The sequence below is a fragment of the Lampris incognitus genome, chromosome 7, assembly GCF_029633865.1.
Source record: "Lampris incognitus isolate fLamInc1 chromosome 7, fLamInc1.hap2, whole genome shotgun sequence".
NCBI classification, from domain to species: Eukaryota; Metazoa; Chordata; class Actinopteri; order Lampriformes; family Lampridae; genus Lampris; species Lampris incognitus.
This window is the reverse complement of record NC_079217.1, coordinates 4,998,722-5,064,044: the sequence shown is the minus strand read 5'-3', so window position 1 is coordinate 5,064,044 and position 65,323 is coordinate 4,998,722. Positions and strand designations below refer to the sequence as shown.

The following is a 65,323-nucleotide window of genomic DNA, read 5'->3' as shown; positions in this document are numbered from 1 at the left end:
TTCCTTTTAACCAGAAGTTCAGTTGGTGTTTAACATAACTCACAACGCCGCTGCTCCGCCGCTGAAGAGCTGTTCCCCGCTTCGCTCCGAGCCACATTTAAACGTTTAAACGCAGGTTTAAACGTTTAAACCCGCGTTTAAACGTCCCTCTGCAGCACACCCACCGCCTGTGGAGGACAGTCTGCTTTTTCATTTACGGCCATTAAACACTGGAATATGCTTCCAGCTGAGCTTAAAACTTGCACAGACTTTCGCTCTTTTCCCCATGGTTAAGGAAAAAAAATGGATGTTAAGCAACCTGTTATGTCGAGATTAATTTGATCATAATTCTGGTTTTTAATTGTGATGAATTGTAATCGTATAGTTGTGCCGGGTAATGTGCTGGTATCCATGTGTTGATGTGTCTGCCTGTGTCAGTGTGGCAGAGACGATGTAATGACCCATCCATCCATTATCCAAACCTCTAATCCTTACTCAGGGAATGCTGGAGCCCCTCCCAGCAGTCATTGGGCGGCAGGTTGGGAGACGCCCTGGACAGGCCGCCAGGCCACCACAGGGCCCACACACATTCACACCAAGGGACAGTTTAATACGGCTGAGTCACCTGACCTACATGTCTTTGGACTGTGGGAGGAAACCGGAGCCCCCGGAGGAAACCCACGCAGACACGGGGAGAACATGCAAACTCCACACAGAGGACGACCCGGGACGACCCCCAAGGTTGGACGACCCCGGGGCTCGAACCCAGGACCTTCTCGCTGTGAGGTGAGCACGCTAACCGCTGCGCCGCCGTGCCGCCCCGCTACGTAATGGTGTCGCATGTAAATGAAGGTTTTAGTGTCTGGTGATCGATGTGCGTGTACCTGCCCGGGGACCGCGATGGAAAAGAGCTAATAGCTAAATCGCCTGTTCTCATTTTGAGATGAATGTTTTTGTGCGTGGGCCTTGAAACAGAGAAATGCAAAGTCGGGTCAGGTCAGTTTTACTTGTGTAGCCCAGTATCACGAATGACAAATTTGCCTCAAGGGCCTTTACAGCAACACCACGTCCCGTCCTTAGACCTTCACATCGGATAAAGAACAACTCCCTAAAAAAAAACCAAACCTGTAACAGGGAGAGAAGACAGGAAGAAAACAAAGGAGCCTAGAAATACTGCTGGACGCTGTGAGAGGCAGTCTCTTTACAACGCGCTGCTTTTTTCCTCTCCATCTAAACGCAGATGAAGCTGCGCCAGAAACCACTGTAGACGTCTGCTGCCACCAGCGCTCCTATAAGATACTAACTATACTATACTATACTGTACTATACTATACTATACTATACTGTACTATATATACTAATACTAAGTATGTTTACTTACTATAGTACTGTACTTCACCTTTTACCCCAGATGCCTTGTTAAGTCCTGTTTGCATTTGATGGTCCTGTTTATACTGCCGGTTATGCTCCTTGGAGGTCTTGTTAAGAGGCTGATGATAAACGGTAAAAAGTTAAAAACTAAATAACGCTGATAAATAATGCTCCATGGTGACGCCTATGATAAATAACAAGCATGGAAATAAATAAATAAACGATAGTTTTTAAGATGGGGTAGTAGCAGTAAATGGAGTAAATGACATGAAATGAAGTACTAGCAGAGTAGTATCAGAAAATAATTGAATAATAGATAGATAGATAGATAGATAGATAGATAGATAGATAGATAGATAGATAGATAGATAGATAGATAGATAGATAGGCAGGCAGACAGACAGACAGACAGACAGACAGACAGACAGACAGGCAGGCAGGCAGGCAGGCAGGCAGGCAGGCAGGCAGGCAGGCAGGCAGGCAGGCAGGCAGGCAGACAGACAGACAGACAGACAGACAGACAGACAGACAGACAGACAGACAGACAGACAGACAGACAGACCGACCGGCCGGCCGATAGATAGATAGATAGATAGATAGATAGATAGATAGATAGATAGATAGATAAGAGTGTCATTCTGTCTGTCCATCTCTATCTTTCTGCCACTTGGCTGTCTGGGTTTTGGTGTCTCTTTCTGTCCATCTGTCTTCCTGTGTTTCTGCCGATCTGTCTGGCTATCTTTCTGTCGCCCTGTTTGTCTGTCCATCCATCTGTCTATTTCCCCAACTGTCTATCTATCTGTCTTATTTCCTCAACTGTCTGTCTGTGTGTCTGTCCAGCTGTTTGTCTCCTTTTCTGTCTGTCTGTACCTCTGTGCATCTGTCTGTCTTTCTGTCTGTCTGTCTGTCCAGCCGTCCCTCTGTCTGTCTGTCTGTCCAGCTGTCTGTCTCCTTTTCTGTCTGTCTGTACCTCTGTCCATCTGTCTGTCTTTCTGTTTGTCTGTCTGTCTGTCCAGCTGTCCCTCTGTCTGTCTGTCTGTCCAGCTGTTTGTCTCCTTTTCTGTCTGTCTGTACCTCTGTCCATCTGTCTGTCTTTCTGTCTGTCTGTCTGTCTGTCCAGCCGTCCCTCTGTCCAGCTGTCTGTCTCCTTTTCTGTCTGTCTGTACCTCTGTCCATCTGTCTGTCTTTCTGTTTGTCTGTCTGTCTGTCCAGCTGTCCCTCTGTCTGTCTGTCTGTCCAGCTGTTTGTCTCCTTTTCTGTCTGTCTGTACCTCTGTCCATCTGTCTGTCTTTCTGTCTGTCTGTCTGTCTGTCCAGCCGTCCCTCTGTCCAGCTGTCTGTCTCCTTTTCTGTCTGTCTGTACCTCTATCCATCTGTCTGTCTGTCTGTCTGTCTGTCCAGCTGTCTGTCTCCTTTTCTGTCTGTCTGTACCTCTGTCCATCTGTCTGTCTTTCTGTCTGTCTGTCTGTCCAGCCATCCCTCTGTCTGTCTGTCTGTCTGTCCAGCTGTCTGTCCCCTTTTCTGTCTGTCTGTACCTCTGTCTGTCTGTCTTTCTGTCTGTCTGTCTGTCCAGCTTTCTGTCTCCTTTTCAGTCTGTCTGTACCTCTGTCTGTCTGTCTGTCCAGCTGTCTGTCTCCTTTTCTGTCTGTCTGTACCTCTGTCCGTCTGTCTGTCTATCCAGTCCCATGTGTTAGAAGACAGACCTGACCTCTGATTAGCTCAGATGGCACACGTAACCCCGTGAGGACGGCCGTCTTCATGAGACGGACGTGGCTGGTGGCTCCACGGTTGTTTTCAGTGAAACCGAACCCACGAGGGCGTCTCTCCTGAGAGCGGACAGCCCTCAGAGTGGAAGATTTTGTCACCCTAGACAGAGACGAAACCAGTTAACGTAACACCTTTCTTACCAGACTCACTACAGCTCTCCCCCGTGTCTCCCCCGTGTCTCCCCCGTGTCTCCCATGAGGGGAATACGGGAAAGCTGTGGCCTTGGGCAGCACAACACGCTGTACCCCTGTGGAAACCTCACTCCTCCACCCTCTGTGCTTCTGTGTTGTGTAGCCTGCAGGCCTTGCTGTAATAATTACACTAACCGGAATGTAATGAACTAATAACGTCCCCAAATTAAGTTGGTTTGAATCCCCCGTGGCCCTTAACATACAGAAGGCAACATGATTGACTGGGCAGCGCAGGTGCCAGGTGCAGCAGAATGCAGGGCGAATAAAAAACCTTTTATTTCTGAGTTTGATTAATGAGAATATGTTGTGTCCTATGAGATTTAGATGTACAGTTACCACTCGTTAGCAGAGGGGGAGAATATTTTGCTTCAGTCTGGGAAATTACTTCTGTTTATAATGCTACTAGTACTACTACTGCTACTACTACTGCTACTACTACTGATACTGCTACTGATACTACTGCTACTACTACAGCTACTACTGCTACTACTGCTACTACTACTCCTGCTGCTACTACTGCTACTACTACTGGTACTACTGTTACTGCTACTACTACTACGCCTGCTGCTACTACTGCTACTACTACTGCTACTACTACTCCTGCTGCTACTACTACTACTGCTACTACTACTACTACTGCTACTACTAGTACTACTACTGCTACTACTGCTACTACTACTGGTGCTACTACTGCTACTACTACTACTGCTACTATTACTACTACTACTACTACTGCTACTACTACTACTCCTGCTGCTACTGCTACTACTAGTACTACTACTGCTACTACTGCTACTACTACTACTACTACTACTGGTGCTACTACTGCTACTGCTACTACTGCTACTACTTCTACTACTGTTACTATTACTACTGCTACTACTGCTACTACTACTACTGCTACTACTACTACTACTACTACTGCTGCTACTACTGCTACTACTACTACTACTGCTACTACTGCTACTATTACTACTGCTACTACTGCTACTGCTACTAGTACTACTACTGCTACTACTGCTACTACTACTACTACTATTACTACTACTACTACTACTGCTACTGCTACTACTACTACTGCTACTACTATTACTGCTACTACTACTACTGCTACTACTACTACTGCTACTACTACTTCCGGCTGCTCCCGTTAGGGGGCGCCACAGCGGATCATCCGTTTCCGTCTCTTCCTGTCCCCTGCATCTTCCTCTGTCACACCGGCCACCTGCATGTCCTCCCTCACCACATCCATAAACCTCCTCTTTGGCCTTCCTCTTCTCCTCTTCCCTGGCAGCTCCATATTCAGCATCCTTCTCCCAGTATACCCAGCATCTCTCCTCCACACATGTCCAGACCGTCTGAAGGCCACAGGGGAAAAATGATCAGAGTCACGATTTTGGCTTTTAAGAGTTGTTGCCCTTAACCTGCTCCCCAAGCGCCGTAGTTTCTTCCCACAAATCATTAACACCAAAAACGATCAAAGTCCCGAGTCAGACACCCTTTCTAAAAACATGTGTAATGAAAGAACGATCGGTGTCCAATGTGTGCAAAGGAAAAACGATTAAAGTGCCGCTGGCGAGGTCCTGCTCAGATCACATAAGCACAAAAAAAAGATATAAAATCAAACCATAATTTTATGTGAAGTCTGTGAGAGCGTTTTGAATCGTTAGAATTGATTTTCTCAAAAAAAAGTGACTGTGATCGTTTTCCCCCTGTGGCCTTCATCTCAATCTTGCCTCTCTTGCATGGTCTCCAAACCGTCCAACCTGAGCTGCCCCTCTAATATACTCCTTCCTAATCCTGTCCTTCTTCATCACTCCCAATGAAAATCTCATCATCTTCATCTCTGCCACCTCCAGCTCCACCTCCTGTCTTTTCATCAGTGCCACTGTCTCCAAACCATACAACATAGCTGGTCTCACTACCATCCTGTAAACCTTCCCTTTAACTCTTGCTGGTACCCTTCTGTCACACATCACTCCTCACACTCTTCTCCACCCACTCCACCCTGCCTGCACTCTCTTCTTCACCTCTCTTCTGCAGTCCCCGTTACTTTGGACAGTTGACCCCAATTATTTAAACTCATACGCCTTCGTCACCTCTACTCCTTGCATCCTCACCATTCCACTGTCCTCTCTCTCATTCCCACATATGTATTGTCTTGCTCCTACTGACTTTCATCCCTCTTCTCTCCAGCGCATACCTCCACCTCTCCAGGCTCTCCTCCACCTGCACCCTACTCTCACTACAGGTCACAATGGCATCATAGACTTCTGTTTATAATGCACCATCCTTTAATCTCGGACCCGTCTCTGATCCTTGGTACTCTTGCTTGCTTAAAGGTGTGTTAGAAAATGCACATATACTGTGTGTGTGTGTGTGTGTGTGTGTGTGTGTGTCTGTGTGTGTGTAGCGGTGATCCACTCAGATTAGCAGGTACCGGTGAAGTGGTTCTGAGCAGCGAGTGCGCTGCCTCTTCGCATCACTGAAGGATGAGTGAGGCCCAGTCGGCCATAGCGCTGGGTTTCTGCATGACAGACCGCTCCTGTCCTCCCCCGTCACGATCAGATGTTGGTCCCCGTGTCTTGTTTTCCAGCGCCGCTGAGCCGGGGAGCGCTTTCTCTCCATTGATCGGAGGCCCGAGGGAAATCAGACCTATTTCTGACGACGGGGCTGCGGCGCAGGCAGCATGTATAAGAGCCTCCTTCATCTGACTAGGAGGTCAGATGAAGGAGGCTTTTCCTCCTCTTCTGCGGTGCCGTGGCGGGGGGCTGCTAATTTGGCCAGAAGACGAGGAAATTAGACCCAGCTTTTGGCTTTGCGTCTCCGCAGCCAGACGTGAGGGGGTGTCTGGATTCGGCCGTGTGGTTTGAGAAGCGTAGATAAGGAACCCATTATAACAGTTAATTTCCTATATCTGCTGTAATGGCTGCATTTAGTTTTGTCTTGCAAAATAGTGTATCACTGGGTAGTGTGATATTAGGTTATGCTAATTTTTCTCGGTTAATGCACTGACGGGGTGCACCCCTCGGCTCGTCAGCCGCACCTCGTTCGAACACAGCAACCTCCGCCTGAGCTGTAAGCGCACCGTCAGTGCCACGTGTTTGACCCGGTGCTGCCTCGGGGTTTAGCTCACGGCGGGAATGCACCGCCTCGGGGTGCGATCAGCACAGGACAAGCCTGCGGGGAAAAGGGGCTCGGCATCCCTGCTCCCGGCTTTGCTGTGCTGCTGCTGCGTCTTCCCCCTCGAGTCCCCGCAAGCGCGGACTCGGTCGCGGCCATGTGAGGCCGTCCCAGGTGCCGTGTCCCTGCCCTCGCTGCAGAGGGCCGGGGACATCACCTTAGGGGGTCTCTTCTCGCTTCACGACATGGTGGAGCAGCCCAACCCGTCTTACACCTCCGTGCCCCCGCCGACACGCTGCACCAGGTGAGCTGTTTATTCGCCCCGCCCCCCGGGGCGGTTGTAGCTGCATATGTGCCTTTGGTGTAATGTAGTCGGCAGAGAGACGACGCCGAGGTCTCCGATCCGTCTGGCACGAAGGCTGGTGGAGATGAAGCAGCCTTTTTTTTTTTTTTTTTTTTTTTAGGATTTCCCCTCCTTTTTCTCCTCCATTGTGCTTGGCCAATTACCCCACTCTTCCGAGCCGTCCCGGTCGCTGCTCCACCCCCTCTGCCGATCCGGGGAGGGCTGCAGACTACCGCATGCCTCCTCCGATACGTGTGGAGTCGCCAGCTGCTTCTTTTCACCTGACAGTGAGGAGTTTCACCAGGGGGACGTATGGGAGGATCACGCTATTCCCCCCAGTTCCCCCCTCCCCCCTGAACAGGTGCCCTGACTAACCAGAGGAGGCGCTAGTGCAGCGACCAGGACACATACCCACATCCGGCTTCCCACCCGCAGACACGGCCAGTTGCGTCTGTAGGGACGCCCGACCGGGGATTCAAACCGGCGATCCCCGTGTTGGTAAGCAACAGAATAGACCGCCACGCCACGCCCCCCGGACGCCTGCAAATATTGTTTTTGCCGGGGCTGCACAGCGTATCTTCTCAGAAGCAATAGTCACCCTGCAGAGGACGCAGTGTGATCCAGATTAAGTCGCTGTCAGTTGGCCCGTCTCAGGGCTGCATCTCCTATTGCTTGATAGAAAACTAAATCTAGCAAGTTCTGCTCGTTTATGACAACCTTTGAAGAAAAAAAATACTTCGTTGCGTCTAACAAATAGATTTTAGTCTGATTTAGTGACTTCGGCGACAACTGCCTGATGAAATCCCCCTCATCATTGCCGGAGGGACACATTTTTAAAAACAAAAACAAAAATATCGCACGGTTGAGTTCTGTCAATAATGTTCAATTAATTTGCATAAGATAATTTAACAGGTTCCTCTTATTCTTACGGGGGCAGGCGCTCATCACTTTTACTGGTCATTTGAAGAGCTTCAGATGTTTGATCGTGTGAAGCAAATTCAAGCTGAACTCCAGACCCTCGGCTTTATCCCCGCGTCCCTGTCCCTGCAGGTTTAACTTCAGGACGTTTCGCTGGATGCAGACCATGCTTTTTGCCATTGAGGAGATTAACAGAGAGGGGACGCTCCTCCCCAACATCACGCTGGGCTACAAGATTTACGACTCGTGCAGCGCACCTTTTCAGGCCCTGAAGGCTGCCATGGAGCTTATGGGGGCTGAGGAGGGTTTGGAGAAGGAGGGGGAGAGGAAAGTGGAGGACGTCTGCAGGGGGAGTGTGCCGGTGGTGATAGGGGACGGAGGCTCCACTCAGTCTTTGGCGGTGGCTCGTTTCCTTGGAGTGTTTGATGTGCCGCAGGTTGGAAAACAGACGCATACGAACAGTTAGTAAGTTTCATATTTTAATTGAGGCTGACAACAATTTTCCAAGACGAGAGACTCGTCCCCCCCCCCTCGTTTTCCCCTTCTCTCTCAGGTTAGTTATTTCTCCAGCTGTGCCTGTCTCAGTAACAAGAAAGAGTTTCCTGCTTTCCTGAGGACCATGCCCAGTGACTTCTTTCAGGTTAGAGCACATACAGCACATACCCCGTGACATGATGTGCAGGAGAATAGATTAGCCTGCTGTGTAGAATATCAAGTTGCATAGACACCACACATTACAATCCTGTGAACTTCATTGCAATATGCTCTCTGACTGGTCTTCAGCTCAGTCCATCCATCCATCCATCCATCCATCCATCCATCCATCCATCCATCCATCCACCCTCCCCTCTTCTCGTTTCCTGTCCAGGTGCATGCTCTGGTACAGCTAGTGAAGCATTATGAATGGACCTGGGTGGGTCTGATTGCAGGAGATGATGCGTACGGTCGTGGTGGGGCAACTATCTTTGCTAATGAGGTTGGTGCAACATGGAATGGGGGTGGAAAAAAAAGACTGCATGTTTTGGCAGAACGTCTTTTGAATTTTCAAAATTTGAAGTGCTAGAAACTGAACATTGAAGTAACATGAACATGCAGTTCAGAAAAAAAAACAAGGACTCTCATGAAGGTCTTTCCTCTTAGATCCCCAGGTTTGGTGCCTGTGTTGCGCTTCATGAGATCATCCCGAAGAACCACGCCGGGGCAGACATGGCTGCAGTTGTTTCCAGGATACACTCGTCTGGGGCTCGGGTGGTGCTGGTGTTTGCTGTGGAGCAAGATTCTGTAGCTCTGTTTGATGAAGCACTGAGGCACGAACCTTTGACCAATTCCCCTACACACTTAAGTGTCATCTAAGACCACATCGTTTTTTCTGAAACAACCAAAATATTCTAGGTTTTCTATTCTACTTGATACTTGCACAATAGATAATTTGAGTAATTTCAGTGGGGAGACGTTGCATTCTTGTACATAGATATGGTTTTTGTCTTGTTACTGTAAATCCACTATACTATAATCTATTACATGCATAGACTCTGATGTCATCAAATACTTGTGCTGATTGCATATATGTAGAAATTTATTTTTATATAAAAATTTTTTAAAAGTTTTTAAATCTGTCTGTCTGTCTGTCTGTCTGTCTGTCTGTCTGTCTGTGTCTGTCTAATCTAAAAACTGAAATTGCAAGAAATTCCCGTGAATTAACAGTTATTCTTGTTTGCAGGCAGGGGTTGACGGGGATACAGTGGCTGGCCAGCGAGGCTTGGAGCACAGCCTCCGTCCTGTCTACTCCTACCAGGTACCACCACATCCTCCAGGGTACGGTGGGTTTCGCCATCCGCCGGGCGCAGATCCCCGGGCTGCAAGACTTCCTGCTTCGCCTGCACCCTTTAAACCAAGATTCCCTTAAAGACCCCTTCCTCGTCCCCTTCTGGGAGGAGGTGTTTGGTTGCAGCCTAATTCGGGGTGCTGGGGGTCAGGAAGGTAGTGCAGAGAGGAAACCGTCGTGTTCTGGATCGGAGGAGCTGGCGAGTATGAGGAACATCTACTTAGATGTGTCACAACTGAGAATTTCCTACAACGTCTACAAGGCTGTGTATGCCGTTGCCCATGCACTGAAGGCTATGAGGAGCTGTGAGACAGGGAACGAGCCTTTCCCACTGCAGGCCTGCCCAGATGTTGACAACATACAGCCACGGCAGGTGCCATGTATCACTTATCTATTTTATGTATATATATAAAGATAGATGTAGGAAAAAAACTTTAATACATAGCAGTACAAGCTTGTTTCGTGCATCACTGGCAGCTGATGATACATATAATATTATAATAATTATATATATATATATAATCCAGTGAGTCAAGTATTTCTTTTAACAAAGTTTTATATATATATATATATATATATATATATATATATATATATATATACATACATACATATATATATATATATATATAATATAAAATGTCATCCAAGGATACTTGAGCTGATGATATATATATATATATAAATGGATCCAGTGTTTCATTATAAATGTGTTGTAATTAGTGATTATTTCTTGCTGTTTGTAGTGCTGGAATATGTTCAGATGAACTTAAATTGTTTTTTTTTTTACCGGACAACAATACAATACCATGTGTTCTCCACAGCTGCTTGGTTACCTGAGACAGGTGGAATACACCAACTCCTTCGGTGATGAAACCAAATTTGATGAGAACGGCGACCCTGTGGCCGTGTACGACCTGGTGAACTGGAAACTAGGGACAAATGGAGAAATGGAGGTCGTCACTATCGGCAAGTTTGATGAGACCGAATCTGGGCTGGAGAAAAAACTGCAGATCTGGGAAAGCGGCATCGTATGGAATGGCAACCGCACAACAGTAGGGATCTTAACAGAACGCTGTTGTTTTGTTTTTCATGTGTTTGTTTGCATTTTGTGCATTGTGTGCATGTGTGAGTCCATTATGTATGTTTCTTTTATCTCTCAGGTCCCGTTGTCTGTATGCAGCAGTATCTGTCCCCCGGGCACCAGGAAGGCCATCAAACCCAACGTTCCTATGTGCTGCCATGACTGTGTGGCTTGCACAGACGGGGAGATCAGCAGTCAGACAGGTGAGCAGAGCTGGTCTGTCACAAACTGGGTTTTCATTTGTCGGCTTGCTTCCAAAACAAGGTTTGGGAAAAGCTATAATAGCGGCGCTCCAAAATGTACCACGCCGCCGTCCATAAAAAGTTTGGACTCTTACGCAGGGAAACGTGACCTCAGGCTAGTAATTTTGTTAGAAAAGCAACAGTAAATAAAACAAGTGATTTTTCTTCATGAATTAACAAAACTCATCTCAGGAAAACTAATGACAAAGTCAAATCATATTCGAACTAATGGAGCAATAATAATAATGATCATAATAATGATAATAATGATAATAATAATGATGATAATGGGTGGCATGGTGGCACAGTGGTTAGCGCGGTCACCTCACAGCAAGAAGGTCCTGGGTTCGAGCCCCAGGGTGGTCCAACCTTGGGAGTCGTCCCGGGTCGTCCTCTGTGTGGAGTTTGCATGTTCTCCCCGTGTCTGTGTGGGTTTCCTCCGGGGGCTCCGGTTTCCTTCCACAGTCCAAACACATGTAGGTCAGGTGACCCGGCTGTACTAAATTCTCCTTGTGTGTGTGTGTGTGTGTGTGTGTGTGTGTGTGTGGTGTGTTTGATGGCCTGGCAGCCTGTCCAGGGTGTCCCCCTGCTTGCTGCCCAATGACTGCTGGGATAGGCTCCAGCATCCCCGCAAACCTGAGAGCAGGATAAACGGTTCAGATAATGGATGGATGGATAACGATAATAGAGCAATCTAATCAGATGTATATTTAAAGGGCGACAACCACAATTGTCCATATTATCTCTCTTAATGTGTGTGTGTGTGTGTGTGTGTGTGTGTGTGTGTGTATATATATATATGTGTGTAATATAGTGTTGTTATCGTATTTCCTTTGACAGCTTTATGAAGCGCTGATATTCCCAGTGTCTTATTGCAGCCTCTCAGTAGCTTGTCCACCAGTGACGTCGTCATTTCTCACAGTGTCGGCAACTTTTCACAGATAAGCAGAGGACTGCTCAGTGTTGTGGCTGCTAATGGAGGGTTATTCCTACAACGTATACTGGAGGTTACGACCATACTGAAAATCGTGTAAACTGTGATTGGTTCCCATGAAGTTTTCAGTTATTTTCATGAATATCTGAACTTTCATAAAACAAATCCTCAAAACATGTTTTCTCTGTGATAGCCTCCTGTATCTACTCTAACATGCCGAGGCTTAGCTGTCCCCCTACCAGATGCCATAGAGTGTGCACGCTGCTTGCCAGAGTTCTGGTCCAATCCCGAGAGGACGGCCTGCATCCCCAAAAACGTGGAGTTCCTCTCCTTCAGCGACACCATGGGAATCACCCTGATGGCTGTTGCCCTCCTTGGCTCCTTCTGCACCTCCACGGTGGCCTTCATCTTCTCTTATCACAGATCCACCCCCATCGTCAGGACCAATAACTCTGAGCTGAGCTTCCTGCTGCTCTTCTCTTTGACTCTGTGCTTCCTTTGCTCCCTGACCTTCATCGGCCGGCCCTCCGAGTGGTCCTGCATGCTGAGGCACACGGCGTTCGGCATCACCTTCGTCCTCTGTATCTCCTGTGTGCTGGGGAAGACCATAGTGGTGTTGATGGCCTTCAGGGCCACACTCCCGGGTAGTGATGTCATGAAATGGTTCGGACCTGCACAGCAAAGGGCAATTATTACCCTTTGCACACTAGTCCAGGTAAGGACATAAAATGAGAAATTAATTCAGAAAACAAAAAGAAAAAAAATCTGCATCTTTTTTTCTCAAGATGGAAAAAAAAAAAACCTTGTCCTGTAAACATAATAAACGACCCCTCGCTTTAAATGCGCGATGAGCAGGAAATATATTTGGACCGTCATCCGTGAACCACACGTTTCCTTTTATGCAGGTCATAATCTGTGCAGTCTGGCTGGCCGTGGCACCACCCACCCCACGCAAGCTGATGCCGCGCGAGAGCCCCGTCGTCATTTTGCTGTGTGACGAAGGCTCGGCCCTGGCCTTCTCCCTGGTCCTGGGTTACGTCAGCCTGCTGGCCTGCATCTGCCTCCTTTTGGCCTTCTTAGCCCGCAAACTTCCCGACAACTTCAACGAGGCCAAGCTCATCACCTTCAGCATGTTCATCTTCTGTGCCGTGTGGGCGGCCTTCGTCCCCGCCTTCATCACCTCCCCGGGAAAGTACTCGACAGTCACGGAGGTGTTTGCCATCTTGGCCTCCAGTTATGGGCTGTTGGCGTGCATCTTTGCCCCCAAGTGTTATATCATCCTGCTGAGGCCTGAGAAAAACACAAGGAAGCATCTGATTTCCAAGCCCGTCGGGGGAATGTTCTAGTGGGTCGTCTTTGTTTCATTACGCTTTGTGGACTTCTCTCGAAAGTAATTACACTATCATGACCTATGATGTTATAGGGAAATAACCACACGAACCTTGCCACCGGTGTTTTGAGGAGGCACTGTGCACACTGAACTGTGCTGTAATATGCACTATACACAGAAAGGGGACAAATTACAGGAAAATAAGGTGTTGGGCCACATGAGCCTCCGGAAAAGCTTCGGTGTAGATTCTACAAGGCTCTGAACTCTACTGGAGGGATGGGCACCGTTCTCCCAAAAGATATTCCCTCATTTGGTGTTCTGATGATGGAGGTGGAGAGCGCTGTCTTAACACGTCGGTCCAAAATCTCCCATAGGTGTTCAACTGGGTTGAGATGTGGTGAGGGAGAAGGGCCATAATATGTGAGTTACATCATTTTCGTACCCATCAAATCATTCAGTGACCCCTCGTGCCCTGGGGATGGGGGCATTGTCATCCTGGAAGAGACCACCCCCGTCAGGATAGAAATGTCTCGTCATAGGATAAAGGTGAACACTCGGAATAACTTTGTGTGAATTTGCAGTGACCCTTCCCTCTGAGGGGACAAGTGGACCCAAACCATGTCAGGAAAATGGCCCCCACAGCATAACAGAGCCCCCGGACCCCCTCACTGTAGGAGTCAGATATTTAGATTTTTCCTTTAATTTGTCACCATCCGTATATACAAAAATATATATATAGTAATATACTGCTTAGTGCTAAAATTAAGAAATAATTAACATATCTAATGAAGAAATGTAAAGAGAATGAAGAAAAGTTTTTTTTTTTAGAGCAAAAAGCTTTATGGGCAACAATTCTTGGTTACCTGCACTTCTTATTATACACCACTAGATGGCAAAAAAGGAATATTAATATTGACGTGTGATTGATCGTTCATTCCCGTTTGATCACATCTGATGGAAAGGTTGAGGCAGTAAATATGAAAATCCTGAACAAGGGCTTTGTTTTTCTCTCCTAATCTCAGCAGAGGTTTTGAGGAATCTCTCGGCAGCCGTAATGTAGGGAATTCTATAAAAGACAACCTTGGCATCAGTAATGATCAACTTATCTAGGAAGAGATGTAAGAAAGCAGAGGAGTGAATACGTTTTGGAAAAACATAAATCTTATATGAAGAGTGCAAACAGCAAAACCCGATAACCTAAATAAGAAGAGACGCACAATCCATCAACTGTGATTCTCTGCTGAACAGTATTCACACACCGAGCAGCTCAACTACATGGGTCCAGTGGGACAATGATAACGGTACTTTTCTGAACTGATGGAGGAAATGGGAAGAAGAGATAGGTGTTTTATTTGGGTAAAATTTAGTTGTCACAACAGCCATGACATTTGACAATTACGGAGAGGGGACAAAGAGAAAATATGTATGAAATAAGTATTCTCCAAAAACAAAACAAAGTAAGCCAATATATATATATATATATATATATATATATATATATATATATATATATAGAGAGAGAGAGAGAGAGAGAGAGAGAGAGAGAGAGAGAGAGATGTATAGATAGATAGATATAGATAGATGTATAGATAGATAGATAGATAGATAGATATAGATGTATAGATAGATAGATAGATAGATAGATAGACAGACAGACAGACAGACAGACAGATAGATAGATAGATAGATAGATAGATAGATAGATAGATAGATAGATAGATAGATAGATAGATAGATGTATAGATAGATAGATAGATAGATAGATAGATAGATAGATAGATAGATAGATAGATAGATAGCGTTTTTTCCCCCGGAAACCATCAGTGGTGTTGATAAAAATGCTGAACGAATGAGGAGTGGAATATTACGATAGATGTAGGGAAAAAAAACTTTAATACATAGCAGAACTAGGCTGTTTTGTGCGCCGCGCACTCATCAGCTGCCGGTGTGATTCAACAAAGAAGAAATAAATATTGCGTTGCCCCGTGTAACGCCCCTAATTTCGGTGGACAGCAACCAATGAGAGGATAGAAAACATTTGAAATATTACAACCAATAGGGTAGGTGGTTATGATGTACAGCAAGCAATGGTGGGGTAGAAAACATTACAACCTACCCCATTGGTTGTAGTGTTTTCTACCTGAGTCTCCCACGGCTCCTGGGACCGTGACCCAGACCTGGTCACGACACAGGCCGTGAAAACGTCAGGGTGCTCCCTCTCTAAGGCTTCAGTTTGTGGCGCTTCACATGGCCGTTCCTGCACAATAGGGGCAACACTTTCCCTCTGAACTACCTCTGCCGGAGCGTCTCCGGGGTCACTTGGGTGCACCCGAGTGCCTGCCAGGTCATTGCCTAAAAGGAAGGTAATACCTTTCCCTGGGAGAGTGTCTGTAACTCCCATGGCCACTACCTTAGTCACCGGCTCAGTTCTCACAAAAAAAAGCTGTGCTTAGGAGCGGGAACGTAACGGTCACCGACCCCCTTGACCACAACCGACACCCCAGTGGCGGTGGACGGCGGTAAATCCAACATTGCTTGCAGAAGTAGTGAATGAGCTGCTCCAGAAACTCCTAAGCACCTTAACTGGGACCTCTGGACCATCCCCAGACACGGCAACTGTACCTTGAGATGCAAAACCCGTGTAATCTTTTAGTACTTCCTCCCCAGAGGGATCCACAAACTCACCAGCTTCTAGTGCTTGAGGCAAAACACCTACACAGGCTACGGGCTTGCTAGCCTCCTTGTGCTGCAACCTCTGGCAAACACACTTTGTGTGACCGGGTTTTTGTTTTTTACAATAAAAGCAATGAACCTCAGTTCGAGGAGGTCGCTCAACGCTTCTTGACGCAGGAGGAGGAGAGATACGTTCAGACTTAACCTGGACCCGTTGGTAGGGTTGCCAACCGTTCCTTAAAATAAGGAACGGTTCCTTATTATATATAAAATATATATCTAAATTATATATATATATATGTGTGTGTGTGTGTGTGTGTGTGTGTGTAGTGTAAGGCACATTATATTTGTTATGCCCGTGTCGCCCCGTCCATCCAATCCCCGTCCCTGCCCTCCGTTCCTTATTTCCATTTCAAGGGGTCGGCAACCCTACCCGTTGGGGTTGTTGCTGCTGTCAGCTCCTCAGTATGACATGCTGCAGTATGTAGCCTCATTTGAAGATGGACTACAGTCAGCTTGTGCAGTGGCCAGGCAGAATCTGCAGGCAGCGAAAGGCAAAATGAAGCAGCAGTATGGCAAGAAAGCGGTACAGCGCACCTTTGCAGAGGACGATACAGTGCTGGTATTGTTACCGATGAATCAGCCTAAGTTAGGGCTAAAATTTTGTGGCCCCTATACTGTGGTCAAGCGTGTGGGTGAGTGCAATTATGTTGTTAGCACCCCGGAGCATGGGCAGAAAACAAAGTTGCGCCACATTAACCTGCTCAAACCCTAATTTGAGTGGGATGCTGAAACCCCTGTGTGTGTGTTGCTAAGATTTTCACTGGGAGTAACGAAGAAGGACAGGATTAGGAACGAGTATATCAGAGGGACAGCTCAGGTTGGACGGTTTGGAGACAAAGCAAGAGAGGCAAGATTGAGATGGCTTGGACATGTGTGGAGGAGAGATGCTGGGTATATTGGGAGAAGGATGCTGAATATGGAGCTGCCAGGGAAGAGGAGAAGAGGAAGGCCAAAGAGGAGGTTTATGGAATAGGTGAGGGAAGACATGCAGGTAGCTGGTGTGACAGAGGAAGATGCAGAGGACAGGAAGAAATGGAAACGGATGATCCGCTGTGGCGACCCCTAACGGGAGCAGCCGAAAGTAGTAGTAGTAGCTGAAACCCCTGTGTGTCTGGTAGTAACCGTGGAGAATGGTGAGCCTGATGGGGGGGGGGGTCCCGAACCCCCGGAACCAGTATCTGCTCGCTTACTCAATTCGGGATAACTAGCCAATCTTAGCCAGCACTTAGAGTACCTACAGCCTGAACATGCACAAGGCATCATGAAACTTATAAAGAAGTACCCAGGTTTATTCAGGACACCCCTGGTCTCACCAACCTAGTCTCCCATGACGTAGAGACAGGGGATGTGGCTCCTATTAAGCAGAACCCTTATCGAATTCCACCTTACAGGCAAGATGCTGTTAAGGCTGAGCTGCAGTACATGTTAGAGATTGGGGCTACTGAGAAGGGGACAAGTGCATGGAGTTCTCCACTGGTACCAGTTCTTAAGCCAGATAATACTGTGCGCCCATATGTCGAGTTCAGGTCAATAGTGAGAGTAAGATAGATGCCTGTCCCATCCCTCGGTTAGAGGATTGCATTGATCGAATTGGTCAGGCCAGCTTCGTATCCAAGCTTGATCTTCTGAAAGGATACCAGCAGGTGCCGTTAACTCACCGAGCGAAGCAGGTGTCGACCTTTTGTACTGCCGATCAGTTGTACCTGTGTCGAGTGTTACCCTTCAGCATGAAAAACGCCCCAGCAACCTTCCAAAGGTTGATGAACACCATTACAGCAGAGTTAGCCAATGTGGTGACCTACATTGACGATGTTGCTGTGTATAGCTCATCATGGACGGATCATGTTGTGCATATTGAGCAGCTTTTTGAGAGATTTGAAGCCGCTGGCTTGGTTGTGAATCTCCCTAAGTGCGAGTTTGGAAAGGGCCAAGTCACCAACCTAGGCCACTTAGTAGGGAGAGGATCAGTGAGACCTAGACAGGCTAAGGTACAGGTTATTGCGGCTCTCCCCGCTCCCACAACAAAAAGGCAGTTAATGCACTTACTCGGGATGAGTGGATTTTATCTGCATTTTGTGCCCAACTTTGCAGACGTGGTGGCTCCCCTAACCAACCTCTTGAAGAAAGGCGTAAAGTTTGTGTGGACGCCTGGGTGTCAAAGTGCAGTAGAAAAGGTGAAGGCTGTCTTGTCATGCGAACCGGTGCTAAAGACCCCTGATTTCTCTGCTCCATTGAGGCTGGCAACTGATGCTTCAGACCTAGGAATTGGGGCTGTCCTGCAAGCAGATTCACAAGGAACAGAGAAGCCCATAGCCAGTTACTCTGAAAAATTAACCGTCATCAGCAACGCTACTCAACCATGGAAAAGGAGGCATTAGCCCTGGTGTTAGCCATACAGCACTTTGAGTTCTACGTGGCAGTTGTTGGTTTATACAGACCATAACCCGCTTGTCTTTATTGAGAAGTTTGAAGGGAAGAACCAGAGGCTATGAGGTGGAGTTTGGTGTTACAGCCCTACAACCTCGTGATCCAACACCTGCCGGGGAAGCTGAACGTCACAGCGGACACTTTGTCCAGAGGGTGAACCTCGCAGGCAGTACCCAGGATAGTTTGGTGAAGGCAAGCTGCTCTCATAAAGGCCGGGGACCAATTTATTAAGGCGATGACCGATAGGACTAGCGGTCTTTGAACACAGTTCATTGCCTATACTGTCGTTATATAGACGGGTTTCCTGTTTACAAACATTACTGGGTGCGTGCGCAGCCAGGGAGCAAAACCACTTTGGTAGCTCTCAAAAGATCATGAGACGCATAATCTTTTGAGCGCTACCAAAGCGGTTCAACAATGAAAATGTTCAGCATTCCAAAGGGGTCACAAAGGCACGTGACCCCTGTGGAATGTTGAACATTTTCCACCCATCCTTTTGGCAGTTTGTGCAGTTTATTACACAACAACTGCGCATCATCCCTGCTGTATCTGAGCTCTGTCTTGGTTAAAACCACTGCGCTGTAGCTGCTTTCTGCCCCCTAGTTGCGCTCGCATCTCTGAGATGACGTTGCATGGAAACCCTCCGATACGGGCCTTTGTGCCATATATAAGACAGCTAATCATGGTAAACGTCACCTCATCTCTTCATGTAAATATTTGTGTGTATATGTGGTGATACACAATTGAGGGTAGATTCACAAGGGGCTGCTGCTCCTTGAAGGCAGACGTTCAGAGTGCTGACGTAGGCACTGCTTAGAGTTTCTGGGGTGGAGCCATGTTTGCAGCAGCCTAGCAGTTAGCTGGTTGCCACGAGAGATTGTGCTGTATCGGTGTCGTTTTGTGTGGCGAGTAAACGGAATTGACTCAACTCGATCTCTCCGTCTCATCATTCCTGCACTCACTCACACACACACACACACACACACACACACACACACACACACACACACACACACACACACACACACACACACACACTATATATATATATAAAAGTATTGGGACACCTGGCCATTACACCTACAGGAGCTTTTATGACATCCCATTCTAAACCCATAGGTATTAATATGGGGTCAGTCCCCCCTTTGCAGTTATAACAGCTTCCACTCTTCTGGGAAGGCTTTCCACAAAACTTTGGAGTGTGTGGGAATTTCTGCCCATTCATCCAGAAGAGCGTTTGTGAGCTCAGGCACTGATGTTGGACGAGAAGACCTGGCTCTCAATCTCCGTTCTAGTTCATCCCATTGGTGTTCGATGGGGTTGAGGTCAGGGCTCTGTGCGGGCCAGTCAAGTTCTTCCAGACCAAACTCACCCAACCGTGTCTTAATGGACCTTGCTTTGTGCACTGGGGCACAGTCATTCTGGAACAGGAAAGGCCCTCCCCAAACTGTTCCCACAAAGTTGGAAGCATAGAATTGTCCAAAATGTCCTGGTATGCTGAAGCATTAAGATTTCCCTTCACTGGAACTAAGGGGCCTAGCCCAAGCCCTGAAAAACAACCCCATACCATTATCCCTCCTCCACAAACTTTACAGTTGGCACAATGCAGTCAGGCAGGTAACGTTCTCCTGGCATCCGCCAAACCCAGACTCGTCCATCAGACTGCCAGACAGAGAAGGGCGATTCGTCACTCCACAGAACACGTTTCTACTGCTCCAGAGTCCAGTGGCAGCGTACTTTACACCACTCCATCCAATGCTTGGCGTTGTGCTTGGTGATGTAAGGCTTGCATGCAGCTGCTCGGCCATGGAAACCCATTCCATGAAGCTCCCGGGGCACAGTTTTTGTGCTGATGTCAATGCCAGAGGAAGTTTGGGACTCTGCAGTTGAGTCAAGAGAGTGTTAGCGACTTTTACACACTATGCACCTCAGCACTCGGTGACCCCGCTGTGTGACTACATGGTCTGCCACTTTGTGGCTGAGTTGCTGTTGTTCCTAAACACTTCCACTTTTCAGTAATACCACTTACAGCTGACTGTGGAATATCTAGCAGGGGAAGAAATTTCACAAACTGACTTACTGCAAAGGTGGCATCCTATGACAGTACCACGCCTGAATTCACTGAGCTCTTCAGAACGACCCCTTCTCTCACAAATGTTTGTAAATGCAGACTGCATGGCTAGCTACTGGATTTTATACACTTGTGGCAATGGGTCTGAATTGAACACCTGAATTCAATGATTAAGGGGTGTGTCCCAATACTTTTGTACACATATATATATACACAGACACACACACACACACACACATATATATATGTATGTATGTAGTATATATGTATGTATAGTGTTAGATTTGTCTCTAGAAGACTCTTGTAGTTTAGGTCTCCAGTAGGCAATTTTGTAGTTCTAGGTTAAATAATGAAGGAAGACCAGGCATTTTAAGAAAATTAATAAAATGCTTTATTATAAAAAGGTAAAAAATGTGAGAAAAAAATCTTTGTATATCTATCTTTTGTTTTTGTTTCTCTCTCTCTCTCTCTTATAAGGGGGAGGGACTGTTACGGGTATGTTTTGGGGTCTTTCTTTCCCCTTCCGTTCAATTTTTGTGCACAGCTGATTGTAAACATGAGACGTCACAGCTATGCTGATATTATGTGCTGTACGCTGTGTGACGCATAGACCAACGGAACACTTCCGGGTACCTTGACAACAGGCCGCCAGGAGAGGGGGGGATAGAAACCCCAAGCCGCCAAGCCGCACTGTAGTAGATACGCAGCCTAGCCGTAGCTACGATGCCCAAAAGTTGCTGTGTGGTGGACTGTACTGTTAACAAGAAAAACAACCCAAATATTGTTTTTTTTGTGTTGCCTAAAAGGCAGAAGGAGGGAGAACAACGACTGAAATGGCTCCGGGCGATCAGAAGGGAAGACAAGGATGGACAACTTTGGGATCCTGATAGCAGACAGGTTTACGTCTGCGGTCTGCACTTCATCACTGCTAATGTTAGCTAGTTTAACTAGCTAATAATAGGTGACGTCTATTCTACATTTTATAATCACCAAAATGTCAAGAGCCGGTGGCTATATGGAATTCCAGTTAGCTAAACCTGTCTGAATGGGATCACATTCTTCAAACCCATATGTATTTTTATCCATTAAAAATCATAAAATAGTCCCTCCCCCCTGAATATTTGATAAGGTGCTCAATTTTGTTGATCTTTCCTAGAAACAAGGGGTAACTACCCCGGTCTCCCTTACCCAGTTAAAATGCAAACATTGTTATCACACTATTATTATTGTCATCCTTATTGAGTAGTATATCATGCATCATTGTATGCAGTCATGCGTAATCCAGTAAAAAGTAATAATTGAATAAAATGCAAACGTGTTGAACATGTAGCCTAGTTCCTATGTCTTTTCCCCATGGCTGCTCTAGGTCATGATGTGTGATTTAATGTTTGCCTTTTATCATTTCAGGGTGTAATGCAAAGGACCCCATGCACCCGGACTACGGTCCCTTGAAAGGACACTGGCCACCGAGATGCGAATTTTTCGAAAACATCGGCTCTTGTCCGCAGCAGCCAACGTAGCGACATAGTTGGCCATTTAAACCCTGTTCAAACTTGCCGGCTTCTATCCCCCTCTAGCGCCCCCCCCCCCGCTCTAACGTTCGAACACGGAAGTGCAGTGGTCTATAGGAGATCCAAAAAGAGAGGGGGGGGGGGAAAACTCCAGCATGGTTCTTGAGTGTGACGTCACGTCCTGCCCACTCGTTTGGCGGGAATGGCTGATTGATAATTGGTCACCGCGGCACAGGGCGGTAAGGAGCTGTATGGCATACACTCCGCGGGAGGCCCAGCGTTGTCTCTCTCTCCGCTAACAACAACACTTGAACACCGTCTACAACGAGCCGGACCGGCCGCCCACGGGAGCGGGGAGGGCCTTCTTCGGACCACCGAGAGGAGACGTCCTCGCGGGGGTCCCGAACCGGCTTACGGCTGCGGTGACGGTAAGCGTAGCTGCCAGTTTACTCGCCCATGTTTCCATATCGGCTCCGTGTTTGGTTTCCTCTCTTCAGCTCCCTTGCTGCTGCTGCAGCGGCGAGTTCCGGTTGTGTGCTTGTCGCGCGAGTTCCGGTTGTGTGCTACTGCAGCGGCGAGTTCCGGTTGTGTGCTACTGCAGCGGCGAGTTCCGGTTGTGTGCTTGTCGCGTGAGTTCCGGTTGTGTGCTACTGCAGCGGCGAGTTCCGGTTGTGTGCTACTGCAGCGGCGAGTTCCGGTTGTGTGCTTGTCGCGCGAGTTCCGGTTGTGTGCTGCTGCAGCGGTGAGTTCTTGTTGTGCGCGGTCGCGGCTGTACCACCATGACACTCGGGTGGACTCCTCCGTGCACTGTGAGGAGTCCCCGTCTCCAGATCCCATCTGTGGCCCTAATCTCCTCCCTTGGCCCGCTTGTTATTCCAGCGGGGTATCTGATGACTGGTAGGGCATTATGTGTTGATGGCTTGGATCTTATAGAAGGGTTTTTGTATGGAGGTCCGGGTGGCGTAGTGGTCTGTTCCGTTGCCTACCAACACGGGGCTCGCTGGATCGAACCCCCGTGTTACTTCCGGCTTAGTTGGGCGTCCCTACACAATTGGCTGTGTCTGTGTGTGGGGAGCCGGATGTGGGTATGTGTCCTGGTCGCTGTACTAGCGCCCCCCCCCCCAGTTGGTTGGGGCACCCGTTCAGGGAGGAGGGGGGACTGGGGGGGAATAGCGTGATCCTTCCACGCGCTACGCCCCCCTGGTGAAACTCCTCACTGTCAGGTGAAAAGAAGCGGCTGGTGACTCCACGTGTATGGGAGGAGGCATGTGGGAGGCTGCAGCCCTCCCCGGATCGGCAGAGGGGGTGGAGCAGAGACCGGAAGGGCTCGGAAGAGTGGGGTAATTGGCCGGATACAATTGGGGACAACAACAACAAAAGGGGGGGGGGATTGTTAGATACATTGTTTTATTAGCCACGAGACCAAGGCCGGTGTGATGTGTTTTGGGCACAGCAAGTTAAACTCTGCAGCACAACACATCCATGGACAACAGCACACACTCCACATATCATCATGAACAATGCACTTACACAACAGCAGAGACACACGTGGTTTTCTTTTTTCTTGCCCTTTTGTATGTGCTGAAGTGGGAGAGTACTGCTGGTGTCGTGGGTGGCTGCCTGCCGCTTCTCCCCCTCGTAGCCCCCCCCCTCCCCATCCACCCCTGTATGCCTGTGTTATTGTAAAGCCACTTTGAGTGTTATGTAAGTTTGATTTATTATTATATCGCACACAACAATTAGGTGACTGGCAGTGTGCATGTCAGTGGTGTGTGAGGAGGGGACTATAGGGAGGAATCGGAGTCAGTTAGTCTTAGTGGACGGTGACCTGTAGCGCCTCCCTGAGGGAAGGAGCTGGAAGAGGTGAAGAGCTGGCTCCTCGGGTCTAGCCTCATTCTCTGGAGGTACTTGGCTGTAGCTGACCCCCTTGCTGCCTCCCCGTGGTTTCCATTTGCCTGTGGAATACCCAGGTGTGTGTAACTGCCCTGTATGTCTGTTATCCTGCCATCCGGTAACTCAACTCCTTCATCGCTCGCCACCTTTTGCCACCAATCGACCGCACTTGTCCAGTCCAAATGACATCCCAACGTCACCGCTGTAGGTCCTGGTGAGTACAAAGTACAAAATATTGTTTGTTTTGGTCAGTCTGTCCATGTCCCAACCTGATTTTCTCCAGTCTCGTTCTCTGCCAATTTAGTGAAGATTTTCAAACGGCTTGGCACATCAACTCGTACGCCCAATACCTTGCCACATAACCCCAAACCGTCACGATTCATTATTCAGCCATGTTCTTACAGTGAAATGCTTCAAATCAATGCTGCAGGATTAAGACTTTTTCATCAGCCACCATTATCTCATGTCGAACAAAGCAGATCCCTCTGATAACATATATCAACATATTATCTGATAATATATATCAACCTGATATGTTATCTGATCACATATATCAACCTGATATATGTTATCTGATCACATATATCAACCTGATATAGTATGTTATCTGATGACTGACTCCTTCATTTTCTGTGGACAAGTTTTATACTTGTCCCCTGTGAGAACATGCTAATAGAATTAGCACTTGACAACAATTGAATTCTAATTTTTACCAAACACCATGCCCTTTTTTTTCATGGAACCAATCTTTTGACGGTTGCCAAAACATGAATGCAAGCTGCCAAGATACTAGCAATGCAAGATAGCCAGCCAACGAGTTATAATTATTCATACTATGTAAGTTACTCGATATCTCTATCAGATTCTGATGGACTGTTGAACTGCGTTAGCCAGAACTACCACCCCTGAGTTATCAGCCATCATCATCTATCACCCCTGAGTTACCAGCCATCATCATCTGTCACCCCTGAGTTACCAGCCTTCATCCTCTATCACCCCCGAGTTATCGGCCTTCATCCTCTATCACCCCCGAGTTACCAGCCATCATCATCTATCACCCATAGTTACCAGCCTTCATCATCTATCACCCATAGTTATCGGCCATCATCATCTATCACCCCTGAGTTACCAGCCATCATCATCTATCACCCCTGAGTTATCAGCCATCATCATCTATCACCCCTGAGTTACCAGCCATCATCATCTGTCACCCCTGAGTTACCAGCCTTCATCCTCTATCATCCCCCGAGTTATCAGCCATCATCATCTATCACCCCTGAGTTATCGGCCATCATCATCTATCACCCCTGAGTTATCGGCCATCATCATCTATCACCCCCGAGTTATCGGCCATCATCATCTATCACCCCGAGTTATCAGCCATCATCATCTATCACCCATAGTTATCAGCCATCATCATCTATCACCCCTGAGTTAACCAGCCATCATCATCTATCACCCCTGAGTTACCAGCCATCATCATCTATCACCCCCGAGTTATCAGCCATCATCATCTATCACCCCCGAGTTATCAGCCATCATCATCTATCACCCCTGAGTTATCAGCCATCATCTATCACCCCTGAGTTATCAGCCATCCTCATCTATCACCCCCGAGTTGTCAGCCATCATCATCTATCACCCCTGAGTTATCGGCCTTCATCCTCTATCACCCTTGAGTTACCAGCCATCATCATCTATCACCCCTGAGTTATCAGCCATCATCATCTATCACCCCCGAGTTATCAGCCATCATCATCTATCACCCTTGAGTTACCAGCCATCCTCATCTATCACCCCTGAGTTACCAGCCTTCATCCTCTATCACCCCCGAGTTATCAGCCATCATCATCTCAGCATAAAAGCTTGGCTAAAATTAAGTAATTGATAGTGAACCATCTCGACAAATATAACATCGAGGGCGTGAACGCAGCAGCTGCTGTAAATAAATGGAGACGCGCACGGAAGTAAAATAAGCTCCGTTAACCTGGAAGTTGACAGTATGCTGCAGGAGCATCATCTTGCAATAAATGAATTTATCAAGACTGAGGAATGTGGAAAACGGATAGCCTACCAGACAGAGAAAGCAAGGCGAGGTGCTTATTTTCAGGAGCCTATCCTGGAATATTATCATAGCTCAGGGTGTGATGATTATATGAGTCATGACGACGTTGCTGTGTGGAATGGATCGTGGCATGTGGTGTATATTGTGTTTAGAAATTACTAGCTGTGGCTGGGAATAGTTACGGAAACACACACGTGGTAGTACAATAGTATCTTAATGAGGCCATGTGGCTAAATGTTGTCTGACAGTCTGACATTATTTGCCATAATTAGCGCTGCCATGCCCCCCTATTGTAAACCATACATATAATATTAAACCGTACTTATAATATGAGCTTTAAATTGTTACTCATACCATTGTGGAGTGCATATTGTACATTTGACTACCACCCAAAGTTGCTTGAGTAGTCCATCTTGGACATTTGGCCCGGCCTTAAACAATTACCACCACCCAAAATGACTTGGCAGCCAACAGCGGGGCAGTACACGAGGGCACTCGCAGTCACAAGGTCACCAGCTCTTTCCCAATTATTCTGTTCAGAAAACCCCCGGACCTGAGCTGGGTTTTAGGAAGCTTTATTTTACCACAGCTGCGTAAAAAAACATACGGCTCAGCCACTTACAACCAACGCTCGTAAAGGCATAGTAACCCGTACACCAGCAAATTCCCCCTGTTTAAGCAGACATAACACCATTCATTCATTCATTCATTCATTCATTCATTATCCAAGCTGCTTATCCGAATCCGGGTCGCAGGATGCTGGAGCCTATCCCAGCAGTCATTGGGCAGCAGGCGGGGAGACACCCTGGACAGGCCGCCAGTCCATCACAGGGACAAAACACTAATGGTAACAAATTTGTCATCCCCCCCCCCCCCCATCCCTCCCCTCACTCTCCACTGTCAATCACTGCCGGGCTCCAATAATACCCCAAGAAAACAGAAATATAAAGTGTCTTGTAAAAATCCACTGGAGGAATAACTATTAGGGTGGCTTGAGCACCTGTGTGTATACTGTATGTTAGAGGGGCTTGACTTATACATGTTTAAACAGCCTCATGCAATCGCAGCATAAACATAAGCATACCAGTATATACACGTTAGTCGAGCGGTGATATGATTTGATACGAGCAGTGAGATTAATAGAAAAACATGCAAAAGTATTTGTAAAGCAAGTCCGTAATATGAGTGAGAGCGCCTACTGTACGACTATGACTTGTCTGTCTGAGAGAAAGTTTGAAGCAGTCTGTGCCCAGTGATGAGCAGGCCTACATGTTGTCTGAAATACCTGACCGTACAGAGAGACTGATGCTTGCTTTGAAACTGCTCGTATGAATTTCCTGACTTTTGCAGCTTTAAACCAAATCGAACATTTCGCTTAAAACATAGTTGTTTGTTTTTTTGGGGGGGGGGGTTCCCCCCACTAATATATACGGTGTATGGACAATCTACTACTACTACTTTCGGCTGCTCCCGTTACGGGGCGCCACAGTGGATCATCCGTTTCTATCTCTTCCTGTCCTCTGCATCTTCCTCTGTCACACCAGTCACCTGTATGGACAATATGTGTGCAGAATGTACCGTATCTGAAACAATATTATGCCAATATGTAAGAAAAATATAACAATATAAAACAATCTTATGCCAATATATAACAGTAATATGCCAATATAAAACAATATTATGCCAATATACAACAGTAATATAACAATATAAAACAATATTATGCCAATATACAACAGTGATATGCCAATATAAAACAACAGTATGCCAATATGCAACAGTAATATGCCAATATATAACAATTTTATGCCAATATACAACAGAAATGTAACAATATAAAACAATATTATGCCAATATACAACAGTAATGTGCCAATATAAAACAATACCATGCCAATATACAACCGTAATATGCCAATATAAAACAAAATTATGCCAATATACAACAGTAATATGCCAATATAAAACAATACCATGCCAATATACAACAAAAATATAACAGTATAAAACATTATGCCAATATACAACAGTAATATAACAATATAAAACAATATTATGCCAATATACAACAGTAATATGCCAATATATAACAATATTATGCCAATCTACAACAGTAATATGGCAATACACAACAGAATATGCCAATATAAAACAATTTTATGCCAATATACAACCGTAATATGCCAATATAAAACAAAATTATGCCAACATACAACAGTAATATGCCAATTTAAAACAATATTATGCCAATATACAACAGTAATGTGCCAATATTTAACAATATTATGCCAATATACAACAGTAATATGGCAATATACAACAGAAATATGCCAATATAAAACAATATTATGCCAATATACAACAGTAATGTGCCAATATGAAACAATATTATGCCGACATACAACAGTAATATGTCAATATAAAACAATATTATGCCAATATACCACAGTAATGTGCAAATATGAAACAATATTATGCCAATATACAACAGTAATATGCCAATATAAAACAATATTATGCCAATGTACAACAAAAATATAGCAATATAAAACAATATTATGCAAATATACAACAGAAATATGCCAATATAAAACAATATTATGCCAATATACAACAGTAATATGCCAATATATAACAATATTATGCCAATATACAACAGTAATATGGCAATATACAACGGAAATATGCCAATATAAAACAATATTATGCCAATAAACAACAGTAATATGCCAATATTAAACAATGTTATGCCAATATACAACAAAATATAGCAATATAAAACAATATTATGCAAATATACAACAGAAATATGCCAATATAAAACAATATTATGCCAATATACAACAGTAATGTGCCAATATGAAACAATATTATGCCAATATACAACAGTAATATGTCAATATAAAACAATATTATGCCAATATACAACAGTAATGTGCAAATATGAAACAATATTATGCCAATATACAACAGAAATATGACAATATGAAACAATATTATGCCAATATACAACAGTAATGTGCCAATATAAAACAATGTTATGCCAATATACAACAGTAATATGCCAATATAAAACAATGTTATGCCAATATACAACAGTAATATGCCAATATAAAAAAATATTATGCCAATATACAACAAAAATATAGCAATATAAAACAATATTATGCAAACATACAACAGAAATATGCCAATATAAAACAATATTATGCCAATATACAACAAAAATATAGCAATATAAAACAATATTATGCAAACATACAACAGAAATATGCCAATATAAAACAATATTATGCCAATATACAACAGTAATGTGCCAATATGAAACAATATTATGCCAATATACAACAGTAATGTGCCAATATGAAACAATATTATGCCAATATACAACAGAAATATCCATCCATTCCATCATCCAAACCGCTTATCCAGCTCTCAGGGTCGCGGGGATGCTGGAGCCTATCCCAGCAGTCACTGGGCGGCAGGTGGGGAGACACCCTGGACAGGCTGCCAACATACACAACAGTAATATGCCAGTATAAAACAACATTATGCCAATATACAACAGTAATATTCCAATTTATAACAATGGTCATATTGCCAAGTTAGTTAAGGGCAGCGTACTGTAGTTGTGGCAACAGTGTTTTTTGTTTTTTATTCAATCTGCGAGAGACACTCGCATCACCTCTGCGGTGGAGAGGAGTGGAGAACAGCTCAGACTGGAACGTCTGACCTGAGAGGGGATGACGAGCGGGGCCCAGGGTCTCTTAGGTATGCTGTGTGGAAATCCCAGCTGCCATTTGTTAATTAAGTCCTCGTACTCCGGAGGCCTTTACACATAAACAGCACACATGGCTGTTCCCTACAATAACAAACTATACCGTCAGGCGTTTCTCTGGCTCGCCGCAGCTGCTCCTCGGCCCGACATGGAACTAATATCCTACACTGATTGATCTTTTGTTTTTCATACCGAGACAGCGGAATGAACTGGAGGACGGATAGATGTGACGCTCCCTTAGGGATTCACGGGCCCCCACAGAGACGAACAGAAAGACGGCGTAAGAAGAGGCGGGCAGTGGGGGGGTGTTATGGGGGAGAACTGTGTGAGGGAATTCGTTATATTATATTATTGTTATCAACATGATCCACTGTACTCACTGACCGACTGTTTTGACTTCCAAATGTTTTTTCCCTCCTCTTAATCTGTACGTCTGTATCAGTGTCCAATTACCATATGATTATAAGTGGCTTTGATGCATGAACTTGATTTCGCTTCTTGTATTTTCTTTTTGTTCCCCCTCTTATCCTGGTCTGATGATCAGGGCTGCCACTCAAACGTCACGGTTGTTGATTGTTTGGTTCAGTCAGACAAAGAGAATAAATTATCTCTGTTTGGATGCTAATTAATTTGTTTATCAGGGGAGCGGTCCTTTTTTTTTTTCTTGGCAATTTTTTTTCTTCTTCAAATGAAATGAATGGGACTTTGGCGACAGGCACGGGTGCAAGTCCGTGAATACTGGGACGGCATCCAGCGCTTTACCCCTGCCCCCGTCCATAGGGTTAGTGGTTGTGTCAGGAAGGGCGTCCGATGTAAAATTTTGTCAAATCATTATGCGGATTGACAAGACCATAACGGATCATTCGAGGCTCCATGCCGGATCGGTCGAGACCCGGGTTAACAACGGCCGCCATTGGTGCTGTGCCCTCACTGGGTACTGATGGAAACTGTAAAATCCACTGTGGTGACCCCTGAGAAACAGGGAACAAGCTGAAAGAAGAAGAAGAAATTAAATGAATGGGGCTGTCTATTGATGAGCACAATTACACGCTACCTGGCCTGAAACCAGGTTGCTTATTCTTGGTTCTCTTATCTAGCAGGGATGGGCAACATGATCCAGAAAGGGCCAGTGTGGGTGCAGGTCTTTGTTCCAACCAAGCAGTTACAAACCTGATTCCATTAGTCAACCAATGGTCTTCGATAAGGGCCTTTATTTGTAGACTCAGGTGTGGAACTGCACTGGGATTGTTTCTGACACTATGACTGCTTTAAGTGTTCATCAGAGTGACAGCCTGCAGGAAACAACTGTTCTTGTGTCTGGTTGTTTTGGCGTACAGTGCTCCTACCAGAGGGGAGGACATGGAACAGTTTGTGACCAGGGTGTGATGGGTCTGCAGTGATGCTGCTTGCCCATTTCCTGACTCTAGAGATGTAGAAGTGCTGAATGGAGGGCAGGTTGGCACCAGTGATTTTCCTCTGCAGTCCTGACTGTCCATTGTAGTCTGTTCCTGTACTGTTTGGTGGCGGGGCCAAACCAGACCGTAATGGATGTACAGAGAACAGACTGGATTACTGCAGAATAGAACTGAATCAGCAGCTCCCGGGGCAGGTTGAACTTGACTTGACTGTGTTGGATGTCCACTTTAAGTCCTGGAAGATTGTGGATCCCAGAAACCTGACGGTTTCCACAGCAGACAAAGTGCTGTTGTGTATGGGGGGGGGGTCATCCAGGGTAACCATGACAACGTATGCATCCCTGACTGGGGGGGGGGGCGACCATGTTGGGCAGAGTGATGAATGGCACCTGGGAGGCTCACATAAACGTCTTGGAGCTTCAGGCAGTGTTCTTTGCACTTAAGAAAAATGCTTTGCCTAGTGTAATCTATCCATTTAATCCAGCCCTGCAGACCATTGTCCCACCAAAGCCTGTCCCATTGGGTTGTGGAGGCTATATCACTGGCCTATAGCTGTAAGGTTTTGAGGGCTCATTCCATGAGGGGCGTGGCCACCGCATGGGCCCTGTTCAGGGGAGTTTCTATACAGGACATTTGCACTGCAGCAAGCTGGGCTATGCCTCACACAAGGTTTTGTAAGGTTTTACGGGCTGGATGTCTCCAGGCCTTCCTTGACACAAGCAGTGCTAGAGGCAAACGTGCCAGGGTCCGTGTGATAAACACTACCCGGCTCATCGTTGCTTATGGCTTTGGGTAACTTATGCAACCTGGGAGTGGTCTGTATCTCCCATAGTGAAACACCAAAGGATGTTAGAAAAAGAACTTTGGGTTACTTAATGCAATCCCCAGTTCTTTGATAACAGAGTGGGGTGTTTCCCCATCAAAAAGACATGCATGTTAGGGTTAATATTCCTGCCTGTGCCCCTGAGCAAGGCAATAGGAAAAGAACTGGAGTTGGTCCCCGGGTGCTGCAACTGCCTACTGCTCCTATACAATAGGATAGGATACAGATTTCATTTTAACCAAAAACAACTGTACAATGACAAAAATAAAGTGGCTTTTTTGTTTTGTTTTGTTGCATAGACCCAGCAAGAAACCCAGTCTAGAATGATTTGAGAGGGGTTGGTCGACCGTGGTAACAGGGTGAGTGCTCCAAGCACAGTATGACCTGTCTGTCACTGACGGGCGTGGTGTCATTGGCACTTCAATAGCTGGTCACGTCGAGGCGATTCCCACAGTGAAACCCCTCCCTCTGTAATCAAAGAACCGGGGATTACGTTAAGTAGCTCAAAGTTTTCCAGCTCGGAGGCAAGACAATTGTGACGAGATTGTGGCCTGAACAAAGACTATTTGCAAGCTCCGCCTGTGACTGGTTTACACAACGATGAACACCACCAACATTCTCCACCCTCTACAACGGTCATAAGGACAAGCTAAAGTCGCCGCCTGACAAATTAGCAAAAGGTCAAGCAACTCTTTAGAAGTCATTTGCTGCACCGCTTCTGGCGTCAAGTCGTTGGGTGAAAGAGATAACGCAACGCATTAGCATTTTTATTCCAAAGACACGAGACTGTTTTCAGTAGTTGGGGACAAAAGATTTCAAAAACTTGTCTCCACGCTGGAGCCCAGATATCCCATTCAGCTCCGGTTACATTTCAGCACATCCGTCATTCCTGCCATGTGCGAGGATGTGACGCTACAGGTTAAAGATGCCCTCCAGAAGGCTGACAGAGTCGAGATAACCATAACCAGTGATAACGGTTGGACCTCTGGTGCTACCCAATGCTACATAACCATCACAGCCCACATCATCAGCCGCCAGTCACCGAGTTTTGCTCTCCGAACACATGCCATGTTGTATGGAGCTGTGAGCCCTGAATCATCTATTGAACCAAATTGTGAGTTGACTGTATCATTACACCCCTAGTGTATTCAAAAAAATGCCTGACTTTTCTGTACCACAATGTCACTTCAACAGCAGGGCGAAGACTCGTTACATCCAAGAGTGAAAGGCCTTGGCAGAACCAACAGATTGAATGGAAAGGTTCAGTTACACCTGCTGGTGGATATTTTGATATACCGTCATCTCAGACACTTTAAGTGGGTGGATTGAAACGATCCCCTGCAGAAACCGACAGAGCTGACATGTCTGCTAATATCCTGGCAGTGGAAGGGTTGCCTCGCCAGGGCTTACATCTCAGCTTCAGGCTTGATCACGAGACACCTCAGTGGAAAGGTTATGGATAGAGAAAAATAAAGCTGCAAAGGGTGTGACAGACATCGAACGTGCTGCATCACCCGTCGAGTTCAGGAGTTGTCTAAAGGGCTAAAGGGATTCACTCACTGTGTGATTTTAGCCATCTTGCACGTTTCCCGTAAGTCGTATCGTGCGATGGTAAAAAAAAAAAAAAAAGTGAAATCTTAATTATGTCTGCCTTGTCAGACAGTGAGAGGAGAAGCGAGACTGCTGTCACACGGTGTGATCAGCTGAATGACAAGGCGACATGACTTGCATCAGCCGACAGCAAGCCAAGCATGCCCTGTGATGCTGAGAGGAGGCCGCTCGCGGGATAATTGAAAGTGGTCCTTGAAGATAAAACATGCAGCTGCATTAATGACGGCAATCTTTTACTTTGAGAAAAGCAATTCAAAGTTTCCCATTCTTTATATAGACTCGTGTCGTGTTGTGTGTATTAGACAGTTAAAGACGTCTGGGCAATACATAATGGAATGGTTGTTTCAGCAGTTTGGTCTGTAGCCTACATTTAGCTGGATAAACTCTGAGCCAGATGAGAGCCGTGTTGAAATTGGGTGCAGTTCTCAATGGGTTGTTTCAAAAATGTCAGCTTTTCCTATGTACAGATATACAGGAGGCAGAGGTGAACTTTGCTTTCTGAGAACCAGCTGCTGATCTGTTTTTGTGAACTGTTTGGATGTTTCAGAAGGTTGGAGGTACTCCCACCTTCTATTTCTTTTTATATTATTACATTTTTATCTCATTTTTTTATCCCCCCCACCCCCATTTTTTTTATCTCCAATTGTACCCGGCCAATTACCCCACACTTCTAAGCCGCTGCTGCAGCCTCTCTGCCGATCCGGAGAGGGCTGCAGACTACCACATGTCATCTCTGATACATGTGGAGTCGCCAGCCGCTTCTTTTCACCTGACAGTGAGGCGTTTCACCAGGGGGAGGTAGCGTGTGGGAGGAGCACCGTACCCCCCCCCCCCGAACAGGTGCCCCGACCGACCAGAGGAGGCGTTAAGTGCAGCGACCAGGACACATACCCACAGACACGGCCAGTGACGAGACGGCATAGAGGAGAGGGGTGAACAGTCTAACAAAGTGGTGCCAGGAGAATGACCTCTCTCTCTCTCAATGTCGACAAAACCAAGGAGCTGGTTGTGGACTACAGGAAGAGAGGCTGGACCCCATCACCATCAACGGGACGGCTGTAGAGAGGTTCAAGAGGTTCAAGTTCCTCGGTGTCCAGATTACTGAGGACCTCCCCGGGAGGAACACACCAGTCATGAGGTGAAAGAGGCACAGCAACGCCTCCTTCACCTCAGGCGACGGAAGAAGTTCGGCGTGGGGACCCAAGATTCTACGGGCCTTCTACAGAGGCACACCCGAGAGCATCCTGACTGGGTGCACCACCGCCTGGCGTGGGAACTGTACTGCCCACAACCGCAAAACACTGCAGAGGGATGTGCTGACGGCCCAGGACACCAGCGGATGAGAGCTTCCCTCCATCCAGGACATAAGCAATGGACGCTGTGTCAGCAAAGCCCTCAGCAGGATTATCGAAGACCCCAGCCACCCCAACTACGGACCGTTCCAGCTGCTACCGTCAGGCAAGCGGTACCGCAGCCTCAAAGCTGGACCGGTAGGCTCCAGAACAGCTTTTTCCACCAAGCAACCAGGCTTTTGAACAAAGAACATTAAAGAGCAGGGTACCCAAATTGACAGATTTGCTTCAAAATACTTTATAAATGTGGGAGATGTATTGCTGTTGACACGTTAAAATGTGTTGAACCATGTATAGAACTGATTTGCCGAGTTAGACCGGTTTTGGGTATTTTTCCCGTTTTCCTTTCTTGATTTTTTTTTTTTTGGCCGGCTTCTTTGGCGACGTCGCCGTCTTCCTCTCGGTGCCACGGTGCTACGCCCCCAGAGTCTGAAACCTGTGGACGCTGCAGATTTTTACACGTTTCTGAAGCTTTGTTTTATATACTTCGCAACATTTTTAATCATACAGAATTGGCTGGGTGGTTACTGATATGTTTTCCTGGGGTATGGGTATACCAAAACACAGATTTCAGCTCAGTTACCCACCACTTTAAAGACACTAAGCCTGGTGCCGGACTGATGGTACTGACCCGTGGTCTTCAGCAGATCATCAGTTTACACACACACACACACACAGACGTGGCTTGTTATACACAAGCACACACAAATATGCAATCAACTACACACGCATGCATCTTTATTAGGGCTGTGCCTACACACACACACTGCACCTTACATACACCACACACTATTTATTATTACTACTGCTTTTTTGTTCTGTTTTGTTGTTATTTACTAGTATTGTTGCTGCAGTGTTGAGGAGCCCAACCACAAGAATTTTACTCTCTTGTACTTGTATAATGAGACGTAACAAATAAAGAATCTTGAATTGTGTCTGTAGGGACGCCCGACCAAGCCGGAGGTAACACGGGGATTCGAGCGGCGATCCCCGTGTTGGTAGGCAACGGAATAGACCGCCACACTATACGTTTTTGTCTATTAATTTCCTCTTTAAAATGTATTTCTATGTTCTTCCGTAGTTCCTATTTAGAGTCTTTTATTTATGACTTATGGCACGGTGGCGCGGTGGATAGCGTGGTCGCCTCACAGCAAGAAGGTCCTGGGTTCGAGCCCCGGGGTAGTCCAACCTTGGGGGTCGTCCCGGGTCGTCCTCTGTGTGGAGTTTGTATGTTCTCCCCGTGTCTGTGTCGGTTTCCTCCGGGGGCTCCGGTTTCCTCCCACAGTCCAAAGATGTGTTGGTCAGGTGACTCGGCCATACTAATTGTTCCTAGGTGTGTGTGTGTGTGTGTGTGTGTGTGTGTGTGTGTGTGTGTGTGTGTGTGTGTCGGCCCTGTGTGATGAACTGGCAGCCTGTCCAGGGTGTCTCCCCGCCTGCCACCCAATGACTGCTGGGATAGGCTCCAGCATCCCCACAACCCTGAGAGCAGGATGAGCGGTTCGGATGATGGATGGATGGATGGATGGATGACTTATGAGATGCACTTAGAAGTGCCTTTGTATATGGAGTGTGCTTTACAAATAAACTTGCCTTGCCTCCCTCCTCTCTGGAGGCCTCTCGTTACAGTGGCATGGGGAAAAACAATCAGTCTCTCCCACAGACTTAAGTAAAGTACGTGGCCTTTGGGAGATATCAAAGTCATGTACTGTAGGTTTTGGCGCAGTTGGATGATTAGGTTGTCGGGTAGATTGGAAACATAATTGCATTAGTTGGCTCAATATCACCTTGGACCAGATGCCTGGTGGATGAAATGGGGATGGAAGGGGCTAATATTTTGTTTCATTTTGTTGTTATAAAAATTACTCTAGTATACTAAGAGTGTATTAATGATTATAGCAGGAGATGCAGAACTATAGGGCCATCTGTCTCGCGCTCTCTCACACACTGACAGACCAACAGATGAACAGTAATGGATGATAGCAAAGTGACCCCAGTCTGCAAAAGCCTGTTGGTCTCAAGACTCAAAATATTTCTGTAGGGTGAACAAAGGTGAACAAAATACTGCATGCGTGTATTTCTTTGACAGCGGCTGTTTCTGCTCATCGTTGCACGAGTTTAGCAATATTAGCAAACGCACCTTTCACCCGACATGGACGAGCTTGTCGGTGTTGGCAATTCCCGTTCCTGCTCTTCTGGATCAAGGGTGTCGCCCCAACAAAAAAGTCGTGGCACAATCTTCTAACGGAGTGTATTCCCAATGAGGACACCTCATGTATGCTTCACTCCTCACTGGACACCTTCTGTAAAGTCTGGGACCCTTACATAGAACATATTGGACCCACGCTGTCATCGTCCATATTACAAGGGTTTCCTAAACCAGCCTAGCCCCTCCCTATACCTTTTTTCATTACATTACAGTCATTTAGCCGACGCTTTTATCCAAAGCGACTTACAATAAGTGCATTTAACGTAGGAAATCAGGAGAACTACTAGTCATAAGTGCATCTAAACAAGCATCTAAGAGCAAAGCCAGCGCTAAAGTAAAAGCGCGAGAAAGAGATTTTTTTCTTTTTAAATGAGTGAATACAATAAATGCTAAGAACAAGTAACAGGGTACCAGTAGTTCTTGAAGAGGTGAGTTTTCAACCTGCGCTGAAAGATGGGCAGTGACTCTGCTGTCCTGACATCAGTGGGGAGTTCATTCCACCACTGTGGGGCCAGGACAGAAAAGAGCCGTGACCGGGTCGATCGGCAGCAAGGGCCTCTGAGCGATGGGGCAACCAGGCATCCCGAGGCAGCAGAGCGAAGTGGTCCGGCGGGGGTGTAGGGCTTGACCATGGCCTGGAGATAGGAAGGAGCTGTTCCTTTCACTACCCTGTAGGCTAGCACCAGAGTCTTAAACTGGATGCGAGCAGCTACTGGGAGCCAGTGTAGGGACATGAGAAGGGGAGTTGTGTGGGAGACCTTAGGGCGGTTGAACACCAGACGAGCTGCAGCTTTCTGAACAAGCTCCAGAGGTCTGATGGCCGACGCCGGGGCGCCAGCAAGGAGGAAGTTGCCATAGTCCAGCCGGGAGATGACCAGAGCCTGGATGAGCACCTGTGCCGTCTCATCGGGGAGGAATGAGCGAATCCTCTTGATGTTATAGAGGAGAAATCTGCAGGAGCGAGCAACCGATGCAACATTTGCAGCAAACGACAGTTGGTTGCCCAGGATCACACCCAGATTCCTCACAGTCCGAGTTAGCATCACCACGGTGTTGTCAATGGTGATGGCCAGGTCTCGGTGCGGGCAACCTTTCCACGGAAGGAACATCAGCTCTGTCTTGTCCAGATTGAGCTTCAGGTGGTGTGTCGCCATCGACTCCGAGATGCCAGTCAAGCACGCAGCAATGCGTGTCTCTACTTGTGTGTCAGAGGAGGAAAGGACAAGATCAGCTGGGTGTCATCAGCATAACAATGGTAAGAGAAGTCATGCGAGCAAATAACAGAACCCAGGGATGTCGTGTACAGGGAGAACAAGAGAGGACCCAGAACCGAACCTTGTGGAACGCCTGTAGTCAGTCTGCAAGGCTCCGACACAGATCCCCTCCATGTCACCTGATAGGAGCGACCCGTCAGGTAGGATGCGAACATTGAGAGTGCAGAACCTGTGACAACCAGCCCCTCGAGGGTAGAGAGGAGGATCTGGTGGTTCATTGTTTTTCTATTGCAAAACCAGTTTTCCTGTAGTCTTGCTATCCGTTCACTTATTTATTTATTTGATGTTGCCTTTCTCTGTTGTGGGGGGTGGTGAGGGTTGGGGATGGAGATGATGCCCACTATTTTTTATTTACTTATTCGTTTTGTGGTGCCACGGTGGCACAGTGGTTAGCGTGGTCACCTCACAGCAAGAAGGTCCTGGGTTCGAGCCCCGGGGTAGTCCAACCTCGGTGGGTCGTCCTCTGTGTGGAGTTTGCATGTTCTCCCCATGTCTGCGTGAGTTTCCTCTGGGGGCTCTGGTTTCCCCCCACAGTCCAAAGACATGTAGGTCAGGTGAATCGGCCGTACTAGATTGTCCTTAGGTGTGTGTGTGTGTGTGTGTGTGTGTGTGTGTGTGTGTGTGTGTGTGTGTGTGTGTGTGTGTGTGTGTCAGCCCTGTGTGATGGACTGGCAGCTTGTCCAGGGTGTTGTCCCCCCCCCCTGCCGCCCAGTGACTGCTGGGATAGGCTCCAGCATCCCCGTGACCCTGAGAGCAGGATAAGCAGTTCGGATAATGGATGGACATGGAAGGGATAGACTAATTTTTTTTGTGTCGTGTCTGAGCTGTTGTGTTTTGTGTTGTATACGAACATGTAGTAAAGATATTCTAAAAAAGAGAAAGCAATTTCCATTCCTTCTTTGAGAAGGAGGTTATTTGTGTCACTGAATTGTGGCCTCATACAGACTGGTTCTTCAAATGAACGGAGTTTTTCTGTCCCCAGGGTAGATTTTCAAGAAAAAATAACATGTTTTTTTAAAAAACTATTGTTTTGTTAGAGTTGGGTTGTGTTGGCTATGAAGAAAAGATTTGTGTCTCAGTGATGAAATTTTAATACTTTTTCAGTATGTTGACAATTCAAACATGGCAGAATTTCAGTGTGTTGGGCTTGTCCCTAACCCAGACTTTTAACCTTGCCCTCTATAATAAAGTCAAAAAGACATATTTCAAATTCATATTTATAGTTAAATATGGCAGTCCCTCATACATGTCGTTACCATCACACCCAACGTTTTAGCGCAACAACGTTTTTTCAAACAATGTGGTTGCCACGGAAACGAGAAGTGCCAGAGGCGCGTGAGCAGTCATGGCAGAAGCGTGACTTTTTCATGTCACAAATATAAGTCATTTGAAGGTTTATATGTCCTGATCTGACAGGATGGTTATTAGGCCTCATTACCAAACAAGTTACTAGTTGAGTATTTTAGTTCAGAAATAAGACGCTTCACTTTATTCACATATATCCATTGTACATTGTATGCTAGCTAACAAGTTAGCTTGGCAAGTCTAAGACTCAGACAACTTTTTCTCCAAACAGTGAAAATTGTCATGACCACCACATTTTGCTGTTACAGCTTTGAAAAAAGCATCATAATCCATCCATCCATTATCCTGCTCTCGGGGTCGGGGGGGATGCTGGAGCCTATCCCAGCAATCATTGGGCGGCTTAAAGAGACCCCGTTACTTCAGTACCTGTTAAACCCTGTCAGAGCCTGCTGCCGGCCTCCTGGAGACTCCATTTTGACTGCTTTCAGGACCCGAGACATTAGAGAATCACTTATAAACAGGGGCGGATCTACAGGGTGGCAAGGGGTGGCAGCTGCCACCTCTGGGACAGTCTTGCCACCCCTGTTGCCACCCCATTTATAAATCAGATAATATGTTTTTAAAGTATATTTTATGTACATGCATGGTGAAGGTCAATGAGACCCGCACCAAACTCATCTCAAACAGAAGTCGCTGATTTAGAATCCCCCTCCCCCTCACAGGCGCGGATCTACAGGGTGGCAAAGGGGTGGCAGCTGCCACCTCTGGGACACAGTCTTGCCACCCCTTTGCCACCCCAGGAACAAACCTCTAGATCCACCACTGCTTATAAAACTCTACAAACGTATGATATGAGGTATGAGCAGGCTCGGATTAGCTAATCGGGACCCTTTAGTCGACTGGTTAACGTTGTCGCTTGCGGAGTGGGAGTCACGGGTTCGCGTCCCGGCTGTGGCGGTGGTTCCCGGACTGCCCCCTGAATTCGCTACAGTATGTTGTGACGCCACCTACGTGTGAGACACTGTCTTGTAGCCCCTCAGCAGCAGCCACTAGTCCGGTTTGCTGCACCAGCCATGAGCCCATAACTCCAGAGTGGGCAGGTACGATTGCTTATTGAGGGAATATTATGAGAACGAGAATTAATATTATGAAGAGTATGGTGTAGACCTGCTCTATATGAAAAATGCCCAGAGATAACTTCATGATTCGGCACTACATTGATAAAACTGACTTGACTTGATGAGAAAGCTATGTAAAAAGGGGAGATTTGTGCTGAAAATTATGGCAATTTTTAAAATTTGATTTAGTATCAGAAGCAGAGCCAGGACCCAATAGTGCGCAAAGGATTGCTGCTGTCCCTGTGGAAGGCACAGGTCAGCTGTTGTACCACAGTGTGTGAACAATCAAACATGACCAGATTATTTACAATATGACCACTTTCTATGCCCAAATGTTACCCAATATGCCTTTTATCATTAAAAGTGGGATAGTAAATATACAAAGCCCACAATTGAAAGGGAATAGGATGACAGTAATAGAAATAAGCCTGCATGTTTTGCCATTGGGAAAATCTTAATTGTTTTGGTCAAAACGTGTTTTTCATGTCAAATTTGCTAAAGCCTTACAGATTGCTTTTTATTGTCATTAAATACAGGTGCAATTGAGTCTCATGGGGATACTGAAGGAAGTGTGAAAGGGAGAGCAGAGTCTACTCGGGGACTGATTACAGAGGCAACAGCTCAGGCACAGAACCCTGAGCCACAAGCTGGGAACAAGACAGATGAAGATGAGTCTGTTGATAGTTTTGATTGCTTTGCTCACCCTCAGTCACAGGATATAGATACATTTTTTTTCTTATCATCCTCAACAAACCCCAAATGTTCCTATACCATAAGTTTTCAACAGCGAAGATAGAACCAACCGCGAGTGGCTGACTTACTGTGGAAAACAAAACCCAAAACAATCTTTGTACTGTTCTGTTTATCTGGCATTTGCACCTTTGGTTTGTGATGGCCCTTTCATAAAGGGAGGAATGAAAGACTGGAAACACATTCACCAAAGGATAGTGGAACACGAAAAAAGTAAGACACAGTGCAGATGCTTACTTTCTGAATGTACAAAAGACCGATGTGAAAAGCCTGTTGGCTGGCAACCAAATGTCATTACGTGCTGAGCAAGTGAAAAAGAAACGTCAAGTGATGGAGCGCATAGTGGATGTTACTAAAGTTATAGGCAAATGTGGCCTTAGCTACAGAGGAGATAAAGAAGAGGCAGGTTATAGCTTAGAAAACATTGCTGTTAATCATGGCAATGTCCTAGAGTTGGTTCTACTCTTGAGTAGATATGACATTTGCCTCCAACAGCATGTAAACACTTGCATAGAAAATAGCAAGAAGCAGCATGAAACTGGTGCAAAGGGTAGAGGCTCTCTAGTTACCCTGCTGTCAAAAGAAACATTCAATAAAGTTGTGGATGTCATCAGCCAACTGATAAAGGTGACTATAGCAGAAGTTAGACAAGCTGGCATGTTTTCAGTCCAAATTGACACAACACGATATCAGCTCCAAAGACCAGTGTTCCATCATACTAAGATATGTAACAGCTGTCATTCATGAAAGATGGATTGCTATGGTGGACTGTGAGTCATCTACAGGGCAGCATTTTGCAGCGCTCCTGAAAAAAGTGCTACCGAAGCTTAATATCGACATTGGCACATGTGTGGGCAATTCAGCAGATGGTGCAGCTAATATGCAGGGACAGTATCGGGAGTTTTCTGCACTTCTCTCTGAGCAGTCTCCCAATCAGATTCATAAATGGTGTTCTGCACATCTTTTGAATCTTGTACTGGCAGACATAACAGGCAGTGTTGTAGAAAGTGCATCCCTCTTTTCACTGCTTAATGATATAGCAGTTTTCTTAAGAGAGTCGTACAAGCGCATGCAGAAATGGGAAGAGATGAGTCGGGATAAGCATCACAAACGACTGTGCCCAATAGGGCCAACTAGGTGGTGGGCTAAGGATCAGGCACTAAGTAAAGTGTTTGGGTGCTTCGGGAATCTTCAGGGAGCCTCAGGGAGAAAAAAGGAAAAAAGATGCCAGGAGAGCTTGCAGTAGATGAGCAGCTAGCATCAGCTGATGCCGACTTCAAGGTCAAAGAACACAATGTCATTGTAGACACCAGTGTTGTAGTCGAGTCACTAGGCCTCGAGTCCAAGTCGAGTCTGGAGTCCCCGGTGTTCGAGTCCAAGTCCCCAAAGAAGAGTCTGAGTCGAATCCGAGTCAAGTCCCCATTACCTGAGTCCGAGTCCGAGTCATCAAGGTTGAGTCTGAGTCGGGTTCCAAGATGGGCTCCAGTGCTCCACTCTGGCACTGTAAAAAAGCTGACATACAAATAAAAAAGGTGTACATTAAACAAAAATGACACACCTGTCACCATTTCAAAGGGAGTTTATTTACTTTGTGACACAATGGCCAAACAAATGCACTCGCAAGGATTTGCTCACACACTGATTGTGATTTGCTCACACACTGGGGACTCGAGTCTCGAGTCCCCAGTGTTTGAGTCTGAGTCGAAGTCCGAGTCATCAGTGCTCAAGTCCGAGTGGAGTCATGAGTCCTGAAAATCTGGACTCGAGTACTACAACGCTGGTAGACACAGTGACAAACAGTATCCATAGGAGGTTTTCTCCTAATGCAAAACTTTGCTCGGATTTTGCCTGTCTAGACCCTAGTAACTTTGCTCATGTGAGGGAAAATGGAGTCCCCAGCTCAGCTCTGGAAGAAATAAGCAAATGTCTGCTTAAGTTTTACAATAGAGCTACAGTTGGCACATTATGTGGTGAACTGTACAGCCTTGCATCTCAGTGGGACAGACTAAAGATGTCCCCGCTGGAGGGTTGCACTGTCAGGACAGCTAGTAAAATGCCACAAGGAAGTGAGGAAGATCCTTCCATGGAACAGCAGAATGTCAAACTAGACAGCAAAACTTGTTCCTCCTGTAAAAACTGTCATATTTGTGTTCATCTCAACCTCTCTCAGTACAATCTTCTAACTCAGGGGTCCCCGATTACTTTTCATAGCGGGCCACTTTTAGGGCCACTTTTAAAACCACGGGCCACTCAACCTCCAGCAGCACGTTGTTCGTTAGTTTGTTTTGGTGTCGATACGTTGCAGGTATTATAATTTAAACAGAGATTTTTCATCTATTTTTCGATATATTACTAGTCTTACTTTTACTAAGAAATTAAATTTTTTTTTTTTGGTAGGGAAATAAAAAAAATTCTTCTGGCATTTCTCCAAAAATTCTTGCGGACCATAAATCAACCCGTCACGGGCCGGACGTGGCCCGCGGGCCGCCTATTGGGGACCCCTGTTCTAACTGGTGCCTACCATGTGATTGGACTGGCCTACAAGTTGCTATTAACACTGTCCCTCACACAAGTAGCATGTGAGAGAAGCTTCTCAACAATGAAATTCATAAAAAACAGACTCAGGAGCACCCAGAAGAACCTGGAGGCATTCATGCTCATGTGCACTGAGAAAGAAATTCTCATGTCTTTGGACGATGATACCGTAATAAACAAAGTTGCAGAGACCAGTGCACTGCTCAGGCGTTTATTAATGTTTTAGGGTTGGCAATGTTTCCTTAACATAACATTAGAAAGTTATACTGTGAATAACAAACTTGCAGAGAACAGAGCAATAATTAGTTTATTCTTTATTCATGTTTAAGGGTTGGATATCTGTGAACACTTACTTGCACAGAATATAGATTCTGATGTTATAGAAAAGGACATTGTGATGTTGTAAAGAATAGTGTTGGAGATTTGCCCTTTAACTCATGTTCTCGTATTTGTGAAAACTAATCCAAGTTGTGAAGCAACCGTTTCCTTGACTTATGCAGAGGAAAAAGAGATGATAGTGTCATTACTGAAATACTTTTTACTTTATTCTTTATGTCTCTTTTATTTCTCTTTATATTATATATCTTTATTTCATTTTTAAGGTTTGGATATCTGTGAACACTTATTTGCACAGAATATAGATTCTGATATTGCTGAAAAGGAGTTATTTGCACAAAATATAGATTCTGATATTGTTGAAAAGAACATTGTGTTCTTGTAAAGAGTAGTGTTGGAGATATGCACTTTAACTCATATTCTAATAAATCTAAGTTGTGAAGCAACACCTATTTGCACTGAATTGGAAATGATGAGGCCCTGTGATGGCCTGGCGGCCTGTTCAGGGTGTCTCCCCGCCTGCCGCCCAATGACTGCTGGGATAGGCTCCAGCATCCCCGCGACTCTGAGAGCAGGATAATGGATGGATGGAAATGATGATATTTTAGAAAAATACACTGAATTACAGGGTTGTAGAGAACAGTGTGCTATTGCACACTTACATACTAAGGTTATCTACTACTACTACTTTCGGCTGCTCCCATTAGGGGTCGCCACAGCGGATCATCCGTTTCCATTTCTTCCTGTCCTCTGCATCTTCCTCTGTCTCACCAGCCACCTGCATGTCCTCCCTCACCACATGCATAAACCTCCTCTTTGGCCTTCCTCTTCTCCTCTTCCCTGGCAGCTCCATATTCAGCATCCTTCTCCCAGTATACCCAGCATCTCTCCTCCACACATGTCCAAACCATCTCCATCTTGCCTCTCTTACTTTGTCTCCAAACCGTCCAACCTGAGCTGTCCCTCTAATATACTCGTTCCTAATCCTGTCCTTCTTCATCACTCCCAGTGAAAATCTTATCATCTTCATCTCTGCCACCTCCAGCTCCACCTCCTGTCTTTTCATCAGTGCCACTGTCTCCAACCCATACAACATAGCTGGTCTCACCACCATCTTGTAAACCTTCCCTTTAACTCTTGCTGGTACCCTTCTGTCACAAACCACTCCTGACACTCTTCTCCACCCACTCCACCCTGCCTGCACTCTCTTCTCCACCTCTCTCCTGCACTCCCTGTTACTTTGGACAGTTGACCCCAAGTATTTAAACTCATACGCCTTCGTCACCTCTACTCCTTGCATCCTCACCATTCCACCGTCCTCCCTCTCATTCACGCATAGGTATTCTGTCTTGCTCCTACTGACTTTCATTCCTCTTCTCTCCAGTGCATACCTCCACCTCTCCAGGCTCTCCTCCACCTGCACCCTACTCCCGCTACAGATCACAATGTCATACTAAGGTTATAATTATATTATTTTTAATATGATAGGTTGTGAACTAAAGTTGGCTGGTCTGAGGCATGAAACTCCAGGGCTGAAAAATGAGTCCCGCTCCGGCCACGGGTATGAGTTATGTTACATATATGCTGTATTGTGTTATGTGTATGATGTATGATATGAGGTATGAGGTGATGTCACATATGTGTTGTGTTATGTGTATGATGTATGTTATGAGGTATGAGGTGATGTTACATATGATATGTGTATGTGTATGTGTATGATATGAGGTATGAGGTTGTTACATATGATATGATGTGTTGTGGATGTGTATGATGTATGATATGAGGTATGAGGTGATGTTGCATATGATATGTATTGTGTATGATGTATGATGAGGTATGAGGTGATGTTACATATGTGATGTATTGTGTTGTGTATGATATGAGGTTATGTTACATATATGATGTATTGTGTTATGTGTATGATATGAGGTATGAGGTTGTTACATATGATATGATGTGTTGTGAATGTGTATGATGTATGATGTATGAGGTGATGTTAAATAATGTGTTGTGTTATTTGTATGTGTATGATGTATATGAGGTTATGTACATGTGATGTGATGTGTTGTGGATGTGTATGATGTATGAGGTGATGTTACATATGATATGACGTATTTTTTTCTTTGTATGATATGAGGTATGAGGTGATGTTACAAGTTTTGGGGTTTTTCAAGGGGGGAAATATGTTCATCACAACTGCTGCACACAAAACATCCACCCATCCACAAGTGGTAATATCCCACAAGAAACACACAAGGGAACAAGGAGAGGTTTTCAAGCGCCGTGTGTGTGTGTGTGTGTGTGTGTGTGTGTGAGATTAATACAGGTGTTCAGCCAGGGTTTTCTTTCTGTAGTCTGGGAACCTCCATGACACCGTTTCTCTCCTCTCTCTCTCTCTCTCCTCTGTTTCCTGCTTGATTCCTCCTCCTCATCTGTCCTCCATGTCAGGGCCCCCAAACACGGATCCGATTCCTCGCCAGATTAGCACCGTGCCTCTACCCGTTTTAGGAGGGGGCGTCATCGCTATCAGCACGTCGTTGTGTCTAATGCCCGTGGCTCCTCGGAGCTGGTCATTATTCTCTGCCTGATGCCAGCAGCCGCTCCAACCCCCTGAAAGGTGCTATTGTGGCAGAGCACTTCCCTTTCTCCTCCTCCAGCCTCTGTGGCGCCCATTTCTCCTGTTACACCGGCTCTTACCACATAATAGATGAAAGAAGGATGGCAGAAAAAGTACCTTGAATGAGAGGGAGAGAAAAGGAGGAGAGCTGTAGCAAGGCTTCTGATGAAAGAAGGTACGTTGTCAGACAAAGAGGGCGCTCGGAGTATAGACCTGTAAATACCAGAACGGAGGGATTTCCTCTTTTATCATTTTAGACTTGGCGGCACGATGGCGCAGTGGTTAGCGCGGTCGCCTCACAGCAAGAAGGTCCCAGGTTCGAGCCCCAGGGTAGTCCAACCTTGGGGGTCGTCCTCTGTGTGGAGTTCACATGTTCTCCCCGTGTCTGTATGGGTTTCCTCCGGGTTCTCCGGTTTCATCCCACAGTCCAAAGACATGTAGGTCGTGTGTGTGTGGGGTGGGGGGCCCCGGCCTGGGCCCTGTAATGGCCCGGTGGCCTGTCCAAGGTGTCTACCCACCTGCCACCCAATGACTGCGGGAATAGGCTCCAGCGTCCTGCAACCCTGAGAGCAGGATAAGCAGTTCGGATAATGGATGGATAATTTAGACTTTAATTTATGAATTTAATATTAGTAATTCTACTTTGCAGCTGGATAAACATGAATCCAGCTTGGTCACAGCATGCATTGTGCTAAAATAACATGTAACCATAAAAATATACATACACACACATTTCACACACTTGTGGGCACCTCTCATTGACTACATTCATTCCCTCACCCTTAATTTTAACCTTAACCTTGCACCCAAGTCCCCCACAGTGTAGGTGGTTTCAGGTTTTGATCCCTATTAGGATAGCAAAACCTGGTATACACACACACACACACACACACACACACACACACACAGCTTGTTGTCTGAGGAGTCGTCATCGAGGAGTCAAAGTAACTCTTAAGCCGTTAATGTTTGCTTGTAGTCACATCCATCCATTGTCTAAACCACTTATCCTGCTCCCAGGGTCGCAGGGATGCTGGAACCCATCCCAGCAGTCACTGGGCAGCAGGCGGGGCGATACCTTGGGCAGGCCACCAGGCCATCACACAGGGCCGACACACAAAACCACACACTCGCACCTAGGGACAATTTAGTATGGCCGATTCACCTGACCTACATGCCTTTGGACTGTGGAAGGAAACCGTAGCACCTGGAGGAAACCCACACAAACACGGGGAGAACATGCAAACTCCACACACACAACGACCTGGGACGACCCCCAAGGTTGGGCTACCCCGGGGCTCGAACCCAGGACCTTCCTGCCGTGGGGTGACCGTGCTAACCACTGCGCGCCTGCTATTAGTCAGATCAATGCAAATGTTTTTCACTTGGCTGCATTCAACGGTTCAATTTTTTAGACCAAGTAGTGAACAGACCTAAATGGTGCTTTTTAAAAATCACAAGTGAAGATGTTTCTTTTTTGATTTGAAAATAAGACAGGGGGTCCTATGTGTGGTACACAGTATTGAAGCTTCCAGAGGTGCTTATCACAACGAACAAAAGTTGTTTTATGCCTTCAAAAAAAAAAACAACTTATTCAGTTAGTTATTGAATATTAGCTGTTTTTTTAAACCCTCTCGATTGTCTAGTCATGAGGTGCTCCTTGGTTTCTCTCAGGTCTCAGGATGATGCTGAAACACTCCAGGGTAAAGATGCAGAGCAGCAGGCTGTAGCTGGAGGCCAGGGTGGCAAAAATCTCCACAGCAACTGTGTAATTTCCTGCAGAGCTGATGTAGGCGGGGATGAAGGCCAAACAGACAGCATGGAAGATGCACTTGCTGGAGGTGATGAGGTTGGCCTCGCTGAACTTGTCAGTGAGTTTCTTTGCTAAAAACGCCAAGAGGTGGCGGAGGCATGCCAGCAGGCATAGCTATGCAGCCCAGACCCAGAGCAAAACCCACCACGGATCCCACTGCACATCCGAGAACAATCCCGAGTCCCCGGTTCTCTCGGACTCCTCTTTCTGCAGGCTGCAGAGGAGCCAAGGTCAGACACGGCACACAGATCAGCATCTGGGAAAACGAGGTTGGGTTGAAATGCAAATCATGGGGATCTACTGTAGGTTTCATCATAATAATAATCATTACATTTATATAGCGCTTTTCTAGACACCCAAATTGCTTCACATTGAAAGGGGTAACTCACTTCAACCACCACCAATGTGTAGCACCACCTGGGTGATGCATGGCAGCCATTTTGTGACAGAATGCTCACCACACATCAGTTTGAGGTGGAGAGGGAGGAATCATTGAACCAATTACATGGGGGGGATGATTTGGTGGAGAGATAGAGGGAGCCAGGTTGGGAATTTTGTCAGGACACTGGGGAACCCCCTACTCGTTGCGATAAGTGCCATGGGATCTTTAATGACCACAGTGAGTCAGGACCTCGGTTTAACATCTCATTCTAAGGACGGCATCTCCTAGCAGTGTTTCCCAACCCAGTCCTCAAGGAACCCCTATCCTGCAGATTTTCTTTGAAACCCTGAGTAGGTACCTGTTTGTAGTTATTCAACCAATCGGCAATGAACTATGTCAGCTGTTGCACACCTTGCATAATGAAGTGCTGTGAGATGATTGGTTGAGTAAGTACAAGCAGGGCTACCTATGCAGGGTTACAATGAAAATCTGCAGGATAGGGGTTCCTTGAGGACTGGGTTGGGAAATGCTGTCCTACAGCACAGTTTCCCATCACTGCACTGGGGCATTGGCATTTTGATATTTGTTGTTTTTATTAGGACCAGCGGGAAGACTGCCCCCTACTGGCCCACCAACACCACTTCTGGCAGCAACTCAGTTTTCCCGGGAGGTCTCCCATCCAAGTACTAGCACACCTGCTTAGCTTCCGTCATTTGGCAGAGCCTGGGTACATGTTGCCATGGTTATAATGTTGAACAAAAGCAGTAATATATAGCCAAACAGGGAAGGAGCAGAAAGCAGTTGGACTTTAACACTTCGCTCAGCTGTAAACGTGCATTGAAGCCCCGACAAATCCACCCTGCTGAAAGGGAAACTGGCATTTTTTAACCTAAACCCTATTTTTCATTTATTAGGAGTCAAACCGAGTGATGGGTAGCAGAACCTTTTAAATTGATTCAGTAATGAGTAAACTAGCATCAACCAACTGCTACACCAAGCTGCAATGTGATCTTGCAAGGCAAAAAATGGTGCTTACCAAATGGCATCCACTGAAAGAGTGCTTTGTTTGGCACTAATAGGATCAGAATGTCATGAGAGCAGTCTAAAGAATCTTAGCCTTGACCATCAGTCATGGATTTATATCGATATCAATCCATTTCTGACTCTGAAGTCTCACTTGTAATCTCACAAGGAGTGAGATGTTGTAGGAAGGCAACAGTGGAGAAGCAAAAAAGAAAATGCAATAAGGTCCATTGTTGACTGACCGTCTCAGGGTCATCTTTTCATAATGGAAAATGTTTTCAGACACTCCTCAAAACCGTCTCAGCCTGTTAGTGCCACAAAAAAGAGCTCTTTTAGTGGACATTATTTGGCGAGTGCTATTACCCTAAATGGTTACGTTGCACATTGATGCTCAGCAGTTGGGTGATGCGAGTTTCCTCAAAACTGAAACAATTGAAAAAGATTCTGGTATCCACTGCTGGGTTTATCTCCCAACGATAGAAAAATAGAGCTTAGGTTAAAAAAAATACCGGAGTTTCTCTTTAAATGCCCTTGAAAAGAAAAGAATTCCCTGAATCCCCTGCACCCCAAGGGGCGTTGTTGTACAACTGACCCTGCAGTCTGACCTCCCTCTGGAGGGCAGCGTTTCAAAACAGGCTTTCCCTACAGGGATCAATAAAACATCGCATTATTATCAGTAAGTGGTGAAAGGGTTGGTCGTGGTAGATCAGTGCTTAACACTATTGCCTCAGGGAGAAACAGAAAGGGTCCTGGGTTCATTTCTGGCTGGTCTGTAAAAATTTTATATATTCTCCCTGTGCTTGTGAGTCCCCCCCCCCCCACCCCCAGCTCAAAGGCATGCATGCGTGTCAATGAATTATGAATTGGGAAGTTGAGACGAGATACAAATGTTGTGTGAGTGACTGCATGTGCAGGAGCCCTGTGATTGGCATCCCAGTGTATGCTGTGATAGGCTCCAACCTCCACCGCAACGGTCAACTGGATTCAGTGGTGGCTGGTGCTAACAATTTGGGGGGGGGGCGCAATTTACCTTGGCGCAGCACACCTGACAGCTGCTTTAATGTCCACACAGTCAGTCACAGAGTTATTAGGAAGGACAATGTAGCCTGTGTCCTTCTTAATAACTCTGTGACTGTGTGGACGTTAAAGCAGCTGTCAGGTGTGCTGCACCAAGGTAAATTGCGCCCCCCCCCCCCATATTGTTGGCACCAGCCGCCACTGGTAGGTATAAAGAACAAATGAGTGAGTGGTGGAACCGAAAAACCTGTCACCTGTATCAGGGTGCAGATTGAGATGCCCAGCCTCTGCCGGACTGGGCCAAAGTAACGTGTCAGGTTCTCCCAGAGCAGGGTGGGCCGGAAAGCCACCAGAACCACCACAGTGTGGCCGAGCAGGCAGGAGACACAGCACAAAGCTGATCCCAAAGAGGGTGTGACACAGCATGCAGGACCCGGCCACTGGGCGTCCAATGAAAGCCAGAGCACACAGGAAGCACAGCTTGAGTACAGCAGAAGTATGCAGCTCACCTCGGAGTTGCTGGCTCTCACCTTGAACGAGATGAGAGGGTTTTTTTTTTTTTTGGAGTGACTTAACACACTTAACAAAATGCATGATGATTAAAGTAATTAGGGGTGCTAGAAAATATTAGTATTTCCATTTTGGTATCCCTTGAATATTCTGCAGTATGATTTAACGCCCACCATCTCCGAGTAGCCCACGCCTTACCAAGGGCGTGTGTCGACGGTAAAAGAACGTGGTGAAGGTGGCAGTTGTGAGTGTCGCCCCAGCAATGTAGATGATGCAGAGAATAATGCCCATGCTGTCATTATAGGGGAGGACGTCCACCTGCTGTGGTAAGCAGAGTATATGGTCTGAGTTGGCCCGGAACTGCTCAGGACACCTGATGCACTCCACTGACCTTGAACCAGAGAGGTATAGAAGACAGAGTAAAGCGTAGCGGTCTATTCCGTACCCTGCCAACACAAGGATCGCCTGTTCGAATCCCCGTGTTACCCCCGCTCACCACACATCAGCTTGAGGTGGAGAGGGAGGAATCATTTAGCCAGTTGTGTCCTACCTGCCTTTGTTGAATGGTGCGATGACAACTTCCTTGACCTTATCAAAAACTAAGGAACTTATCAATGAATTTAGGAAGAACGGTGATAAACCCAAAGCTAGCATTACACATGGTGAGGATCTTCTAATCGTTGACACTTATAAATACTTGGGAACCGTGTTCAACTCCCAACTCAAGTTCAGTATGAACACAGATTCGATTGTCAAGCGTGGACAACGAGGATTTCACTTCCTGTGGAAGCTTAACTCCTTTAATGTCTGTAACACCATCTCATTTATTTTCTACCAGTCATTTACTGAAAGTCTTTTAACTTTTTCCTTTATTTGTTGGTTTAACGGGTTGACTGTGAAGAACAGGAACAGCCTAAACGGTATGGTTCGGGTCTGCTCCAAGATAATCGGAGTCCAGCAGAGAGACGTGTGCTCCCTCTGGGAGAAACGTGGGGCCCAGAAAGCAAAAGGAATTGTTAGCCAATCTGACCACGTCCTGTCCGGTGAAGTCACTGTACTGCCCTGAGGCCGGCTATAAAGCGCCCCTAGGACAACGAATCACTATTCTAAGTCCCTCATTCCTTCTGCCATCAGGCTGTTAAATGCTGAGAGTGGTCATTTTAAATGAATGCTTTATATTGTTTTAAACCACAATAGTTGGTTTGTACCTCGTTTGTTTTTCACATGGCTCGAGGGTCTGTGCACTCACTGAATTTTGTAGTGGAATGTAACGTGCAATGCATCTTAGGATGCTTCATTTATTTATTATATCTTTTCACCTGTGTGAATTTTTGTCCTTCGCCTGGTCCTGGTGTGAGTCTGCATGCAAGGCCAGACGAGGGTGGGTGACAGTGTGCATCTCTTGCCTGTGTACTGATTGGTCTGTCAGTTGTCTCTGACATACTGATGACTGCCACTTGTCTGTCAGTTTGTGTATGGGCTGGGTAGGTTGTAAAACTGAATTGCCTTTCTGGGATAAATAAAGTTGTCTGAATCTGAATCATTGAGCAAAGGCTGGCAAAGAGTAGAATAAGAGTGATTGCTATTCATATTACAGGAGACTGGATGTAGTGTTGAAAAAAATGATCCCACCTTGACATCCCAATTTAATACAAATGTCACCACAATTTTTGCAGAAGACTTCTGAATAGTATCCACCACCTGTTGGAGCTTTCACTTCGCAATGTGCAGCACATTGCTTTTAGGATGAAATACGCTATCTAAATTAAATTCGTCATGATGTAGCTTTGACTATAAATGAAGATGTCAGTCAAGGAAATGCAGGCGGACTATACAATACATCAATTCAGAATCAGCATTGGAGAAAAAAAAAGTACATATAAGTAATTATATACCTGGCTCTGCCAAATGATGGAAGCTAAGCGGGTGTGGGCTTGGCTAGTACTTGGATGGGAGACCTGAGTTGCTGCCGGAAGTGGTGTTGGTGGACCAGTGGAGGGAAGTCTTCCCTCTGGTCCTAATAAAACAACAAATATCAAATCCCAATGCCCCAGTGCAGTGATGGGGACACTGTGCTGTAGGACATGCCATCCTTCGGATGAGACGTTAAACCGAGGTTCTGACTCACTGTGGTCATTAAAGATCCCACGGCACTTATCGCAAAGAGTAGGGGGTTCCCCGGTGTCCTGGCAAAATTCCCAACTTGGCTCCCTCCATCTGGCCACCTAATCATCCCCCCATGTAATTGGCTCAGTGATTCCTCCCTCTCCACCTCAAGCTGATGTGTGGTGAGCGTTCTGGTGCAAAATGGCTGCCGTGCATCACCCAGGTGGGTGCTACACATTAGTGTGGTTGAAGTGAGTTACCCCCTTCAATGTGAAGCACATTGGGTGTCTAGAAAAGTGCTGGATAAATGTAATGATGATGATGTTGATGATGATTATTATTATGGCGGCACGGTGAGTGTTTCTTTTAACAAAGTTTTATATCAACATGGATACATGTTGATATTCCGCTCCTCATTAGTCGAGCACTCAACACCATTGACGGTTTCGAAAAAAACGCTAATATATATATATATATATATATATATATATATATATATATATATATATATACACTACCGTTCAAAAGTTTGGGGTCACCCAAACAATTTTGTGTTTTCCATGAAAAGTCACACTTATTCACCACCATATGTTGTGAAATGAATAGAAAATAGAGTCAAGACATTGACAAGGTTAGAAATAATGATTTGTATTTGAAATAAGATTTTTTTTACATCAAACTTTGCTTTCGTCAAAGAATCCTCCATTTGCAGCAATTACAGCATTGCAGACCTTTGGCATTCTAGCTGTTAATTTGTTGAGGTAATCTGGAGAAATTGCACCCCACGCTTCCAGAAGCAGCTCCCACAAGTTGGATTGGTTGGATGGGCACTTCTTGCGTACCATACGGTCAAGCTGCTCCCACAACAGCTCAATGGGGTTCAGATCTGGTGACTGCGCTGGCCACTCCATTACCGATAGAATACCAGCTGCCTGCTTCTGCTCTAAATAGTTCTTGCACAATTTGGAGGTGTGTTTAGGGTCACTGTCCTGTTGTAGGATGAAATTGGCTCCAATCAAGCGCTGTCCACTGGGTATGGCATGGCGTTGCAAAATGGAGTGATAGCCTCCCTTATTCAGAATCCCTTTTACCCTGTACAAATCTCCCACCTTACCAGCACCAAAGCAACCCCAGACCATCACATTACCTCCACCATGCTTAACAGATGGCGTCAGGCATTCTTCCAGCATCTTTTCATTTGTTCTGCGTCTCACAAACGTTCTTCTTTGTGATCCAAACACCTCAAACTTGGATTCATCCGTCCACAACACTTTTTTCCAGTCTTCCTCTGTCCAATGTCTGTGTTCTTTTGCCCATCTTAATCTTTTTCATTTATTGGTCAGTCTCAGATATGGCTTTTTCTTTGCCACTCTGCCCTGAAGCCCAGAATCCCGCAGCCGCCTCGTCACTGTAGATGTTGACACTCGTGTTTTGCGGGTACTATTTAATGAAGATGCCAGTTGGGGACCTGTGAGGCGTCTATTTCTCAAACTAGAGACTCTAATGTACTTATCTTCTTGCTCAGTTGTGCAACGCGGCCTCCCACTTCTTTTTCTACTCTGGTTAGAGCCTGTTTGTGCTGTCCTCTGAAGGGAGTAGTACACACCGGTGTAGGAAATCTTCAATTTCTTAGCAATTTCTCGCATGGAATAGCCTTCATTTCTAAGAACAAGATAGACTGTCGAGTTTCAGATGAAAGTTCTCTTTTTCTGGCCATTTTGAGCGTTCAATTGACCCCACAAATGTGATGCTCCAGAAACTCAATCTGCTCAAAGGAAGGTCAGTTTTGTAGCTTCTGTATCGAGCTAAACTGTTTTCAGATGTGTGAACATGATTGCACAAGGGTTTTCTAATCATCAATTAGCCTTCTGAGCCAATGAGCAAACACATTGTACCATTAGAACACTGGAGTGATAGTTGCTTGAAATGGGCCTCTATACACCTATGTAGATATTGCACCAAAAACCAGACATTTGCAGCTAGAATAGTCATTTACCACATTAGCAATGTATAGAGTGTATTTCTTTAAAGTTAAGACTAGTTTAAAGTTATCTTCATTGAAAAGTACAGTGCTTTCCTTCAAAAATATGGACATTTCAATGTGACCCCAAACTTTTGAACGGTAGTGTATATATATATATATATATATATATATATATATATATATATATATATATATATAAAATCCAGTGAGTCAACTAAATTCTTTATGAGACAGTACAAGCCTGTTTCATGCCAGCTGATATTTCATATATATATATATATATATATATATATATATATATATATATACACACACACACGCGTGCAATAGTCACAATGTAAAGGATGCAGTCTAAGGCAAATTGGCCCCATCAGTCATGTTAGGCTTAAACTTATTGCTTGGTAGAAAATTAAATCTGGCAAGGTCTGACTACTCTTGAAGAAGAATATTCTAGCATGTCTGACAAATGGTATAGTTTGGTCTGATTTAATGACTTCTTGGACAACTGCGTTATTTCCTCTAAAATCACCTTAATCATTGCTGGAGTGATAAATCCTTTGCAAACGGAGCTTTGAGAGTTAAAAAGCTGTATTTATCTTTTATTTCACTCCTTTTTTTTCTTTAATTTGAAATTCATATCATGAAAAAACAAAGCAAGGGACAAGATTTTTTTGGGGGGTGGGGGTGGATTTTATTCCTCCTTTTTCTCCCCAATTGTACTTGGCCAATTACCCCACTCTTCCGTCTCAGTCGCTGCTCCACCCCCTCTGCCGATCCGGGGAGGGCTGCAGACTACCACATGCCTCCTCCGATACATGTGGGGTCACCAGCCGCTTCTTTTTACCTGACAGTGAGGAGTTTCACCAGGGGGATGTAGCGCCTGGGAGGAGCACGCTATTCCCCCCAGTCCCCCCTCCCTCCAAACAGGTGCCCTGACTGACCAGAGGAGGCGCTAGTGCAGCGACCAGGACACATACCCACATTTGGCTTCCCACTCGCAGACATGGCCAATTGTGACTGTAGGGACTCCCGACCAAGCTGGAGGTAACACGGGGATTCAAACTGGCGATCCCCGTGTTGGTAGGCAACGACATAAACCGCTACGCTATCTGGACGCCCAAGAGAGGCAAGATTGAGATGGTTTGGACATGTGTGGAGGAGAGATGCTGGGTATACTGGGAGAAGGATGCTGAATATGGAGCTGCCAGGGAAGAGGAGAAGAGGAAGGCCAAAGAGGAGGTGTATGGATGTGGTGAGGGAGGACATGCAGGTGGCTGGTGTGACAGAGGACAGGAAGAGATGGAACCGGATGATCCGCTGTGGCGACCCCTAACGGGAGCAGCCAAAAGTAGTAGTAGCAGTAGATCATGAAAAAACAAAAATATCGTAATGTTGATTACTTTTCACACTCATTCAGCCCTTTACATTGCAGACGAGTTTAAAAACAGTACATGCAGACCTGTGGACGAGTGAGAAGACGCACATTAGAAAGGGACAAGTGGGGAGAACAGACAAGGCGACAGTGAAACCCAGAGTAATGTCTTCACCAACAGCAGCAGGTGATTCATCCTCATGATCCCTGACTCCATTCCTCACCATCGGTACATCAAACACTCCAAGAGCATTAGACACCACGACAGCGTCTGAGGGCCAAGTATCCCCTACGATAATTGGGTCCTTAGAGACAGTTACACACCCTTTATCTCCCGAGGACATTCCCAGCCCAGTCACCATAGCTGAGGCTGCAGCCCGCGTGCTGCTTCCCACCGGGCAGGTGTTGGCTGCTAGCTAGTCCAGGGTGAGGTCTGGTCAGGGTCACTGTTTATGTCCTCCACAGCAAAGGCTGTGGTCTTATGCCAGCGGTACGCTCTCTGGTTGTACCTATCGGAGACAGAGAGTCAAGAGCAAAATGGACACGAGAAGAAGATGACAAGAGTATCTGCAAATTATTTACAGTAATCAAGGACCTCTTGTCTTCATCCCGGGGGCTCTCAGGCTACATCTGGCTCTGTTCATCTTTCTGCTTTTAAAAGTATATTAAGTAATTGAAGCAGAAATGACATATGTCAAGGTTTTCACATGTTTTGATATGTTAGTGAATTTTTTAAAGATTTATTTTGGGTCCGCGGTGGTGTAGCGGTCCAAGCATCGGCTTTGTGTCGATGCAGTTGCCCACTGGGGACCGGGGTTCGCGCCCTGGTCTCGTCAGATCCGACTATGGCCGGACTCGATGAAGCAGCGATCAATGGCAACGCTGTCTTCGGGAGGGGGGCGGAGTCGGCTTGTGTTCGTCACGTGAATGCGTCTCTGTGTGTGTTGGAAAAAGTAGCGGTTCGGCCTGGAGCCGCCTCGTTACGGGAGTGGGGAGGCGTCTCCTTCGAGACTGCCAGCCGGAGAGATGCAGTTGGTGGGTATTGGTGCAGTACGAGGGTGGGTATTTGAACTAAAATAGGGATCAATTGGCCACTAAATTGGGAGAAATCAGAAATAAATTTAAAGAAAAAAACAGTTATTTTGTCAACAACCATGATGGTGTATTGCTGGACTAGAAGAGAGTGTGCTGCCAGTAGACATCAGGTGCAAATACGCCTAATGCTAAGCTAACAATTTACTAGCAAGTTCTTAACATAGCTTCAAAACTGGTCAAAATCTGCAACAACCCATCTAGAAGTGCATGAAGAAGCAATCCTTGAAAACAAAGAGTCAGTATAAGCACTTTAACCCTCATATTCTGTTCACGATTAGCAATGGATGCAAGGTTCGCTGGTCAGATCGACTCAAGCCACCATTTGATTTTATAGCAAAAACAAGTGTAAAGTCTATTTGGAAATGCCCATTATACCTTATCTTCTTCATCTCAGTTGTTAAGAATATCGAAAATATTCATGGTCAATACTTGTTCTATAAACATGTGTTGAAGGCAATCATTTTACACCCATATGCATTTGACTTTGGACCGAAACAGGGCCAGAACCAGAATTGTTCATTTGGGCATGAAATTTACATCATGCTTCAGCGGTCTATAAGGAGAGGAAAATAAGAAGGAGACGAAAAGAGAGCAAAACATGAAGACTTATGGTGAGAGAATGCGTACGCACATCAGTGAACCCCCCCCCCCCCGATGTTTTTTTCATCTTAACAGAATATTTCATTCTGCGTTTACTGACATGGCACAGGAAGCGTTCACCTTCCTCTGGAGCTCTGGCTGAGGGGGAGAGGGAACAGGCTCGCGATGACAGCGCCCCCCCCACACTCGATAAACACTTCCTGAGATGGGTTTTGCCATCACCTGGCAGGGCCCCCATCTGTCTTTTCACCAACCCTTCCTGGAGTCCAGGAAGGCAGCGCAGCAGCAAGAGCCAGGTCCACACACACACACACACACACATGACTTCCTGTCAAGAGGATCCAAATGAAAAGACAGTTTTAACTTGACAGCCGTGATTACTTAAGGTACTGCACTTAAAATGAAGGCAGAGGCAAATGGAAATCGGTGCACTTCGGGGAAACAACAAAACAAAAACGTCATAGATAAATACCGTTTCCACTAAGTGAGACAAATCGCAAGCAGTCGTGGGCCAGTGTTGAACGTACTGCAAAGAAGATTAGGAAAATATACTTACCCCAGTGATGAATACCTAACCAACCGCCCAAGCCCCAGAAGAAGAAAGAAGAGAAAGGCCACTTTATTTTTGTCATTGTATAGTTGTTCAGTTACAACGACTGTGTTCTCTGCATGTAACCCATCGTGTAGGAGCAGTGGGCAGCCGCAGCACCCGGGGACCAACTCCAGTTCTTCCTTCCATTGCCTTGCTCAGGGGCACAGGCAGGAGTATTAACCCTAACATGCTTGTCTTTTTGATAATAATAGTAATAATAATAATACTGTGATGGCCTGGTGGCCTTTCCAGGGTGTCTCCCCGCCTGCCGCCCAGTGACTGCTGGGATAGGCTCCAGCATCCCCGCAACCCTGAGAGCAGGATAAGCCGTTTGGATAATGGATGGATAATAATAACCATAATCATCACCATCATTACATTTACATAGCGCTTTTCTAGACACCCAGTGTGCTTCACATTGAACGGGGTAACTCACTTCAACCACCACCAATGTGTCGCACCACCTGGGTGATACACGGCAGCCATTTTGTACCAGAACGTTCACCACACATCAGCTTGAGGTGGAGAGGGAGGAATCATTGAGCCAGTTACATGGGGGATGATTGGGTGGCCAGATGGAGAGAGCCAGGTTGGGAATTTTTCCAGGACACCAGGGAACCCCCTACTCTTAAGTACCATGGGATCTTTAATGACCACAGTGAGTCAGAACCTCGATTTAACATCTCAGCACAGTGTCCCCGTCACTGCACTGGGATGTGATGTTTTTTTGTTTTTTGTTTTCTTACTTGGACCAGAGGGAAGATTGCCCGCTACTGGCCCAGCAACACCACTTCCGGCAGCAACTCATTTTCCCGGGTGGTCTCCCATCCAAGTACTAGCCAAGCCCACACCTGCTTAGCTTCCGCCATTTGGCAGAACCTGGGTACATGTTGGTATGGTGGGAGGAAACCGGAGCAGCCGGAGGAAACCCACACAGACACGGGGAGAACATGCAAACGCCACACAGAAAGGACCTGGGATGGCCTGGGGTTCGAACCCAGGACCTTGCTTTGAGGCAACAGTGCTAACCACTGGGCCCCCGGGCCACCATAAGTGTGAATCCATGAACAGTGATGGGTACCAAGTTTGAAGCTACCGATACGTGTGGTGGCAGAATATTTCTCACCACGGAGAGAGAAAGAAGAGGAAGGGGACGCCTCGGATATAGAGGAAATGTTGCCTCGGGTCAGGACAGCAGCCATATGGGAGGGAATTCAGACTCTGACAAGAGGATGAAATTAGTTTGTTATTGAAGTGAGACAAACGGGATGGAATAATTTGAGGTTAACTCGGTGATGGAGCCAAACCCATGTGCAGTAATTTAGGTCACCGGGGAGTGCAGTTTCAAAACATATGACGCAATTGTTACCCCCTCCCCCAAATTCATTTGCGATAAAGTTTGGAGCAATTGCCTCCCTTTCAGTGTCGGTACATTTTTTTTGGCTGAGATTACCCAAACACACCCTGAATTCATTTTGAATGACTGACGGATTCATCAACATCAAAGTTTAGCTAAAGCGGAGGGTCCCATGTGCGGCGTGTGGGGGAAGGGGGGGGAGGGTTATTATCCATATTTGTCAAAGCTCACCATATCCGTGATAGTGTGTGCACGTGCATGTACGTGCACATGTCTGTGTCACGCACTTCTGCTGTAAATTGCTAGGATTAATTATAGAGGTCTAGTAGAGACGAGAGGATTTTGGAGAAGCGCTGAAAGAGGATGCTGTCATTCCCAGAAGGAGCCCCTGTCATTTTCCACAATGCATCAGCAAGTGTTGATCCAGCTACCACCAGAGTGTCCTCTCTCTTTCCATCTCCGTTTCCTCCTCACTCCCTCTCACCAGTGCTCTCCAACTTTCCGAACCACCTGATCCACCTCTCATAGGCCGCGGAACGCATTTCGAATGGGTAGGGCCAAGAATGACGTGATGCCCCCCCCCCCCCAGGCCACACTCGTAACGCATAACTTTATTTATTATGATTTATTATCGCCTTTTTTATTTGTCCTGATTATAGCCTACACTTGAGTCACAATCAAATAGTATAATCAGTATGATTAGAAAGCATAAATCATTTGACACATGAAGTCCAGTTGCATAGGATTAAAAAATGTCAACGCTCACCACCCCGTCTTAAACGTTCCCAAAGAAGTTCCTCCGTCTCTCGTTGGGCTGGATGACGTCACTGGCAATGGCGAGACCATCCACATTGGCCAAAGCGTCCCTGAGTGTGTGGCTGCACATCAAGTCATTGAGTCTCCTTTGAGTCATTGTTGACCTTAGATAAGTCTTCATAGGATGAAGGGTTGAGAAAGACCTCTCGGCGCTGGCAGTTGACACGGGAATTGTATAAACCAATTTCAACAGCTTGTGTACATCTGGCGATAGGCTCATAACGTTGAGGGTAGCGGCGGTAGAGGGGCCAGTTGGAGCAGCGACAGTTAGAAATTCTACTTCTGGTTCCTCACAGGGCTCATTGTGGGCTGGAGTGATGGTGGTTGTCTCAGCTAGCTTGGTTAACTTTGACCCGAAGAAATCAGTTATTGTTCGACGCTTCATCGTTCATTTTAACGTTACTATTGCTTAAAGTGTAGCGAACACACTAGCAGGTAGTCTACTTACATAGAGCGCTGGTATTTTGTTCTGTGAAATTCACGTCCGTGTGGCGCTAAGCTCACGTGACACAAATAACCAATCAATCATTAGGAAACAGAGTTTGTTGTTTGCGATAGGCTACGTACTGTACGTAGGCTTACAGCTAGTGGACATTAGCCCGGGAAGCGCGCAAAAGTGCAATACATTAAGAATGTCACGTATGTTTGATGCACGCCAAAGTAGGTATGGCCACGGCCCTACTGGCCATACCGGTTCCGCGGCCTATGCCACCTCTATTCTCCTGCCGTTCTCCTCCCGTCCTCCGCTGCCCCCCTGACCTTTACTTGCCCCGTTATTCTCCATTCTTTCGTTTCCTCCGTTCTGCTTTTCCCACCTGTCCCTTGCCATCATCCTCCTGTCCTCTATCTGGCCTTTCAAGTGTGTGTGAGACCCGGTGCTCCAGGTGGTCTATATCCTGCTCCACCATAAACAGACCTAACTCTATTAACAGGCTGGCTTTTAAAATTCTGCTGGGGCTATTAGCCGAGAATGAGGACTTGCACGAAACGATAAAGAGGGACCGGCACGCATCGTGCCCTCTCATCCAACCTTGTATTCATAAAACCACACATTTAATCTAATACCGTTCACAAAAATTACGTACTTTACCGTCTTTCATTATTTCATTTTTCTACAGCCCCCTCCCCGAGGCACAGAGAAGGAACCAAAGGTGACCCAAGCACCGTTGGCTGTCCACTGCTCATCTGTTATGTTACGATGGACCACCTCATTGAGCAAAGCCTGGCAAAGAGTAGATTGTGGTTCACATTACAGGCCGGATACAGTGTTTCAAAGAGAAAAAAAAATATGACCCCGATTCTTGGCGGCACGATGGCGCAGTGATTAGCACAGTCGCCTCACAGCAAGAAGGTCCAGGGTTCGAGCCCCGGGGTAGTCCAACCTTGGGGGTCGTCCCGGGTCGTCCTCTGTGTGGAGTTTACATGTTCTCCCCATGTCTGCGTGGGTTTCCTCCGGGGGCTCCGGTTTCCCCCACAGTCCAAAGACATGTAGGTCAGGTGAATCGCCCATACTAAATTGTCCCTAGGTATGAATGTGTATGTATGTACTGTGTGTGTGTGTGTGTGTGTGTGTGTACACGTCGGCCCTGTGTGATGGTCTGGCGGCCTGTCCAGGGTGTCTCCCCGCCTGCCGCCCAATGACTGCTGGGATAGGCGCAAGCATCCCCACAACCCTGAGAGCAGGGTAAGCAGTTCGGATAATGGATGGATGGATGGATGGACCCCCACCTTGCCATCCTTGGCGGCATGGTGGCGCAGTGGTTAGCATTGTCGCCTCACAGCAAGAAGGTCCAGGGTTCGAACCCCGGGGTTGTCCAACCTTGGGGGTCATCTCAGGTCATCCTCTGTGTGGAGTTTGCATGTTCTCCCCATGTCTGCCGTGGGTTTTCTCTGGGTGCTCCAGTTTTCCCACCATCAAAAAGACATGCGTGTCAGGTTTAGTGCTCCTGTCTGCACCCTTGACCGAGGCATGGCAAGACGAACTGGAGCTGGTCCCCGGGTGCTGCACAGCGGCTGCCCAGTGCTCCTAGCTGCACAGCTAGTATGGGTTAAAGGCAGAGTATAATTTCCCTATTGGGGTCAATAAAGTATCTAAAAAATAAAATCCTGATCTATTACAAATGTCTACTTCTGAATGGTGTCCACCAACCTTTGGAGGTTTTCCTCTGGGTAGACCTTCAGATAAAGCACCCCCTCCCCCCATCATTTTTTCTTCCAAACTGCGTGACCATCGGTGTGTCTTTATGACTGTCAGCATGTCATTACGTGTCTAACTTAAAAAGTCTGTGTTGAAATGATCTGAAAGAAGAAGGTCAAAGTGTAGGCGACCCCAGCTGCGGTAAATGTTGGAACATCTCCTCCATGGGGAGATGTGAGAATGAGCCCAGGGCCCATAGACAGCTGGGACCAGGTCCATGGAGGAAAGGCTACTATGGGAACGGCCTCCCCTCCGGATGGCACATCAAAAATGAAAGGTTCAGTCAACGACGTGATAGTTTTTCAAGGATTTTTTTCGTGCCTCTCCCCCTAGTCCACTGGATCTGTTCCAGTCTGTCCTGCCAGATGCCAAAATCAGCTCTTCAAAGAAAGGAGCCTGCTGGCATTTTACCCACTACGGCAGTAAGAAGGCTGGGACAAAGACAAGCGCCATGTCCAAGAGAGGTAAGAAACTTGAATTTCTTCCAACTCTGTGGATGTCAACACAGGATCAAATCCAAAATCCTGTTTCACGTCCGCCTTTCACCGATTGTCTTCCTTTTTCTTTTCTTTTTTATATATATTTGTCTGCCTGTCTTCAGTTGTGGCTCCAACAGATTCGTCACGTAAACTCTACTCTGTTCTCCTGATGGTAGGATGGATTGTTGGGTGTATAGTGGTCGTCTACTTTGTCTTCATTTTTGCCTGGGTACATACACACCTACATCAAATGCAGCATCTATTTGTAATGTGATCATATTATCCATTTTTCTGTATGCGATTGTGTTTTGACATAACAGCTTTAACAGTCAAACCTTAAATTGTGATTAGCTTTATGACCAGACTTAGTGTTCAGCCTTCTTTCTAAACTTTAAAGTTACAACATTTACAAATGTGATGCTCAACAACGTTTGAAATGTCTGAAAAAATATTTTACCTGGTCCCATTTAATATGTGTAGACCTGGCTGAGGCGAGGTGTCAAATCAGTAGGGAGAGAAGAGACCAGACAGTTGAGCTCGGTTTCATTTGATCAATAAACTTGGCTGCCTTTTCAGTCATGAAAGCCTTTACTGGATGCATGCATGTTTCTCCACTTCACTGCAGATGACAGACAGCTCAAATCTAAGCTACTGAACGCACCAACACACCAGCTTTATTCTTCAGACACAGTGTACTTGCAATGCTGACGTTACATTTTCCTTTTCTTCTCCACAGTAGCAGCAAGGAGGATGAATAGAAAGACTAGAAGGATATCATCACAGAACTGAGGTTCTCCTTCCAGGGGGTGCGTGACAGAAATGGCATCTTTAAAGCTGCTATATACGAGATTTAGAACATTAATATAGCAGCAAACGACTATTTGCTAGGCACAGTTGTAATGGCGTCCTGAGCAGAGAACGAAGTCACATTCCCTCTCTGTGTGTTGTAATCCGAGTTTCACCATGATGCCTTTCCATCTGGTGTTGTAATGCTCTATAAGGGCCTGGATATACTCCAGAGGGGACGTGTGCGCGGACAGCTGTTGACTCTGCA

At 46.1% G+C, this 65,323-nt stretch overlaps 1 protein-coding gene and 1 pseudogene across 1 annotated transcript; one reads left to right on the top strand and one right to left on the bottom strand.

Moving 5' to 3' along the window:
* Nucleotides 1-6,582: 6,582 nt before the first annotated feature.
* LOC130115843 (extracellular calcium-sensing receptor-like) lies at nucleotides 6,583-13,122 on the top strand. Its single transcript, XM_056283694.1, has 10 exons — nucleotides 6,583-6,734; nucleotides 7,824-8,127; nucleotides 8,245-8,331; nucleotides 8,560-8,667; nucleotides 8,832-8,998; nucleotides 9,412-9,889; nucleotides 10,341-10,571; nucleotides 10,680-10,803; nucleotides 12,019-12,491; nucleotides 12,682-13,122. Exons 1-10 carry the CDS (start codon nucleotides 6,676-6,678, stop codon nucleotides 13,120-13,122), a joined length of 2,472 nt encoding a protein of 823 aa, XP_056139669.1. The 5' UTR covers nucleotides 6,583-6,675.
* Nucleotides 13,123-48,528: 35,406 nt separating this feature from the next.
* On the bottom strand, nucleotides 48,529-53,070 carry LOC130115840 (extracellular calcium-sensing receptor-like; annotated as a pseudogene).
* Between the last annotated feature and the right edge of the window lie 12,253 nt (nucleotides 53,071-65,323).

Bases quoted from the DNA above. Each gene is read 5' to 3' on its own strand.
- LOC130115843 (XM_056283694.1), top strand. From the start codon at position 6,676: ATGGTGGAGCAGCCCAACCCGTCTTACACCTCCGTGCCCCCGCCGACA. The intron at 8,128-8,244 runs GTTGGAAAACAG...CTTCTCTCTCAG, and splicing joins GAGTGTTTGATGTGCCGCAG to GTTAGTTATTTCTCCAGCTG. The intron at 8,332-8,559 runs GTTAGAGCACAT...TTTCCTGTCCAG, and splicing joins TGCCCAGTGACTTCTTTCAG to GTGCATGCTCTGGTACAGCT.